Source organism: Mixophyes fleayi, chromosome 2 (genome assembly GCF_038048845.1).
Source record: "Mixophyes fleayi isolate aMixFle1 chromosome 2, aMixFle1.hap1, whole genome shotgun sequence".
NCBI lineage: Eukaryota > Metazoa > Chordata > Amphibia > Anura > Limnodynastidae > Mixophyes > Mixophyes fleayi.
Window position 1 is genome coordinate 28890757 of NC_134403.1, and position 72089 is coordinate 28962845.

The 72089-nt window shown below is 43.2% G+C and overlaps 1 pseudogene; it reads right to left on the bottom strand.

Annotated features, from left to right (window-relative positions):
• Window positions 1-8008: 8008 nt before the first annotated feature.
• Window positions 8009-60087, bottom strand: LOC142139789 (cyclin-dependent kinases regulatory subunit 1 pseudogene; annotated as a pseudogene).
• Between the last annotated feature and the right edge of the window lie 12002 nt (window positions 60088-72089).

Consider the following 72089-nt stretch of genomic DNA (forward strand, 5'->3'; position numbering starts at 1 on the left):
CGGGTCTGCATATAAACTAAACTAGTTGTGAACCATACACACTTAGAAGCAGTAGACACACTCATCTCAAAACTATCTGGTACCTAGTGCAGAATGCCCATACATTTATGTGTCAACTAGACTTCTGCGACCTTCTACTGTCTGGCCTCCCACTCAACCGCCTCTCTCCTTTTCAATCTCTCCGGAACATTGCAGCAAGATTGATCTACCTCTCTCGTTGCTCTCTCTTCTTCAATCTCTCCTGAATGTTGCGGGAAGCTTGATCTACCTCTCTTGCCACTATGCATTTGCCCCACCCCCTTTGCCAACCCCTTCATTGGCTTCCTATCCCCTATTGAAGCCAATTTAAACTCCTCACCCTTACATACAAGGCTTCTCTCCCCCTCCCCACATCTCCAACCTCATCTCCCTCTAGTTCCCCTTCTGCCGCCTCCACTTGACCAATGACCTCTGCCTCACCTCCCCTCTAATAGCCACTTGTTACTACCACCTTCAAGACTTCTCTCGTTCTGCTCCCCACCTCTCTTGTGCTATCCGACTCTCCCTACCCTCTAATGCTTCAGACACTCCCTTAAAATTGACCTGTTTATCAAAGCCTACCAGACCACCCCTTAGGCCCTCTATATCCCCTCCTCCATCTCCCCTCTTCGTATCTCCCTTTCATATTTCCAACCCCTCCCAGAATGTAAGCTCTGCCTCTAGTTTTCTATCCTGCCTTTTACTACCCCAAATCCACTACCCTTGTTTTTCACCTTCTGTAATACCACTCGCTCTATGTCACCATGTTTTTGTGAAACTACTTTCATTATGCTACCCTCGTCTCCTAATGATACTTGAACTGTGTTTACTCTATTGGTACTATTAATGTTACGTCAGCAGTGCTATGTCATGTTACTTGAATTGTGTCTACCTTTTCGTCACTTGTACTGTGTTTGACGTTTTGTCTTACTGTGTATGTTATTTTCTAATTTTGCTCTGTACGACGCTGCAGAATTTTGTGGCCCCTTGTAAATAAATGTTAGCGATATTGTGAAATATTGTTTGTTGTGGTATTTGCTTTGTTTAGATTGATTTTATCTCTTTAATAGTTATTGTTGTTTTAGCCTCAAAGCAGCCCATTAAATATTTGTGCATATATTTTTCTACTTGTAAAATGTCATTTTGTCTGAAAGAAAAGTTACAATAATTATTTCAAATATAACAAGGTTGTCTTCTAACCTATACTGGGAGTCACATAGAAATTACGTGCCCCAAACAAATTGAAAGCACTGTAAACAGAGTAATGATTGCTGCAACTGTTGGCTCTGCTGCTGCTCTTGACATTTATTTTCAAGGACACCGGAGATTCTATTTACCGAGCAACAAACTTTGTATTGGAAATAGCAGTTTAGTTTTTCTTGATGAAGCTTTATTATAAACTACATATAGAATGATTAAAATCAAAATAGTAGCCAAGAAAAATGGTCATTAACACGTATGTACCTGAGTAACAAAGCTATGGAGGCTAGACACTAAAAAAGGCATAAGTCCATCAAGTGCAAACTCTTCCCAATTACACAACTGTTGGTCTAGTTGTAGTTAAAAAAAAAAACTGTTGTCACTTTCTCATACTTGAACAAATTCTTAATTAAAAAATTGAGATAGATAATATCAGGCCCCAAATTTCACAGACCACACCCAATCCCCATAACCACATTCCCAACTCACCCAACCAAGTAACTATGTACTTTTACCATGCTCCTAAATCCTTTTTTACTGCAATAGTGTCATGCTTCTATGCAGAAATACAGCTAGAGAGCTAGGAATATGGTGAAACACATAAAGTTTATTGCAGGGAAGTACAAACCAGATGGTGTAGAAATGAGCATAGCAGGAAAATGCAGAAAGTAATACCAGGTACACAGCTGATGCAGGTAAGCAGATGATATGAAGAGATCCCAGGCAGCAGGTAAACCAGAAGCATAGCAAGGAACAACAATAACCAGCAATGTATGTTGGGAGTGACAGGTGTAAGTAGGGACACAGGTGCAAGGGATAATTAATTATGAGGTTAACCCCTAGTACAACAAGAAAGGCACAATAGCAGCACCTCTGGTGAATAGAAGTACTGCCACAATATATAACAATAAAAAGTCCAAAAGTCAGGAGCTGCCAGGCAAAGCAGTCAAAGGGCTTGCAGGCAGATCCTGATAAATAGACTAGGGCTAGATTTACTAAACTGCGAGTTTGAAAAAGTGGAGATGTTGCCTATGGCAACCAATCAGATTCTAGCTGTCATTTATTTAGTGCATTCTACAAAATGACAGCTAGAATCTGATTGGTTGCTATAGGCAACTTCTCCACTTTTTCAAACCTGCAGTTTAGTAAATATACCCTTAGGACTGTCTCTCTGATTACAGGACTGTTGGGGGTATGCTTCCTAGATACTGTATTGGCTGTATTCACTGCCATCCTCTACGGATAGAGCATAGTCCTATGTGGCCTTAGGTATACATCAAATCCATTTCCTCTGGATAAGCCTTTGGGTACAACTAGGAAAATCAAAAAACAAAGATAAGTGAACAACCAGAAATTACAGTCGCCAATGGTGTTAAACAAAAAATGTAAAATACTTTGCAACCAAGACATTAGAAGTACAGGAGTCAAGTAATCTAGGGGCACACCAAAAGCAATAGCCAAACTGACAGATGGGAGCTCGCACCCATGTAATACAAAGCAGATCTATGACTGGCATAAGAGTGCGGGCTGAGTTTTAGTAGTTTAGGGAACGTCCAAGTCGGCTTACTTTGTTTGGTATGACATACATTATGTTAGTGAAACAATTTTCCATCACACCCACTTATTGCTTTGCTTTCTATAAAAAGATTTAATTTATGCTTCAAATTCACTATAACATATGGCGATAGGGCTGTTTTTCTATTGCCGTTTATTGCAGAGGTAAAAAAAACACCTATCGTCCAGATTTATAAATAGAATGTCGCAGAGTTATTCACTGGGATCGGTGTGGCTTATCTTACCGCTTTGCCAGGTCAGTTTTTGGGAACCTGCACATGAGCAAGCATTCCACCCGGCTCACGCATGCACAATGGAACCAAAAATAAAATTTAAAACTACTGCGGAATGAGAAACAAATTATTCAATCATTATCATCTTCTGCCATTGTGAGATGGCAATAACAGAAGAAGGATTGTGATAGCACTTGTAATGAATTGTTAAATAGAATTCCCTAATGCTTTGGCGAGAACTGGCAAATCTAATCACCGACAAATCTTGTCACTGGCAGTGACCACGTGATTGATAGAGAGCAACTCGATTTACGGTGGAAACACCCACTTTTGCCAGAGATAGGTCTTTTCTCCGTTCAATTAATAGACTGAGTCCTAGGAAAGGCCATTTATATGGAAGTCCTTTGATGCAATGATTTAACCATTCAGAGCTAGAATCGACCAGTGCTGGGACTTTTAATTTGTGTTCACCTACATGCAGCGTTTTTTGGGGGGCTCAGCATTTGAAGCACTATAAAGTATAACGGTTTCTATGTCAGGGAACTGTTTGTTAACTTCCATGGGCAAAAAGGAAGATTATATCTGCTGTATTACATGAAGCCTAATAGTAAAGGTGCTTCCTTATGAAAACAAATGTTTACAAAGTTCTATCGCACTTATATCCCTGTTCTGTGTATGTGGGTGTAAGTACGTCTGCAGATGCAGAGCTGAACATCAGAAAGAAAGACGCTATTTTTGTGCTTGCATTAATGGGCTATAAATTAGGCCCAAGTTGCGTTTAACAAAACACCAGTCCCTCTGTGCAGAATGCAATAGTGGATTGGAGCATCCACATATATAGCGTCACTGCCCTGTCAGGAAAAGAGCAGAGGTATAGTATAAAATATTTGGGGACACTGGGAAGTATTTTCTCATATGAAACCCCCCTTTGTTCTGTGGTTCTCAGGGTCAGGCAAACCATAGGGGGCTTGGATTAGAACCTATATCTAGACCCACCAGTGGGGATGTGCATGTGCCAACATAGATATATGGTAAGTAGCACTCTTCAAGGGAGGTTTAGTACAAACAGCAGTAACCTGTCCCTTCTCAGACCTTTGGAATGGTTAGTGGTACTATACACTAGATCAAGGGCCAGTCTGGAAACTAAACAGAATGAATTGGAAAAAAAAATGATAGGAAGACTTACAGACCACCCTCGAGTCTTAAAAGTGAAATGCAGGTAGAGGCTTCCCCAACCTCAAAGCCTACTATTGGGCAGCTCAACTTAGTTCAGTGGTGTCCCCTTATGCTCCTCCAGCCTCCCACTCGTGGGCAGATATCGAAGCTGCTTATCTCTCTCTGCCAGATCTGTCGGGTATATGGGGATTACCATCCTTCTCCAGGATGACCTTGATTAAATGCCTACCTACCTTAGTATTTGCTGCTCGGACCTGGGAGATCTGTAAATGTCACCTCTCTGTGTCCCCAACTCCTATGTCCATCATGCCCCTGTGGCACAACCCCGCTTTTCCTCCAGGCATGTTTCAACCATTTTCAAAGGCATGGACCACAGTAGGTGTCCACATTGTTGGAGATCTTCTGTTCCAGGGGAAGCTCATAACCTATGATGCTCTCTGCTCTAAATTCCCTGATTTCCACCTGCCTCTCTATCAATACCTACAGGTTAGGCACCTCCTCCATTCTCTCCTGTGGGGTGACACACCTTATCTCACCTCTACATTTGAAACCCTCTGCCTTTCTTCCCCACTGTGGTGGGGTATGATTTCTTCCCTGTACAACCTATTCCTGGAAAATATGCTGACATCTAGGAATACCCACAAGAGGTAGTGGGAGAGGGACCTTGGTCCCCCCGTAGGAGGATTGCTGGGAGATCATCAGATTAAGTGTAGCCTCTTACACCCGATAGGCTGTCCATCTGCCTCCCCTATTTGCTGGAGGGATTGTGGCCATAGAGGAACTCAATCTCATATCTGGTGGTCATGCCTGGCCATCGCCTACTTCTAGAATATGGTTGCGGGTCTCCTTTCCTCCCTCCTCCAATGCCCTTTTAGGAAGAATCCGTGGTCCTTCCTCCTTTGTTACCCTATACCAAACTTCGATCCCCATTCAGGAAAAACTGGCTTCACATGTCTTAGCGGCTGACAGCAGTCTGGAAGCTAGGTCATGGAAGCGTACAGAAGCCCCCCCCGTCTCATCTCGTAAGTCCTTTATCTGATTCAATGCCAATATGTAGATAATTACTTCCCACCTGAGAGCTAATGAAGACAAGTTCCACCAAGTCTGGGCTCCCTGACTATATCTGTAGCCCCCCCCCCCCCCCCCCGAGACTCTTTCCCAGGTGATTATGGGACTACCGATTTTACCACGACATAGCTCTGGCAGCTTCCCCTGGCAAGCAATAACTGATGACCAATCCCCCCCACCCCCTTAACTTACATTGATATAGCTTGATTTAGTTCTTATATTATTGTTAACATGTTTTACTACAAATAGCCCTCTTACTGTGAAATGTCACACTGGTTAGTCCCTTTGTTACCCCTATTTCCTTTATGCTTGTTGTCATTTGTGTTTGTGTAATAACATTTTCGAGTTAAAAAAGTGTAATGCAGCCTATCAATTCATTAGACATGCCTACCAACATTCTGTATTAACAATAGAGAAACATAAGGCCACGCCCTAGATCCACTGTAACTACCACCCCCTTCCCATTCTACCCAATGAAACGATCTGCTCAAGCTACACCCATTTCTGGCCTGTCTACTCTCTTTTGGTTTTGAAAGTGATCGTCTGCATCCGTGTGAACATTGCATGAACCACAAAATGGCTGTTGTCACTGTATCTAAGCAACAGGTACATCTTAAAATGAAAATAAGACTTAAAAGAAAACTATGCACTAGCCTACATGTAATCAATTGATCTTGAAAATTAACTTGTACATCCCTCCATCAATAGAGATAAGGAGAATGAATCTGTAACAGAAGTCATTGGAAAATAATGTAACAATATCATCAGTAGAATATAGAGCAGATTATTATCATTTCACAGTTTGCAGATTATGATTTGTATAATCAAAACACAAATTCGACACAAAGATCACATTCTTTGAATTCTACCAGCCAGCGTTAAATACTTTGTTATCTTTATAGCGAAAGGTCTTTAATGTTTAAATTGGTTGCTTTACGGTACCTGCTACTTTGTAATGTCCCCTATGAAGTCTATGCATACAAACACAGCTAACGCAGGACTGTGAATTATATAGCATATGGAATCCTGATGGAAACAACACGGCAGGCAGTCTAAAGAATAGGAATTACATTTTCTGATACATATCTCACCATGCTGAGAAAACGAATAATTAGGGATTTATTTGATTTAAATTAATAGCATTTCTCATTCATATGACCTTCCCACAACATACATACACTTAGTTGACAGCATACAAAAATAATATCCAGGATGGTTTGCTGAGAAGGTGACTCTCAGAACATCACAAGCAGTACTGTGCTATAGAAGGACCTACTGATAGAGTCACCGAACTTAGTTATCATTATCATCAACATCATCATCAACATTTATTCAGATAGCGCCAGCAAATTCCGTAGGGCTTTACAATTGGGAACAAACATTAATAAGACAATACTGGGTAATACACACAGACAGAGAGGTAAGAGAACTCTGCTCGCAAGTTTACAATCTATAGGACAATGGGAGTTTGAAACACAAAGGCATGTGCTACATCATATTGCACAATGGACCAGCTAGAATGCAAAGGTAAAAGTATTGAGTGGGCTGTGTGATCAGTCACACAGCAATGTTAGTCAGAGGGTTGTTGTCTTGTGTTAGCTGTGTAGAGGGTGGTATTAGGGTATTCTAGGGAGATTAAGATGCTGGTTGAGGAATATCATAAGCTTGTCTGAAGAGGTGGGTTTTCAGAGAACGCTTGAAGTGAGTGCAGCCCGAAAAAAAGACCTGTAACCGAGAATGGGAGGATGTGGTGAGAGTGGAAGAGAGACGTAGATCTTGTGCAGAACGGAGGTGTCGAGTTGGGAGATATTTTGAGACAAGTGAGAAGATGTATGTCGGTGCAATTTTGTTGATGGCTTTATATGTTAGTAGAAGAATTTTATATTGGATTAGTTGAAATACAGGCAACCAATGTAAGACTGACGGAGTGGTTCAGCAGAGGAAGAACGGTTTGCAAGCAAAATCAATCTAGCCGCTGTGTGCAAAATAGATTGTAGGGGTTCAAGTCTGACTTTGGGAAGACCAGTAAGGAGGGAATTGCAATAGTCGATGCGGGAGATGATGAGTGCATGAATTAAGGTTTTTGCGGTGTCTTGTGTGAGATATGTGGAAATGTTCTTTAGATGTATGTAGCATGATTTCGATATAGAGTCGATGTGGGGAATAAACGACAGTTCTGAGTCAAGGATTACACCTAGGCAATGAGCTTGCGGGGTGGGATTTATGGTCATGTTATCAACAGAAATAGAAATATCAGGCAGGAAGCTTCTGTTTTTGGGTGGGAATATTTTACATTCTTATCTTCAATAAATATTAACATATATGAACCAAGTATAGATAGTGTGAAAATGGCATTCAGTATACAGAAACAAAAATATTGTTCTTTTTAAAAAATAAAAATAAAATAAATTTATTAAAGTGAAGTAACACAGATACATAGTACATATACAGCATACTTGCCCACTCTCCCAGAATGTCCGGGAGACTCCCAAATTCCTGGTAGGTCTCCTGGACACCCGGGAGATCAGGCAATTCTCCCGCATCCTGCCCACTTCCTAGTGAAGTGGGCAGAATGCTATTCGCTGTGAATCTGCCTCATTTTGGCCCCGCCACACTGTGACAAAATGACGGATCTCCCTAATGGAAGAGTAAAAGTTGGTAAATATGATATATAGACAGGGCATAAATATGAGGGGTCAGTAGCTTCCCGCACTGGAAGAGAAAGTGGTCACAGGTGGGTCTGAGACAGTTGTTGACCCCTAAGGTTTCTCAGCTGACAGCGGCCGGTGGAAGAGGAGGATATGAGGTTCTGGTTCATGGATTATATAGTGTACCCAGCTTTGGCTCTGCTATAGTTTCAGACATCAAATGCATTTTAGTTACCATCTTGGCGATGCCGTTTGGTAACATGAAGTGCTTGTACTCAAATTGGTCGTCGTCATTCTTGAAGGAGTAGTAGATGTGTTTGGCTGATAGCTTTTCTGAGCGTTACCAATATTGTTCTGTGCAGTTGGTCAGTACTGAAAATCTAACACATCTTTAAAACCATTGTCTGCTTGTGGAAAATAGGGTCAGTTGGAAAACATATATGACAAATATAATTGGTAATTTTATTCTTATTTTTATATGTTGACTATTCAGACTTTATAAACAAAGACATAACTTAACACCACGTATTAGAAGTATCCACTGTTACATATATATTAAATCAATCAATTTGAATTGCTTATAAATTGTTTTCCCTGTGTAAGATGAGATCGCAATTCGACGAGACTGGCGACTGCATGTTACTGCAAATGTAATTAATTCGTAGCAGGGAAATGTAACCCTATAGCTTGTTGCATTAATACCACTGTTCTATCATATTCCCATAGAGACTAATTGAACAATAGGATATGCGTAGACATTGTTAATAGCAGGGCTTCCATTTATCAAAGAGGTCTAAAGACAACGAGAATTGCTCTCCTATTGAAGGAGGTTTTACTCAATAGCCATAAATATCCTAAATCTGCTGAAGCCCTGGACTGTCAATTGGTCGGTGGGACAGCCGTAACTGGAAGCAGCACTGTTGAATTTTTATTGTGGCCCCTGTATAATTAGTAAGTGTCTACACTAACACCATTATACATACCTCTAGCCATCAACGTTTTGAACCTTCACGGATCTGAGAACTCAGAGAACCAGCTATGCAGAAGGAGGTCGCAGACTAAAATATTATATATACTGCTATGTATCTCAACTATCTCAATGAAGAAAATTGCACACTTCTGAATTCAATGTTCTCATGTGTAACACAATTGTTGGGCACTTTTGTTGTTCTTTTGTTTTAGGCGGTGTTTGTTTTTTGTTCCGTTTTGTCTTTCTTTTGTACATTCCTCAGCATATACTGATTGCATGTAATATTGCCTCTCTGAACAGTACATTGAGATAGTTGAACTGGAGGTCCTCCAGATTAATGGCTTTCATGGCTCTGCACAGTGGTCTAAGATGGCCTAGCACCTCATGCTGCGTGTACGTCATGGGCTTCTACCCAGTGGTGGGATTCAAAAAAATTAACAACAGGTTCTATGTCCTAATGACCATTTTAACTATACCAAAAGATATACCGAAAGGTAGTCTAACAATTCACGCATTAAATACTGCAATAAGAACAGTAAAAGAGGTAAAGACAACTAGATTATGTGTAACGTAAGATTTTAAATATTAAATACCTCATAAACAGTTAGTGAAGATATTTCCATATTGCTGTTTGATTGGCATCCTCACTTGCAATTTTCTTTGCTTTTATCCGAGCATCATCAGCTGTGTGATTTACCCTTAACCATCTTTGCACTGTAGGAGTAGGATTCCATTCCTTCAGCGGTAGGCCGATAAGACCGATAATCATAATGTTTGATATATTGAAAACAGTTAGCCGACTTCTCTTCTCAGAACATATAATGTTCATCTTTGAAAAACCCCTTTCTGCTTCTGCTGAACTTACAGCAATTGTTCTGACAATATTTCTAGCTCTTTGAACACTTTCAGGAATTGAATAGTTCTCTTTGCTTTTTAACACATTTTCCACAAAATCTCGATACTCATTAATCTCAATTTGGTAATTGAAAAATGTATTAAATACATGCAATTGCTCTTCAGCTGCTTTCCATGGAACTATTACTTCTTCAATATTCCAGTAATCTGGCTCCAAAAACTTGAGAAATTGTAATGTATTACTATAATCAAATTGGCTAAAATCTCTCAAAGTATGTTGCCTTTTCATCCTTGTTTCAAGGGCTACATAAAAAAACATAAAAAAAATTGTATATAATAACATATATTTATGGACATGGAAGTAGAAGCATACATCTCAGCCTCACTCTAAGTACAGAAGTCATGGTCACATGGCAGCATGAAGAATCTTCATCATACTACTGCGCCATTTTGATTCCTCCCTCCACCACTACAGGCTAATTAAAATGGCTCCTCTCCTCTCTGGCCAGCCCTCAGCCAGCCCAGCAACCAGCCCAGCCATACTGCCAGCCCCTGAGCTAACCTTCTCCTCCTCAGCAAGCTAGCAGCAGCTAGCAGCAGCCTTCAGCCGCCCTTCCCCTCTCTTGCCACATTAAACACTGCAGTGAAAATAATGTGCCTCAAAGGTGTTAGTCTCGTTCCATATATATATAAAGAAAATAACAATCAGCTCTCATGTTGATAAAAGGAAAACAGTGCAATCTGTTACTTACATATAAGTTTAGTAGATTCCAATTCCGCCTGATGTCACCACAACGAAGACTACCGCACTGCGTGTCCAAACTTTACACCTTCCAAGTTTTTTCACAGTAGCGGTGTGCCCCAAGTTCTATTCAAATATGAAGGCAAGTGTAGTCCTCACTGTTTAGCCCTCTTTCCGCCTCATAACCAAGCAGACGTATGTAGGTTGAAAGATTCCAATTCTGTTCACTGTCACCTCGCGGGAACCATCAAAAACGTATAGTGGTCAAATTAACCTCCAGAGATACCTGTAATAGCGCGGTATCCCAAATGCTGTTGCAGTGTAAAACAAGTGGTCTCCTCGTTAGTCACGCTCCTTCCTCTCACAGATCGAGCAGACAGATGGATCTTGAATAAAATAACTTTATTCTACATACAGATAATGAAAGTTTACCCGCTGTCATCAAAGTAAAACACTGTTTAAAATGTCAAGTGCCAAAGTATCAAATGATAGCGGACCTCTGTGTTTCGTTCTATAAAGAACTTTTTCAAGAGCTATTAAACTTATTTGTCCAGGCCAGCAGGGCAAGCTGCAGTGCACAAGGTGTAAAGCCGCACAGCAGGCCAGCAAACGGTTCTGCCGAACCGCAAGTATTTTAGGAATCGGTTCTATAGAACCGGTGCGAACCGGCTGAATCCCACCACTGCCCATACCCCATAGGTTTAGAGAGGAACGGTGGAATAGATCATACGAGGAGGAGGCTAGCCACCAACTACCACACTGTATCTCCCGACTGGCATCTGACGGGGGTGGGGGGGTCTGGGCCTGACAGGGGAACATGCCCCGGAAGCCCCCCCCCCCCCCCCCGCCGTTAAGCCATCACTCCCTGAATCTGGAGAGTCAGTCCCATATTTGAGTGACTGTTCTGCTTATTCAGGATCTGGTCCAACTGCAAGGACAGCTGGGATGTCCCCCTTCACACTGCTCTGCTCTTGAAGGAAGAGCTGCATGCACCTAACAGTAGTGCACACAGTGTTGTCCATGCAGTGGTGGGATTCAGCCGGTTCGCACCTGTTCGCCAGAACCGATACCTAATTTTAAGGTGAGTTCGGCAAACCGGTTGCTCCAGAGTCCATCCTCTTCGTTGGTGGGGGGAGCGGGGTACTTTAAGAAAAAAAAATAAACTCACCTGTTTGCAGCGTTGGCACTCCTCCTCCCTGTCCATCCGCACTGAATGTTGGGCGTCATCGCGCCCAACATTCAGTGAGGAGCAGCACAGAGAGGAGTCAGCAAGCAAGAAGACAAAAATAAAAGATAAGAAAGAAGCCCATAGAAAAGGAAGTGAAGGAACAGAAGCAAGGGGGAGCCAAGGCAGCATGGCAGAGTGTGAAGGGGGTAAAAGCAGCATGGCAGTGTGATGAAGAGGGGCATTACTGTGGCATAATGTGAACTGTGGGCATTACCGTGGCATCATTTGAAATGGGGGCACTACTGTGTGACATAACATGACTCATTACTATTATTATCTTGATATTAGCAGCATAAAAAAAGAAATATTTTATACACATACACACACCTGGGTTTGACTAGATAACTGCCTCTTGCTATTGATATAAATAATTTATCATTATGCAGCTTTTATAATATTTATTTATTACTTTGCTATTTATCGTCTGTGTAATGTCTTAATAATTTGTACTATTTTATTGCCTATATTTAGATTTAATTCCTATTGTGATTCAATGTATGTGTTGCCATGTAACTTCCATTGTTGCTACTTTAATTTTTTTTTTAGTTTTTTGTCAGGTATTATTTAATATTTTTTCATTCATATTTTGAAACTGTTTCTTATAACATAATCTAGTATTGTGTACCTCTTTTATTGTTCTTATTTGAGTATTAAATCCATGAAATATTAAACTACCTTTCGGAATATCTTTTTGTATTCTTAAAACGGTCACCGGTCATTAAGGCAGAGAACCGCTTATTAATTTATTTGAATCCCACCACTGGGTATGGGGTATGTTTACTTAGAAAAATACAAGTGTAGGTATTGCCAATATCAACCAATCAGATTTTGGCTATCATTTATCTAGTACATTTTACAAATTGATACAATCTGATTGATTGCTATGGGCAATACCTCCAATTTTAGAAGCTTTAGTAAATTTACCCCATAGAGTAAGAGAGGGAAGGAGGAACGGATCATACGATCCGTGGTCACATGAAGGTGGCTAGTCCCGGAGGAAGGCCAGCCACCAAGATCCATAGAGTGCCACATTTCCTGGCCCCCCCTGAGTGAGGACACGTGTACCCAGCCCCCTCTTCCCCTATTAATCCCACTCTACATATGTGAATGATACAATATTCTCTGTAAAGTACTATGTAATATGATGGCACTGCACAGATAAGCAATAATAAATAAATCATAACAATTCAGACTATTATCATTATTTTATTGTTTGGATATTTTAGCTGTTATGTCACAAAGAAAAAATACGTAACCCAAGGCCTTCACGGTATGATGATTTTACACCATTTCCAGATTTCCCAACTGGAAAAAATGTGAATCATTAATTTATATTAATAGATTAATTAAAAATCCACATGTGTTTCGAAGAACAATGTAAACCCAAAATAAACAATAGCTTTCATTGAATAGGCAAATATCATTGTACAGATCGGCAAACGCTACTTGCACAAAATAATTAGTTTGTTTATGGAAATGAATGTCACCTATTAAAATAATTAATGAGAAAAGGAGGGCTGAGCAGCTTGGTAATTAAAATATGTGATGTGCATAGAATCACAAAGGTAACACATGTTATTGGGAACATTCCCATTGTTCGCAAATACTAATACAAGACCCGAATGTATGTAATAAGAGCAGATTTAATTATCTGGAGCTCCTAATCCTAGTTTAAACACCAGCGATTTTTCTTGATAATAACACATGAAAAATTTCTAGGTGGACATAGAAACTAACTGTAAGCTGCGGCTTGTAACAAGGAAACTGGAACGCTGAAATATCCCAAGGCTATTAGTCGCCACAGAATAGTAACGCGGAAAACACTAATGGGATTCTTAAATGCGAAGAGTCCTTGTTATATAAACAGAAACAAATAACATAAGTTAAAGGGAAAAAAACAACGCTGCAAAATTATGGACTAATAGCAGTATTCTGTTTTACTGTCTGCGAGGGTATAGATAAACTCTGCTTTCCTTATCGTGGCTAAAGCATGTATTCACATTGGGATTGGTGTATAGAGTCAGAGGTTTTTTATGTCAGGAACTTTTTAACAACAAGTAGAGAAGTAGTTAGTGGCTGGATAAAAGGACAAGTTTTATGAAAGTTCAATTTAAAGGACCACTGACCGAAAAATGAGAGTATGGAGGTAATTTAAATAGTTCAGGGCTAATCTGACATGCCACTGCAGCCCAGGGGCGCACGCAGGATTGTTAGGGGGGTTTTCCCCCCCACTGAAAAAAAAAATGCGCAGCAGCTCTGTTTCGGCAGCACTGTACTATACAGCAGCCGTGGCGCTGTCAAAGAAGCAGCTGCGGGGTGCTGTATACAATACAGTGCCGCCGCGGACGCTTCTTTGACAGCGCCGCGGCTGCTGTATAGTACAGTGCCGTATGTAGGAGCACTTTGTTAGCGGAGGGGAGGGGTTTCTGGAGACCCAGAAACCCCCCTGCGTGCGCCACTGCAGCCCTATTAAAAAGTAATGTATAAAAGAGGGCTTGTTCCAAGAATGTGATCTGATCCAAGAAAAAGCTGCAATTTCAGTCGTTTGAGCTGCTGTGATGTAACCTTTCAATTATATAAGCATTAATCATAAAACAGTTAAAAACAAGGTTTTGGGTTTTTTTGTTTTGTTTTTTTAAATTCCAATGAAATACATTTATTAGGTTGTTCATAATGTCCACTGAGCATAAAATACATTTATACAGTTGCTCGTGATTGCAAACCATGTTCTAGCATGTATACAAGACTGTCATCCCTACTGATCAGGACTTAGACTAGCCCTGTAGCTGGAGCAAGAGATACGGCAGAAGAACACAGAACTTTGAGATGGCCAGAGCTGTATTTGGACATAGCTGTGTGCACTTGAGATTGGAACGCCCCAACTGTACAGTGACTACGGCAAAACGCCCCTTTCATGCCCTGTTCACTCCCAGAAATCATAGGCTGTAGTAAGTGTCCTTTGCATTCGAAGACAGAGCGGACAGGGCTGCGTTCAAGGCCGTATGTCCCAGTCTGGCTATGTGTAGAGTGATTTTGTGTACGATGTGCTCAAAATCAGCAGATATGTGCACTGATGAATAAGGCCCTCCGTGTATTTTGTTCAGTTCATTCACACAGCATTTGCTATATATTAATGCTAAATTGTGGCTTTACTTTACTTTAAATATAATGTAAACATTGTTAAATGGATTTTTTTTTATTACATATTTCAAGGTTTTTAAATTGACAAGAACTATCCACTCCTACACTCTGCATTCCTTATACATAAACTCAATTATCTCTAGGCATGACACAATCTGCAATAAAATGATGATCCAGACAATATTAATTTGCACCATGAAGAAAGCAGAATGTACATGGGGAGAAGGGGGGTTTATTTTGTTGCAAATTTACATTTAATCTTATAATGGTTGTTAACATTCGGTCAACCCACCCTTTGCAGTTACCAACCCTTTAAGTGGTAAACAGGACACTGGATTAATAGACAGTAAATCAAGCAACTTTTATGATGATATAAGTCAACATGTATAAATCATGGAGTCTCTTTGGTGAATTCAAACACAGAGACACAGTACATATCACAGAAAATTTGATGAGGAATAACTGACATGCTAGGCTTTGCCATTTGACCTTTTTGACCCCTAACAGCAACCCTTTAGTCATTAGCACACATCTTTTTGAAAGGGGGAAAGTGGTGAATAAACTATTATGTTTTACATGGCAACAAAGCTTCAATGGAAACTCAGTATAATGCTGAACAGTGAATTTTACTCCATGTTTTATATATCATATTTATTGTGGAGGTCTAGCTGTCATTTAGCTAATTCAACTGCCCTTTAAATCAATGCAAAATGGTATTTGTAACAAAAGGAGCACAGGATAAAAAAAATAACACATCACTGCCTTTTACAGCATGTAGTAATAAACTTACAATGACAGTATCTTATCTACTAAAAGTGATAATTAAAAGATATGTAGATGCGTACACAGAACAAAGACACAATGATGTTAGAGCTGTCCAGCATAGCTAATAGAGAACAGGTAATTATCCTCGTCAACTATTCCGTTGTCCTTTGCACAAAATGTTCTTCCTGCTTGCGCATTTATTTAAAGACGAGATTCATCATCAAGACGCACTGAACAAAACAACAGGTCTAACCGTGAACATCCCACTTACACCTTTTCCCAGCTGCTATCCTTCACTTATTCTCCTGACTGCCTCATTATCCCCCGTTCATACATGGCTTGCCATCTATTCACCAACCTGCCCATTCAAATTGACCCACTTTTGGTATTGTGTGTCTTGTATATGCTCATTATGGGATCCACAAGTCAATCTCTCACGCTGCCTTTTATTATCATAAATGTATGGTCCACCAATATCATAACTGTTCTATGCTGCGCCTACAATGATTCACTATGTTAAATGAATTACATATTCCTGTAAGAATCTGAAAATTATATATTCTGGCCTCTGTTTTTTTATATGAGATGGAAGAAAAAGTAGCGTTTACACATTTAAAGGTATTATCTTGCTTTAGGCCAAAGTGTGTTTTAGAAAATGTAATATTTATTATTATTATTATTTTTATTATTATTATTATCAATTATTACCAGCATATTATACAGAGCTGTACAAAATATGTAGTTGTAGCCGTTCTGCAGGTGTGTAGCGAGCTGCACAATGTACATTGGACATGTAGTGAAGACTTGTGTGGTCCTGGGTCACAGTGTGCCCCGCATCTTCCCTTATCACACATCATGCCCAAATCTTCCCTCTTCTTGTTACCAATGACCCCTACCTTACATCCCATTGTCATCGATGACCATTGACACTTATGACCCCCACCCTCCATCCCATATTCCCATACCATATGAAACAGAAATACACAGGATTTATACTTCGGTGCTGGGGCACAGAGTCTATCTGGGTATATGGTCTTCAACGAGGACTCCTGCAAAGTGGTTATGGTGGTTGCTGGGGGGACACTGGCAGGGAACATGTATATTAATTAGAGATGCTCAGGTTCGGTTACTCAAGAACCGAACACACCCAAACTTAGGGGATCCGAGTACCGAGCCGAGCTGGCTCGATACTGTCGCGCACCCAAGGAATTGAAAATGAGGCAAAACGTCATTGTGAGGGTGGGAGGGTGGATGGACCTCAATTTATCTTTTCTGCCACTGCTGTGTGCCAATGTGTCCTAGATGTGTGTTTGTGTCATTGCTCTGTCGCTTACCATCCAGCCAGGTCGCTGCAGTATTTGTCCGAAAGTGTATGAAAATAATATTGTGACTTGTGAGGTGGTCAAAATTGACTGCAAATGACTTGAAATTAGTGTTATTAAGGTTAATAATAATGTAGGAACAAAATAAGAACAAAATTATTTGATTTTAGCATATTTTAGGTTTTTTTCTAATAAATCCAAAACCAAAACACACGAGGGCGGTTTTGCCAAAACCAAAACACGAAGATAATCCAAATCCAAAACTAAAACCAAAACCAGTTCACGGGGGTCAGTGAGCATCTCTAATATTAATATCTCTAACTTGTTACCCATATTCTGCTCCATAGCCTTTCCAGTTGACCATATAAAACAGTCTTCCCCATGGAGTGTTTGCCCTTTTAGTCCAAAATTTGTTTTACTTCTTGTTGTGTAGCTATTAGAAGTGGTATAGATGGAGATCTCCTGAAGGAAAATGATTGTGTACCAAAGGCTTGAGAAGAGAAACATTGAGGTTGATTCAAATGAATAGACTTTCCCTTAGAGCTTTATATGCTCACCGGTACTCAGATGCCCCCAGGACCTAACTCCAGGCGTAGTGTGAGTTGGCAATACAGGCCCGTAGCGGCAGGCCAGGAGGCTGAAATAGAAGGCAAAGGATAGTCAGATGATAGCCGAGGTCAAGGGTCACAAGCAAGCAGAGTAATCAGTAAACACACCAAAGGTCAGGGTCACAGGCAAAGTAGCGGAGTCCAAGGTACAGGCCAAAAGGTCAGGGTCACGGGCAAACAGGCAGAGTCCAAAGTCCAGGCACAAGGTCACAACAGGAAATCCAACAGGCAGAGTATCCACAGGATTGAATCCAACAAACAGACAGGAACAGGTCAGCAAACTGGGTCAGTAAGCGCTATAACTGGTAGTGAGGCTAAGCCAGGGTTTCCCAAACCCAGTCCTTTAGGGAGGAATCAGTCCAAGCTGGGCAGAATCAGGGAGAAACAGTCCTTAGGGAGGAATCCATTTCAGCACCAAGCCGTTCCTGCATTAGCTTCCATGATTGCCTTGCAGATGGTGTTCCCCAAGATGACACCTCACTCTATGGGGATGTGTTATGTTTTTCTGCTCTTTTGTCTCAAAATCCATTCCAGATTCTGCTGACTGTCAGAGTTGTTATATCTCTGTGTGCTGGAGGTTGGTCAGCAACTATACTCATGGGGATTTCACATTTCAGCTGATTTGTCAACTCTTGCAAGTGCAGGTTTTCCATATCTCCTTGCTGGAGCACAGGTGTATTCATTACTGACTGATACATTGTAACAGATCCACAGGTGGTCCTAATTATGTCACATGTGATCCAGAAAACCTGCACTGTTGGGGAGCCCTGAGGACTGGGTTTGGGAAACCCTGGGCTAAGCCCTCCCTGCCTTAAATACTTTGATGTGCCAGTCAGAAAAGAGGAGGACAGGGCTGACAATCAGCCTCAGGAGGCTGCTAATTCATTACAGCTTAGAACTGGCATAGATAATAACATAAACCAGGAACATGTATACCTATATAAATGAACCAGTTTAAATCATAGGAGAGCTCCCCCGTTGTTGGAAGATGTCCCTACACCCTCCTACTCTAAGCCACAAAGATGAGCTCAAGGAAGAATAACTGCATTGAAACTAATGCACGCGCCCGGCTGTTAGATCACGCCAGGATGCGGCGTACCGCCGCGGCTCGTGACACAGGGTTAATGCGTTCCTTTAAAGGTCAAATGAAGCAAGAAGAAATTTTGAGGTTAGGCTGTTTTAGCCTGAGACAAAATGGAATAATCTCATCTTAAAACAGACCCGCCGATAACACCAGTTAGATCCAGAGTTTTCTTGAAGCCCAAGATTCTAGAGTCATGAACTAATAGTTGTAGCTACCACAATTTGAGAAGGTCCAATGAATGCTCTTGTGGGGGGTTTTTTTTAACCTGGGCAATGAGTGATAATAAAGTCAAACTAAGAGACTGAAATTACGAAATAAAAATCATTACAGGATCAAAAAATAAGGGTTGTAAAATTAAGAGAGGGATTATAGGTGGTCAACAAATATTTGGTAAATGCAAAACTAAATTTGCATCTTTGTTTATAATACATTAATCTTTACTCTGTTATTTTATTTTACTGTTTTAAAGTTCCTATCATGTTTGGTGATCTTGATGTATATCAATAAACTTTGACATTTTAACAAGTAAAAGTGCACCTCAGGCAAAGTCACCATTGTTCCCCTTTTTAGGAATTCTTTAGAGTATTTGTTCTTGGCTATCTAAAAGTAGCACTCCCTACTGGTGATATAATACTAACCAAGGTTAGAAATAAAAGTAAGATTAAAGGGAATTACTAGATATTAACAGGATTTGCAATTACATTTGATTGGTGCAGTGGAAAAGCCTAAAACTCCCTTGATAGACCTTTACAACTTTCTCTGTAAGTTTTTTTTCCATTTTGTCCTGGCAGCAAACTTGCCTAGAATAAAAAAACAACAACTGTATCAGATCTCTAAGTATAAAATGCATTGTTAGTTGAGAATATTTCCAAGAGTAAGAAAGGCGATAGAACAATAATGGTTTTTTTTCTGATTTCATCTCAATATAATGCTGTGCCTTTTTGACAAGCAGACAATTGTGCCAAAAAGTCGACAAAAGTTGAAAGTGATGAGAAATCTCCTTTATCTAAAATACATGACAGTGTCTGAAGGGTTTTCATTGTGAGGAACATGACACTTGAATTGCAATTTGATTTATTGAAAAGCATGGTTCATTACTACCAGATTGGCACGGTATTGAATGTGCTCTATAACCATCTGTTCTCAGTCTAGAAATTATCCGGCAGTGAAAAGTCTACATCTCTGTAGTGTTTTCTCTACCTAGCAGACTTTTCCATTTTATTTCCGCTATTATATTGCACCTGTAACACTACCTTTATCTTAGACTGTAGCTAAACACAGATAGCACTCTATGATTGAGACCCTCAAGAAACTTCTGAAATCCGTCACTGAAGTTTTAGAGGTCAACATAATGATTCCATTGATTTCAGTGATTTTAATATTTACACCATTTTCATCTTTGAAAGAAAGACATATTACTTAGAAATCATCCAAAAGATCGTGAAAATGTGTACCTCTAATGGGTGGCTGATTGCTGGGCAGAATCAGGGAGAAACAGTCCTTAGAGAGGAATCCATTTTAGCACCAAGCGGTTCCTGCATTAACTTACAGGATTGCCTTGCAGATGGTGTTCCCCAAGTTGACATCTCACTCTATGGAGATGTGTTATGTTTTTCTGCTCTTTTGTCTCAAAATCCATTCCAGATTCTGCTGACTGTCAGAGTTGTTGTGTCTCTGTGTGCTGGAGGTTGCTCAGCAACTATACTCATGGGGATTTCACATTGCAGCTGATTTGTCAGCTCTTGCAAGACTCATTACTGCTCACTACCTAGCAGCTGATCAGTCTACACTCTCTGCTCACATGAGTTTACCCAGCAGCTGATCGGTCAACACTTCCTGCTGACATGATTTCTACCCAGCAGCTGATTGGCCAGAACCTGCATAAATACACTCATTGCCATTATTACTTTGCTGATGTTAGGTTTACCTAAGCTTGTTCCCGTATGTATACAGTCATGGCCAAAAGTTTTGAAATTGACGCAAACTATTTTTCACAAAGTCTCAGTTGTTATGATGGCAATTTGCATATACTCCAAAATATCATGAAGAGTGATCAGATGAATTGTGTCACGGTCACAAACAGGAGTACAGCTAGGAGTCACGAATATGGTGAAAACACTCTGTTTATTTGCAGAAAGGTATACACAGCAGGTAATTGAGAGCAGTAGTAAATACCAGGTGCAAGCAGATGCAGGAAATTATACCAATGTTCAAAAACCAGCAGGTAAGCAGCTAATGCAGGGAAGTATGAACAGGTTCCAAACAGGCATGAACCAGGGGAGCAAGGCAGGAGGAAGAATCCACAGGTTGCAACAAGGATATGACATCACAGGATGGGACAACAATAACCAGCCATGTGTGCTGGGGGAAACAGGTTTAAATGAACCACACCTAGGTGCATGGAATGATTAGTGAACAGGAAGGTTAACCCCTAATGCACACAATAAAGCACAATAGCAGCTCCTCTGGTGAGTGGAGGAACTGCCAATATAATATAATAATAGGACAAAAGGGCAGGAGCTGCCATGCAAAGCAGTATATACTGCAAGGGGCTTGCAGGCAGATCCTGACAGTACCCCCCCCCCCCCCTTAGGGCAGATTCCAGACGCCCGATTGCCAAAAATGTCTAAATTCATCGAAATCATAGTCCACAATAGGGGCAGAAAAGTCCTCCTCCATGGGCGGAAAGGTGAAGGAGACAATGCCAGCTGCCAGTTCAAGCTCCGTAGACCTTCCTTTCTTTTTCCGTCCTCCCCTTTTACGGGACTTCCTTGGAGTTGAGACCTGAACCAAGTGGGTGGAACACAAAGGAAGCTCTTGACCAGGTGAGATGGGTGGTACAGCTGACAATGCAGAGGCCCCGCAAGATGGCATAGCGGGAGGTGTTATAAATTTGCTGAAAACTGCCTCAATAAAGGATTGCAAGTCCGATAAGATGGGGTGATCCGTCTCAATAAATGGGTTTGCCCAATCTAATGCCTCTCCCCTAAAATAGGATATTAGGAATAATACCTGTCTCTTAGGGCTACTAACAAGGCTTGGTGTTGAGGGGATCTGTGAAGCAAATAACCTCATAAGGGCATTAAATTGGGAAGGATGCCCCTCAAAGAAAGGTGACGGTTCAGACTTGGCATCCTCGGTAACAGATGGTTCAGACTTGGCAGCAGGCTTCACAGGAGACCCGGACTGGGCGGCAGGCTTGGCAGCCGGCCTGGACTGGGCGGCAGACTTGGGAGCCGGCCCGGACTGGGCGGCAGGCTTGGGAGCCGGCCCGGACTGGGCGGCAGGCTTGGCAGCCGGCCTGGACTGGGCGGCAGACTTGGGAGCCGGCCCGGACTGGGCGGCAGACTTGGGAGCCGGCCCGGACTGGGCGGCAGACTTGGGAGCAGGCCCGGACTGGGCGGCAGACTTGGGAGCAGGCCCGGACTGGGCGGCAGACTTGGAGGGGACAGCGCTGTGAGAAGCCTCGGAAGGGACAGCACTTTGAGAAGCCTGAGGGCAGACAGCACTTTGAGAAGCCTGAGGGCAGACAGCACTTTGAGAAGCCTGAGGGCAGACAGCACTTTGAGAAGCCTGAGAGCAGACAGCACCAAGTGGGAACTCGGGCTGAACCGCATGGACTGGCAACTCGGGCTGGACCGCATGGACTGGCAACTCGGGCTGGACCGCATGGACTGGCAACTCGGGCTGGACCGCATGGACTGGCAACTCGGGCTGGACCGCATGGACTGGCAACTCGGGAGTGGCCTGAAGGGACAGGACCCCCTCTGGAGCGGACTGTAAGGCAGCGCCCCCTCTGGAGCAGACTGGAAGGGCAGCGCCCCCTCTGGAGCAGACTGGAAGGGCAGCGCCCCCTCTGGAGCAGACTGGAAGGGCAGCGCCCCCTCTGGAGCAGACTGAAAGGGCAGCGCCCCCTCTGGAGCAGACTGAAAGGGCAGCGCCCCCTCTGGAGCAGACTGGAACTCAGGAACAGAGACAGCGGCTGAAGACTCGGAACCGGAGACAGAGGCAGGGGACTCGGGGGTGGAGACAGTGGCAGCAGGCTCGGGACCGGACACAGTGGCAGGAGATACAGGACCGGACACAGTGGCAGGAGGCTCCAAGCTGGAGGCAGATGATGTGACCTCAGAGCTGGAGGCAGATGATGTGACCTCAGAGCTGGAGGCAGATGATGTGACCTCAGAGCTGGAGGCAGATGATGTGACCTCAGAGCTGGAGGCAGATGATGTGACCTCAGAGCTGGAGGCAGATGATGTGACCTCGGCACAGGAGACAGAAGCTGGCACCTCGGCACAGGAGACAGAGGCTGGAGCTGGCAGATTGGGTCTCTTCCCAGAGAACAGAAATGGTGGAGCATAAATAATTTTGGAATGCGGAGAGGAAATAACAGGAGATGGTTCAGTAAACTGACGTGGTCTACGGACAGGACAGTCCTGCAAGAAATGTGCATTGCTGGCACAGTAGAGACACAACTTGTATGTTATCCTGTGACGCCGTTCCTCTTCGGTCAGATGGGGACGTGGACCACCTGTGTACTGGGAATTTGTTACCCCATAGTTCATAGAAAACAGCAAATTTGTAGAAGTACTTTTAAGAGGTGCTGTTTGCACAGGTTCATCAGCAGAGAAGGTGGATTGAGACAGCTCAGCAGCTTCTGAATTAAGAGAGGCAGAATCTGACAGTCTCCTGAGTGGGTCCACAAGTAAAGAGGAAAATCTGGCAAGCTGAGAACGTAGCAATATAATGTCCATCTGTAAAGTTTGTAGCAGAGGTAATTCCATGATTGGTGAAACAGACGTTGCAAAAAACAAATGAAAACTTGATTGCAGGAAAAAGGTCCCAGAATAAAACAAAACTTTCACCTGACTCCAAAGTTGTTTTGTGGGCTGGTTATACTGTCACGGTCACAAACAGGAGTACAGCTAGGAGTCACGAATATGGTGAAAACACTCTGTTTATTTGCAGAAAGGTATACATAGCAGGTAATTGAGAGCAGTAGTAAATACCAGGTGCAAGCAGATGCAGGAAATTATACCAATGTTCAGAAACCAGCAGGTAAGCAGCTAATGCAGGGAAGTATGAACAGGTTCCAAACAGGCATGAACCAGGGGAGCAAGGCAGGAGGAAGAATCCACAGGATGCAACAAGGCTATGACATCACAGGATGGGACAACAATAACCAGCCATGTGTGCTGGGGGGAAACAGATTTAAATGGACCACACCCAGGTGCATGGAATGATTAGTGAACAGGAAGGTTAACCCCTAATGTACACAATAAAGCACAATAGCAGCTCCTCTGGTGAGTGGAGGAACTGCCAATACAATATAATAATAGGACAAAAGGGCAGGAGCTGCCATGCAAAGCAGTATATACTGCAAGGGGCTTGCAGGCAGATCCTGACAAATTGCAATTAATTTCAAAGTCCCTCTTTGCCAAAAACAATATTTCCACTGCATTTCAGCCCAGCCGCCAAAGGACCAGCTGACATTAGGTCAGTGATTCTCTCGTTAAAACACAGGTGAGAGTGTTGATGAGGACAAGGCTGGAGATAACTCTGTCAAGCCGGTTGAGTTAGAATAACAGACTGGAAGCTTTAAAAGGAGGGTGGTGCTTCAAATCATTGCAGTCACTATTTCTTTGCACAAAAAGGGCTTCAAAGGCAAGAATTTTGCTGCTAGCAAGATTGCACCTAAATCAACCATTTATCGGATCATCAAAAACCTCAAGGAGAGAGGTCCAATAGTTGTGAAGAAGGCTTCAAGAACATCCAGCAAACACCAGGACCTTCTCCTAAAGTTGATTCAGCTGCGGGATTGGGGCATCTCCAGTGCAGAGTTTTCTCAGGAATAGCAGCAGGCAGGTGTGAGTGCAACTGCAAGCACAGTGAGGTGAACACTTTCGGAGGATGGCCTGGTGTCAGGAAGGTAAGCAAAGAAACCACTTCTCTCCAGGAAAAACATCAGGGACAGAAAAGTAGAGGGGTTGGACTGCTGAGGACTGGGGTTAAGTAATTTTTTCTGATGAATCCCCTTTCGGATTGTTTGGGACATATAGAAAAACTCTTGTCTGGAGACGGAAAAGTGAGTGCTACCATCAGTCCTGTGTCATGCCAACAGTAAAGCATCCTGAGACCATTCATGTGTGGGGTTATTTCTCAGCCAAGGGAGTGGGCTCACTCACAATTTTGCCTAAGAACACAGCCATGAATCAAGAATGGTACCAAAACATCCTCCAAGAGCAACTTCTCCCAACCATCCAAGAACAGTTTGGTGATGAACAATGCCTTTTTCAGCATGATGGAGCACCTTGCTATAAGGCAAAAGTGATAACTAAGTGGCTCGGGGATCAAAACGTCAACATTTTGGGTCCATGGCCAGGAAACTCCCCAGACCTTATTCCCATTGAGAACTTGTGGTCAATCTTCAAGAGACGGGTGGACAAAAAACCCTCACAAATTCTGACAAACTCCAAGCATTGATTAGACAAGAATGGGCGGCCATCAGTCAGTATGTGGCCCAGGAGTTGATTGACAGCATGCCAGGATAAATTACAGAGGTCTTCAAAAAGAAGGGTCAACACTGCAAATATTGACTCTCTGCATAAACTTAATGGAATTGTCAAACAAAGCCTTTGACATTTATGAAATGCTTGTAATTTTACTTTAGTATATCACAGCAACATCTGACAAAAAGCTCTAAAAACAATGAAGCAGCAAACTTTGTGAACACCAATACTTGTGTCAATCTCAAAACTTGTGGCCATGACTGTGGATTGTATATATTCTACTTGGCTTTGTTTACTGACCTTGCTGTTGGATCTATGCCTGCCCTTGAACTCTCTGCCTGTTTATTGACCTTGTGTACCTCTCCTGCCCTCTGACCCATCCTGCCAATTGACTATTTTCTTTTGTGTCCTGTTTGTCTTGGTTTGTTTACGTGTGGCTCCATAGCTGCGAGTCTCCCTGACTCTACCTCACTCAAGGCTGATAACAACTTTACACTACTGGGATCAAGTCCAGGGGGCATACGAATACCAGTGAACAGTATGATTCACGGAAAGGCAGCTGCTAATGGTGAAAAACATCTCATGCCTAAGGTTCTGTATAGGGGTTATCAGTCGCTGATTGTGGGGTTCATAACAAGATTGGCATATGGTAACTAAGGAGGATCTATAAAAGGCTCCCTTACCTCACTTTCTCAGTTCATTTATCTCTGCAGGACATCACATGCTAAGCAGTAGACCCTAAGACAGTACTGACTAAACTAAGTGGAACAGTCTGTGGGTTCTATGTCATAATATGCCATGGTCTGAATACTGAGTGGATAAAGTATTGACTTAAAAGACGTGTTTACTTTTCTGGACATTTTTTTGCCCTACGATTTATATGTAGTAAACCCACAAGAACTTCTTTACCATTACAAGTTCATGTCTCATTTAAGTCTTGGGGCTAGATTTACTAAGCTGTGGGTTTGCAAAAGTGGGGCTGTTGCCTATAGCAACCAATCAGATTCTAGCTATCATTTTGTAGAAGGTACTAAATAAATGAAGGCTAGAATCTGATTGGTTGCTATAGGCAACATCCCCACTTTTTCAAACCGGCAGCTTAGTAAATCTAGCCCTTGGTTGGATACACTCTCTAGAGAAGTTTATTGTACGGTGCCTGAATAAGCACATCTGCAAAAAGTTGAAGAGCCTTCACGTTTCAGAGGGCAGTTCAGCATACGTCTGTCCATCCCCACTGCGTCATCTGCCAACGCCAACGGTTTTCAAAATTCCGAGAATAGAAAGCTATTCGCACCAAGAGGTTTCCAGAACTGCTGACATTGAATACAATTACATAGCAGTGAGAGATGGCGGTGTTCAGAATGACTTTAAAACGTCTTTTAGCCAAATCCTTAGTTGATATTTTGGACATATGGGGAGAATTCAATTCTGCAGCGAGTAACGCAGCGCTAAATTTATTACCATTAATAAGGTCATTTTAACCCTGCTCTCTGCTCACGGCTCAGGAAGTCGCGAGCAAAAGTCAGCATTGAAATTACCGTATTTACGGTAATTACATGCACTATTACCGTAATATCTGTAATAGTGCACAGGCCGTGTTACTTTCACCAGTAACACAGTCAATTGAATTCCCCCTTGGTGTGATGATCCCTTTAACTGATAATCCCTATAAGTGATCCAACCACCTCATCTACAGGAGCCAAAACTTCTTGTTCCTGATTACTTTCGAATAAAACTTACGCCCCATGCTCTCTATTCAGCAATAGAATCTCAATTAACAGGAAAATAAAAATATGGTTACTTTTAATATTATTATACATATTGGATATGGATGTATCTTCTTTTTTAAGACACAATATTTCAATGTTATTGCTCTTAGTTTCATAAATTGTACAACATATTAACAAATTATTAAACATTAAAATAAAAACTTTACTGCAACAATACAAAATATTTAGTGTTGGACTTAATCATCTCTGTGCACTCCAGGAGAAAGCATAATTATCATTGTGTCTCTGTTAATCCTTTCACACAGAAAGCAACAAATGTGATTTAATATAAAACATCAATATTCATGTACAGTAATAACTTTTGGGGACCTTAAGAATTAAATACTCCACATCAGAGAGTATGAGCTTGGTGACGTGTCTGTACCTCTATAAAACTAACATTCATAAACAACGGATAAACCCACAAATATGTTAAAAATAATTATAGACACCAATAGGTAAATATATCCAGCTGCGAGTTTCCAGCGTGTTTCAATGGTGGAGATGTTGCCCAAAGCCAAAGTCAGATTCTAGTTATCATTTATTTAGTACATTCTACAAAAAGACAGATAGAATCTGATTGGTTGCTATAGGCAACATCTCCACTTTTCAAACCTGCCAGAAACTCGCAACTTGATACATTTACCCCCTAGACTTAAATATTAAAATGTTTCTACTTTACCACAATATTTGGCTGTATGGTAACAATTTTGGTGTTTTGTTAAAGGCAAATAATTTATTTTTCAATTGAGCTGTTTACCTATAACAACATAGAATAACTGGCGCTATGGTTCTTTTTGGCTTCACAGCATTAATAAGTCTATAACACTTCTATTGAAGATTAATAGATCTCCATCTTCGAAGATATAATGGCATAGTTCTTTAACGCATTCCTCTATAACAAGGTAGCAGCTGTCCTAAAAAGAAATCCTTTTTTGTTCACCCGGGATAAAGTAATATCTGCAATAAGATTAAAGGACATATGACGCCTCCCAGTGCAATACTTATGGCTTATTATTAATAATAATATTATTATTATTATTATTATTATTATTATTATTATTATTATTATTATTATCCTTTATTTATAAGGTGCCATAATATTTCCTCAGCGCCATACTGAGCACAAACAGTTGAGCATTCAGGGTTAAACAGTACATAATAATAAATGAGTAATACCAAGACACCAATAGCTTCAAGCATAGCTAGTGCAGTGAAGTTGGAGGAGAAGATGTGGTATAGAGACAGGAGGGAAGAGGGCCCTGTTCGTAAGAGCTTACATTCAAAAGGGAGGGCAAACAGACTGCAGGCACGAGGGCATCAGTGGAGGGGATTACAGGCAAGAGGAGCAAGTACAGCGACAGGAGACGATAGAGGATATCAAACATGGAGAAGTTAGGTGGATGGCTGGTAGGCTTTGATGAACAGATGAATTTTAAGTGCTAGTTTGAAGGAGGATAGATTAGGGGACATTTGGATGGAACGTGGGAGGTCATTACAGTGGAGGGAGGCAGCCCAGGAGAAATCTTGGATTCTGGCATGGGAAGAGGTGATCAGAGCGGAGGAGTGGCAATGGTCATTGGCCAATCACAGGGAATGGAAAGAGGTTGGAGTTATAAGGGGCAGTGCAGTGGGAGAGGGCATTGTATGTGAGAGTGAGGAGTTTGAAACGGATTCTGTAGAGGAAGGGGAGCCAGTGTAAGGCGAGGCAGAGGAAGTACAGCATGAAAGGAATATAACTCTTGCAGCCGCGTTGAGTATAGAGCGAAGGAGGGTGAGGTGGGAGTGGGGGAGACCTGTGAGAAGGTTAAAGTAATCTAGACAGGAAATGATGAGTGCATAGATAATACTTTTGGTGGCATCCTGAGATAGAAAGAGCCAGAAGCGGGTGATATTGCACAGTTGGAAGTGACAGGATTGAACAAGAGATTGAATGTGGGGGGAAAAAGAGAGGGGGCAGTCAAGGGTGATGCCCAGGCAACAGAGTTGGGGAACAGAAGAAATAGTGGTGTTGTTAACAGTGATAGAGAGCTCAAGGTGGGATGAAGATATAGAAGGAGAGAAGACAAAGAGTTTGGTTTTGGTAATGTTGATTTTAAGAAAACGAGAGGACATCCAGGAGGACATGGCAGAAAAGCAGTTAGATACACAAGAGAGGAATGGGGGATCAGGAGAGGAGATTTAGAGTTAAATGTCATCAGCGTAAAGGTGATATTGGAGACCAAAAGAAGTGATATGCGATAAAAGCAGAGGGCCAAGAACAGAGTCCTGAGAGACTGAAACAGGGAGGTCAGAGGGGGTGAGGATGACTCAGAAGTGGAGACAGGAAGTAGCAGTTGGCGAGGTAAGAGGTAAACCATGTAAGGATGGAGCCAGAAAGGCAGAGAGAAAGAAGGTTCTGCAACAAGAGGGGGTGGTCCATGTTGTCAAAGGCTGCGGTGAGATCCAGGAGGAAAAGCAGGGAGAGTGACCCCTGGATTTGGCCAAGAGAAGGTCATTGGTAAAATTGGCCAGGGCAGTTTCAGTGGAGTGGAGGGGGCAGAAGCCGGTTTTTGAGAGGGTCAAGAAGTGAGTTGTCTGAGAGATACCTGGAGAGACGGTTGCAGACAACTCACTTGAGAAGTTTAGAGGCATAGGGGAGAAGAGAAATGGGGTGGTAGTTTGCAAGTGAGGAGGGGTCTAGATTGGGTTTCTTGAGAACGGGGGAGATAAGGGCACGTTTAAAGGAAGCGGGGACAATGCCAGTGGAGAGTGACAGGTTACTGAGGTTTGCAAGGTAGGAGCAGGCAGTGGAGGAGAGGGAGCGAATGAGGTGAGAGGGGATAGGATCAAAGTGGCAGGTGGACGGGGGAGAGGAAAGAATGAGGGAGTGGACTTCTTCCCCCGAAGTAGGGCACAAAGAGCACCAGATGTGGTTGATGGAGGAAGGTGGATCGTTGAGCATGGAAGGAGGATGATGCGAAGAGAAGATGTCAAGTCTGATGGCCTCAATTTTGGAGGAGAAAAATGAGGCAAAGTCAGTGGTGGAGAGGGAGCGTGGGATAGGAGGGGGGAGGAGAAGAGAGGGATTTAAAGTAGGATTTAAAGAAGAACTTAAAGAAGGATTTAGGTCACAAGCTTACGTCCCCGAGTCAGCTGGGGACCAAGGCATTATACAGCTGGAACAACACTAAACCAACTGCGCATGACAAAGGATATCGATTTTGAAGACGGCATTACTTCACCGTACACTGCCCCCCACTCACCACAAGGGAGATAAGGCAGAAAGCTGTGGACAAACAGAGGAAACACGGCCACAAACTGTTAGTTCTGCACTTTTCTCTGGACAATTGCTTTTTCCCATTATTGTTATTCGCAAGGCTAAAAGCCACTATCATATGAGATACTGCTCCTGCATCTAATTGGGACCACAGTGCTCCTGAGAAATAGAATATGTTTGTTCTCAAGTGCAGGGCTATTGTTTCTTCTTTTGAACTTGGAAGGAATAATATAGACTTACATATGACTGTGAACAATTGAACCACTTATGCATTGTGATTTAGAGAATCTTAACATTTGCATGCATTTTAGTTGTATGTACATTGATTGTGGACAGAATTTATATTTTACATATGATCATTGAAATAAATTATAGTTTTATCACCCATATACAATGTTTGTCCTTACGCTATCTACCTGTAGAGCACCAATGGCTATATTCCACAGTTTTATACATTGGTGATAGGGTTACCATCCATTTTCCACAGGCAGCACTACTAGACATCACCATTTTTACACCCTGTTTGATAGTAACAGCTAGTTTTTCTCTTCCATAATATTGCAATATTGTATTTCTAAAATCACACAAAAAAAGTGTCTTTATAGCAGAGAGTTTTCTTCCATAAGCATATAATGAAATAACCGTGAAACTTCACCATGAAAAAATGTCTTCCTGTGTGATCGAAACGCCACCTTAACACTCCAGTGTTATGACAAATCACCTTTGACACACATGATAAATTGCCTACGTACAAACACTCATAAATCAGTGCGCATATCTCCTCAAATCAACGGGATTCTTTAAATCCCGCTCTCTTTTGGTATATTACTAATTGTGGGAATTCAATTAGCCCCGTTACTGGCAAAAGTAACGCAGCGTTAAAACTATTACCTTTATTATGGTAACTCTAACCTGGAAAGTCGGCGCTAAAAGTAACGTAATAACGGTAATTACGCACACTATTACCGTAATAACGGAAAAAGTGCGCAATCCGCGTTACTTTTTCAAGTAACGTGGCTAATTGAATTCCCCCCATTGTGAGCCATAAAACATATAAAAAGCAACATAGTGTAGTACATTTTAAAACATTTATTAAATACAAAAAAAACCAATAATGTATCTACATAAAAGCAACTGTAAAAAGCCTTCTGAATTGTCATGAGCTAGTATGACAAGCTCCTATAACCACACTACACTTAACATCCAGGTAGGGTAGACTGCAAAGGGTATACCCAGCGCGTTTTGTGCCTTAATAATTTTTGGGACTTTCTCAGGGGGTATCAAGAGATATATTCTCAAAGAGTTCTTAATATAGATTAGTTAAAATTCATAAACTCTCATTGTCTGTATGTCTGCATCCTCACAGAAGCGCTGAGCGTGTGTCGACCTCACTTACAGCATTGTTATTGGAAATAAACGAATGCAGGTCATTCAGACTAGAAATGTTTACTGTCTCTGCCTCACTTTCGTTGCCTATATTAAAGATAGGCCATCAGTGGCCATTTTAATTATTGGCTTCTATAATAATAATAGACAAACTGTCACTCACCGGACCGTGAGTGCCTCTTCCCGGACATTTAGGAACCGTGGCCGTCCGCCATCCTGAGGGTCTGCGCATGCGCAGCCCTTTTCTATACTTCAGTGTATACCCCTTTAACTTAATTGGCAGATCAGGCAACCTCCCTATATTAAGCACCTGTGGTCAACACCACGTTGCCTGATCTTGGAGTCTCATTCCTCATGAGTCTCTGAAGGTGTTCCTGTATTACTCGTGTATTCAGCGCTGCTGATTCCTGTGGTTTCGTAACCACTTCTACTACTGTGGTTCCTTACCACTTCTACCATCAACTGTATCATTATGACTGTTTGCTGATTCCTATCCGCTGCCTCTGCGCATTACAGTCTTCTACACCACTTCATCGTTATTTTATATCTAAGTGACTGTTTACTCATTGCTATCCGCTGCCTCCGTGCACTCCAGCTTTTACCTCACTCACCTGCTTCTCATCAAGTCTGTTTGCTGGTTTCTATCCGCTGCCTCTGTGCACTACAGTCTTCTGCTTGCAACTCGCCTGTGTTCAACATCGTGACTGCCAGCTGACTGCCATCCGCTGCCTCTGTGCACTACAGTCTCCTGCTTGCAACTCGCCTGTGTTCAACATCGTGACTGCCAGCTGACTGCTATCCGCTGCTTCTGTGCACTACAGTCTCCTGCTTGCAACTCGCCTGTGTTCAACATCGTGACTGCCAGCTCATTACTATCCGCTGCCTCCGTGCACTACACTCTCATCTCATCTTTGCTGTGTCCTCCTCGAGACTGCCGCTTTTCATTACCATCTGCTACACTTCGTGATCTACAGCTCCTGCCCTGCGCTGCACTCCTGTTTCCCATCGCTGTTGGTTCCTGTGGTTGCTACTGGTTACCTCCGTGTGCCGCTGAGTCCTGCCGCTGTGGTCAGCGCTATCGTCCATCTCCTGCTGATCCACTCTCCACGCCTTCACGTGTTCCTCTGGCCTCTACCCTCCTGTCAGCATTGGATTTGTATCTCTTCCACTACCCTCTGCTGGATCATCTCCATTCTCCTGGGTTTCCTATGAGTCCAGTTCCACGTGTTGCTGACTCCTGTGGATTCGTGTCCCTGTCGGTCTACTCACCTGTGCGCTGCACCTGCTAGACCGCTGCTTCTCCTATCCAGGGACTTCCTATCCAGTCGGTCCCCAGCCGCTCAGGTACCGCTGCAATCCCATCTGACTGCTACTGCTGAACCACGGTATGCATACTTCTCATTGACTGTGCTGTGTATTGCATATCTTGCTGGACTGTGTTTGGTTCTCTCTGGAGTCTGCTATCCGCTGAGTCTATTGTCATCATTGACTGTGTTATCATTGTGCTGGACTTCTTCAAGAGACTTTCTAGATTGCAGATCTGATCAGTCATTTACATATATATATACCTATATTGTGCATATTACTGTGGATCGTGTATAAGGTGCCTGTATATATCCTGTGTTGCAGTCTTTCCCCGTGCACCTCCTCACATATATATGCAGTGGTACAACTTGCTGATGTCAGACCACTGATCCCTGTTTCCGGTATCACCTGTTCCATTATCCTCTCACATAGCAGTGGTACAACTTGCTACCGCAGACCACTGACTACCTGGATACCTCCACTTGGATTCCATTCCTTCACTCAGACAGCGGTACAACTTGCTACCCGCAGACCGCTGACTCTCATCACCTCCTTGTCTCTGTTGGACATTCCTCCTCACTATAGCGGTGGTACAACTTGCTATCGCAGACCACTGACTACCTTCACGTGTCCTTGTCCATACAGTTCCCTGTGTATCATTACTAGAGATGGGCGGGTCCGGTTCTCCGAGAACCGAACCCACCCGAACTTTGGGTATCCGAGTACCGAGCTGAGCAGCTCGGTACTCTCCCGCCAATTCCGAATCCAAATCGAGGCCGAACGTCATTGTGACGTCGTCGGATCTCGGGACTCGGTTCTCGCGATACTTCAACTTTATAAATACACGCCTCCACAGCAATCCATCGCCATTTGACAGAGGGAGAGAGCAGGGTGTAGTCATAGGCTAATTAGAGCAGGGACAGAGAAAGAATACAATATTGTTCTTGCAATTGCTCTAACCAAAATCGCTAGTGCAGAGAGGAGGATAGAGGTTTATTATTTTTTCTTCATATTTGGCACTCCCCAGCGCTTTTGGGTTGTCCCCCATAATTGTGCATTAATATTTCTGGCTGTCAAAAGTCATATCTGTCAGCAGTATCTACTCAATAAATGTTAGCACTCCTCAGTGTTTTTGGGGTGTCCTCTCTAATTGTGCATTAATATTTCTGGCTGTCAAAAGTCATATCTGTCAGCAGTATCTACTCAATAATTTTAAGCACTCCTCAGTGTTTTTGGGGTGTCCTCTCTAATTGTGCATTAATATTTCTGGCTGTCAAAAGTCATATCTGTCAGCAGTATCTACTCAATAATTTTAAGCACTCCTCAGTGTTTTTGGGGTGTCCTCTCTAATTGTGCATTAATATTTCTGGCTGTCAAAAGTCATATCTGTCAGCAGTATCTACTCAATAAATTTTAGCACTCCTCTGTGTTTTTGGGGTGTCCTCCCTAATTGTGCATTAATATTTCTGGCTGTCAAAAGTCATATCTGTCAGCAGTATCTACTCAATAATTTTAAGCACTCCTCAGTGTTTTTGGGGTGTCCTCTCTAATTGTGCATTAATATTTCTGGCTGTCAAAAGTCATATCTGTCAGCAGTATCTACTCAATAAATTTTAGCACTCCTCTGTGTTTTTGGGGTGTCCTCCCTAATTGTGCATTAATATTTCTGGCTGTCAAAAGTCATATCTGTCAGCAGTATCTACTCAATAAATGTTAGCACTCCTCAGTGTTTTTGGGGTGTCCTCTCTAATTGTGCATTAATATTTCTGGCTGTCAAAAGTCATATCTGTCAGCAGTATCTACTCAATAATTTTAAGCACTCCTCAGTGTTTTTGGGGTGTCCTCTCTAATTGTGCATTAATATTTCTGGCTGTCAAAAGTCATATCTGTCAGCAGTATCTACTCAATAAATTTTAGCACTCCTCTGTGTTTTTGGGGTGTCCTCCCTAATTGTGCATTAATATTTCTGGCTGTCAAAAGTCATATCTGTCAGCAGTATCTACTCAATAATTTTAAGCACTCCTCAGTGTTTTTGGGGTGTCCTCTCTAATTGTGCATTAATATTTCTGGCTGTCAAAAGTCATATCTGTCAGCAGTATCTACTCAATAAATTTTAGCACTCCTCTGTGTTTTTGGGGTGTCCTCCCTAATTGTGCATTAATATTTCTGGCTGTCAAAAGTCATATCTGTCAGCAGTATCTACTCAATAATTTTAAGCACTCCTCAGTGTTTTTGGGGTGTCCTCTCTAATTGTGCATTAATATTTCTGGCTGTCAAAAGTCATATCTGTCAGCAGTATCTACGCAATGGATTCAAAGCAGTCCACATATGATCTAAATGAGCAACCAGGTTCTGTCACCAGTCCTGATGTTAGTGTTCCCAGTACGTCATCTGGCCAAGGCGATGTCAAACAACAGAGTGTTTTCAAATTAGTGCAAAAAACAAAAACCAAAAAAAAATTTACTGTATTGAAGCGAAAACGAAGTGTAACTGAGCAAAAGTTAAGTGACGATAAAAAAAAAATTGCAAGCATGCCATTCTACACACGCAGTGGCAAAGAGAGAATGAGGCCTTCACCTTTGGCTATTAGTGGCAGATCCCAAAAAGTTACCCAGCCTACAATTGGTGCACAACTACTGTTACGCGTCAAAGCTGAGCTGCAAGATACCAGTGAGGCATTACAGGAGAATATTTGCTCTGATTCACAAATGACAACAATCCCTGTGGAGAGTCCATCCAACAGTGGGATGTCTAATCGTGAGCATTCTGCTGATGTGTGCCTTAATAGCCCGAGTGTAGCCGGTGATACCCAAATTGAGGATGCCACTTTGGAATTAGAAGAGGATGAGGGGGAGATTTGTGTAGGCGACGAGGGCGCTAATGAGGATGTTCATGAGGATGAGGTTGTTTGTGTAAGTCCTGCACCAGTGGCAGCAGTTCTGGCACGTGACAAGAAAAAGGCCATTGTCATGCCTGGGCATAAAACAAAAAAATCCACTTCTTATGTGTGGAATTATTTCTACCCAAATCCAGACAACAATTGTATAGCCATTTGTAGTGTATGTGAAGCCACAGTCAGTCGAGGGAGGGACCTTAACCATCTTGGAACCTCGTCTATGTTACGCCATTTAACGAGAGTTCATGGCAAAGTGTTGGGAAAAGCTGAAAGTTCTTCCCAAAAGAATACAAGCACTCCCTCATCAGCTAAGACCCTCCGCTCACCGACATACCGACGGCCACAAAATACACCCACCACACCATCCTCATCAATATCCTCAGTAGCGCTCGGAGTTAGCCCGGCATCCCACTTAAGGCTGGATGACTCCGGCACTATTATTGATTCCTCTGAAGAAAGCGTTAGTCCTGCTGCTGCTGTTGCTGCTGCTGGGGGTGAATCGTCATCCCAGAGGCAGGTGAATAAAATGAGCAGTCCTACATTTCAGCAATTAACTGTGAAACAATCCTTTGCGAGGGGAAGCAAATATGACAGCAGTCACCCAGTCGCCAAGCGAATCACAGACGCCATGGCTGCAATGTTAGTGTTAGATCTGCGTCCAATCTCCACCATAAACGCAGCTGGTTTTTCACAGTTAATTGAGGTTTTGTGTCCGCGTTACAGAATTCCATCGCGACACCATTTCTCCCGTAAAGCTATTCCACAACTATACCAAAAAGTGTGTAAAAATGTAGAGATTGCGCTGAAAAATGCCATTCTGCCCACTGTTCACTTAACCACAGATATGTGGACAAGTGGAAGTGGCCAAACCAAAGACTATATGACTGTGACAGCCCACTGGGTTGGTCATTCACCTTCACCAGCAGGAACAGCAGCAGCATGTACACCACTACGTAACATTTGTCACAGGCAGGCCACTCTTTGTATCACCGGCTTCACTAACAGGCATACGGCTGACAATTTGTTACGCAAACTGAGAGATGTGATTGATGCATGGCTTATACCACTCGGACTCTCCCCAGGGTATGTCATTTCAGATAACGCCAACAATATAGTGCGAGCATTACAGCTGGGTGATTTCCAACATATTCCCTGTTTTGCTCACACCATCAACTTGGTGGTGCAGAGCTTCCTACGAAACAACCGTGAGGTGCAGGAGATGCTTTCGGTGGCCCGTAAAATTTCAGGCCATTTCAGGCATTCAGCCACAGCATGTAGGAGATTACAGCAGCTCCAAGAGCAGTTTAACTTGCCCTGCCACCAACTTAAGCAAGAGGTGGTAACTCGGTGGAATTCCACCCTGTACATGCTTCAGAGGATGGAGGAACAGCGCAAAGCCATCCAAGCATATTGCACAAGTCATGACATTGGGAAAGGAGGGGGGATGTATTTCACTCTTGCACAGTGGGGAATCCTTTCAGTGCTGTGCAAGGTGCTGAAACCATTTGAAGTTGTGACATGTGAGGTCAGTGCAGACTCTGCTAGTTTGAGCCAAGTCATTCCTTTAATTAGACTATTGGAAAAGCAGCTTGAGAAAATGAAGGAGGAGCTGAAAGCTAGCAATTCAGCAAAGTATGTTGGCCTTGTCGATCAAGTACTTAATTCGCTTCACAATGATCCTCGAGTTATTAAGATCTTGAACTCGGATCAGTACGTTTTGGCCACTGTGCTTGATCCAAGGTTTAAAACCTACATTGAGTCTTTACTTGTAAATGAGCGAGATGTGAACTTTTGCAAGGAGCTATTGCTCAGCAAGTTGGCCGCTGAACTGGGCCTCGGCTTGACGACGTGTCCTCCTTCACTTTCTCAAGCTGTTGCTCGTAAAAAATTAAATTTCCAAAAAAGAAGCAGGGAAGACACAGGGGGCAGACGAGAACAATTTAACATCTGGGCTGGTTTGAAGGATTTTTCAAAAAAAAGTGTCACTTTGCCCATAAGTCCATCCAATATGAGTATAAACATGCAAAGGATGGTGGAGGATTACTTTCAAGAGGTAGTTGATATGGAAATGTCAGACAGTCCCTTTCCTTACTGGGAAGAAAAGCAAGCTATTTGGAAACCCATGTACAAACTTGCTTTGCAATACCTAAGCTGCCCACCCTCCAGTGTGTACTCTGAACGAGTGTTCAGCACAGCAGGGAACTTAGTCAGTGATCGCCGTAGAAGGTTACTTCCCAAAAATGTGGAGAAAATGATGTTTATAAAAATGAACTACATCTTCCACGAGGAAGGCCTTCACCATCCAAGACATGCAAGCACTGACTGTTCTCTAATGGCGGATTCAAGCGGCGATGAATTGATAGTCTGTGATGATGACGATAACACTGATGAGGGTGAGGATGAAGCTGAAGATGATGCCGATAACATCTTTTTAAAACTTTCTATGTAAGTGTAGGGTGCAATCTACCCCCAAAGAGGAAAGGGACTTGTGGCATTTCCATATCACATACCATCTTGAAAGGCTGCTGTTAGGGCAATTTATCCTTAAGGGTAGGGTGTCATAGACAGAGTGACCCTAAACTGGCTTTGTCCATTTTTCATAATATTGTACAGTCTATAATGGCTGAATTTTTTAGTATTTTATACAAGTGGAGGGGGGCCTAGAGAGACAGAAACCAAACTGGCTTTCTCCATGTCAATTAATATTGTACAGTCTATAATGGCTGAATTTTTTAGTATTTTATACAAGTGGAGGGGGGCCTAGAGAGACAGAAACCAAACTGTCTTTCTCCATGTCAATTAATATTGTACAGTCTATAATGGCTGAATTTTTTAGTATTTTATACAAGTGGAGGGGGGCCTAGAGAGACAGAAACCAAACTGGCTTTCTCCATGTCAATTAATATTGTACAGTCTATAATGGCTGAATTTTTTAGTATTTTATACAAGTGGAGGGGGGCCTAGAGAGACAGAAACCAAACTGTCTTTCTCCATGTCAATTAATATTGTACAGTCTATAATGGCTGAATTTTTTAGTATTTTATACAAGTGGAGGGGGGCCTAGAGAGACAGAAACCAAACTGGCTTTCTCCATGTCAATTAATATTGTACAGTCTATAATGGCTGAATTTTTTAGTATTTTATACAAGTGGAGGGGGGCCTAGAGAGACAGAAACCAAACTGGCTTTCTCCATGTCAATTAATATTGTACAGTCTATAATGGCTGAATTTTTTAGTATTTTATACAAGTGGAGGGGGGCCTAGAGAGACAGAAACCAAACTGGCTTTCTCCATGTCAATTAATATTGTACAGTCTATAATGGCTGAATTTTTGGGTATTTTATACAAGTGGAGGGGGGCCTTGAGAGACAGAAACCAAACTGGCTTTCTCCATGTCAATTAATATTGTACAGTCTATAATGGCTGAATTTTTTGGTATTTTATACAAGTGGAGGGGGGCCTTGAGAGACAGAAACCAAACTGGCTTTTTCCATTTCTTTACATATTTAACTATAAGTGTAGGGTGTAATATACATTCAAAGACGATGGCTGCATTGCCAATATGCATAGATGGAGAGGAAGACAATCTGTTTTGTGTGTAGAATAGGCCTACCAACGAAGAATTAAACTGTTTTTTGGGATGATTTATTACCTCAACAATTAGATTACTTGTCTCTAAAACAGTTGGAGCACTAAATTGGGTTAATTTAGGCCCAAAAACATGGATTTTCCCAAAAAATAGCAAAACAAAACCAAACAAAACCAAAACCAAAACCAAAACACGCAATGGAGGTTTTGCAAAACCAAAACCAAAACCAAAACACGACGGTAATCCAGATCCAAAACCGAATCCAAAACCAAAACACGGGGGTCAGTGACCATCTCTAATCATTACCTCATTATTACCAGTGTTGCTAGTCATAGACTTTCCTGAGCATCTCATCGGTCATCATTTCATGTTCCGTGATCACCCAGCTACCAGAGTACCCTATTACCATCTACATTGCTCTGGTAAGCCTACCATCTGGTGATCCCTGGGTAAAGACTCCTAGTGCCCGTGACAGTAAGATCAGGCCATGACAGACCCAGATGTGGAACCTACCGCCAAAGAGATGCTGCAACATCTGGTTAGCCGTGTGGAGCAACAGGATGCCCGCCAACAGCTGTTACTTCAGTGTTATCAGTCATTAACCTCCCAAGGAACATCTGGACAGACGGTGACAGCTACTACTGAGGCTCCTGTGCTTTCCTCCGTTTCCCCATTGCCATCCCAGGTGTCTATAGCTTCCACGCTTCACCTGCCTACTCCGTCAAAGTACGATGGAGACCCCAAAACTTGTAGGGGTTTCCTTAACCAATGTTCAGTCCATTTTGAGCTCCAACCTCAAAATTTTTCTACCCATCGTTCCAGAGTGGCCTATCTTATCTCTTTGTTTTCAGGACAAGCCCTGGCTTGGGCCTCCCCTCTGTGGGAGAGGAACGATCCGATATTACAAGATAGTGCCAAATTCATTTCTACATTCCGAAGTGTGTTCGATGAACCAGGTCGTGTGACCTCCGCTGCTTCCAGCATCCTCCGTCTGCGACAAGGATCTCATACTGTAGGCCAGTACGTCATTCAATTTAGGATCTTAGCCTCTGAACTTCAGTGGAACACTGAAGCCCTAGTTGCCGCCTTCTGGCAGGGGCTTTCCGAGAAAATTAAAGATGCACTGACTACCCAAGAGCTTCCTTCGTCACTTGAAGATTTGATCTCTCTATGCCATCGTGTTGATATGAGATTTCGTGAAAGAGAGGCTGAGAAAACGACTTCTGCTAAAGCACCTTTTCGCTCTAACCCTCAATTTCGTCCAGTGTCACCCGCTGTGATTCCCATGGAGATTGGACGTTCCAAGTTATCTTCTGAGGAGAGGAAACGAAGAGTCAAGAATAGACTCTGTATCTATTGTGCTGATTCCACTCATGTCCTCAGCTCCTGCCCTAAGAGATCGGGAAATGCCAGGCCCTAACTAGTTCTGGAGAGGTGAAGTTAGGGTCCCTGGAGTCCTCTCCATCGTCTATGAGATCTAAAGTCTGCGCTTTTGATGTGACTATTTCCTTTGCTACCAAGACCTTTGAGTCACAGGCATTGATTGATTCCGGAGCAGCAGGAAATTTTATTTCCAAATCGTTAGTTAATCAATGGTCTCTACCAATGATTACCTTAAAAACTCCCATTACTGTGACGGCTATTGATGGATCACGTCTCATCAACGGTCTCATCACCCAGAGTACGTCTCCAGTAACCCTTCAGATTGGTGCCCTGCATCATGAAGAGATATCGTTTTTAATTCTTCCTGTTACGACAAGTCCGATTGTCCTAGGCCTTCCATGGCTTCAGTGTCACTCTCCCCAGATTGACTGGCGCACCCCTCAAGTCACGTCTTGGGGCCCTGAATGTTATCATCATTGCCTTTCCCAAGTCATTCCTCTCAAGGTACAGCAAGCTTCCATTTCAGCTATTCCACCGGGACTTCCTCCTCAATATGCTTCATTTACCGATGTTTTTGATAAAGCTCAGTCTGAACGTCTTCCTCCTCATCGTTCTTGGGATTGTCCGATTGATCTTCTTCCTGGCAAGACTCCTCCTAGAGGCCGGGTCTATCCACTCTCGTTACCTGAGACTCAAGCTACATCTGAATATATACGGGAGAACCTCCAGCGTGGGTTCATTCGACCTTCCACCTCGCCCGCTGGAGCTGGGTTCTTCTTTGTCAAAAAGAAGGATGGATCATTACGCCCTTGTATAGATTTTCGTGGACTCAATGCCATTACTATCAAGAACCGGTATCCCATTCCGTTGATCACTGAGCTATTTGACCGCATCAAGGGAGCCCGTATTTTTACTAAGTTGGATCTTCGTGGTGCTTACAATTTAATCAGAATTCGTTCCGGTGACGAATGGAAGACGGCGTTTAACACCAGAGACGGGCATTACGAATATCTGGTAATGCCTTTCGGGCTATGTAATGCCCCCGCTGTTTTTCAGGGCTTCATTAATGAGATTTTTCGGGACTTATTATATGTATGTGTCGTCGTCTACCTGGACGACATATTGATTTTTTCACAGGACCTGCCTTCTCACCACCAACATGTGGCAGAAGTCCTCTCCAGGCTACGGAAAAATTCATTGTTCTGTAAATTAGAAAAATGTTCATTCGAATTACCCCAGATTCCATTCTTGGGGTATATTGTTTCCGGAGTTGGTCTGAAGATGGATCCTGACAAAGTAAATGCTGTACTACATTGGCCCCAGCCAACTACTCTTCGTGCCATCCAGCGTTTTTTAGGGTTTGCCAATTACTATAGACGCTTCATTCAAGATTTTTCTTCCATTGCATCCCCTATTGTGGCCCTGACTCGTAAAGGGGCTAATCCTAAGCAATGGTCTACTGAGGCTATTCAAGCCTTTCAAACATTAAAAGAGTCCTTCTCTTCGGCTCCAATCCTTCGTCAGCCTGATGTGACACTCCCTTTTTTCCTAGAAGTAGATGCCTCTAATGTGGGCTTAGGAGCTATTCTCTCCCAACGCTCGGAACAGCAAAAATTCCACCCTTGTGCCTTCTATTCTCGGGGTCTCCTACCCGCAGAGAAGAATTATACCATCGGAGACAAGGAATTACTGGCTATCAAAGCCGCATTAGAGGAATGGAGATACTTGTTGGAGGGAGCTCGCCATCCGGTGACGATCTTCACGGATCATAAGAACTTGTCATATCTCCAGTCTGCCCAATGCTTGAACCCTCGTCAAGCAAGATGGTCTCTTTTCTTTTCCCGTTTTGAATTAATAATTACCTTCAAACCAGCTGCCAAGAACAAAAAAGCTGATGCCTTATCTAGAGCCTTTGCTACGTCCTCTGATATAGAAGAGGTTCCCAACCATACCATTCTAGACCCCAAATGTATCTCACTGGCTGCTTCATCCACCAAAACGCTACCATTTGGGAAGACCCTCGTGCCTTCTACTCTAAGGAGGAAAATCCTTTCGTGGTTCCATGCCTCTCGTTTTTCCGGACACGCCGGTGAACACAAGACTTTTGAGATCCTCTCTCGAAGTTACTGGTGGCCTTCAATGAGGAGAGACGTCAAAGAGTTCATTGCTTCCTGTGAATTATGTTCGCAATTCAAATCCTCCCGCAGAACCCCAGCAGGGTTGCTGCGACCACTACCCATTCCGTCCAAACCATGGACCCATATTAGTATGGATTTCGTTACTGACTTACCACCTAGTAAGAACCATAACACTATTTGGGTGGTAGTGGACAGATTTTCGAAGATGGCTCATTTCATCCCTCTGTCTGGTTTGCCTTCCTCGTCTATCCTGGCTGAACATTTCATTAAAGAGATCTTCCGTATCCATGGATGTCCATCTGAGATTGTGTCTGATAGAGGAGTACAATTCGTGTCCAGATTCTGGCGAGCCCTTTGTAAAACCTTGGGCATACGATTAGCACTCTCATCTTCTTACCATCCACAATCCAATGGACAAACCGAACGTGTCAATCAAGATCTTGAGACTTTTATAAGGATATTTTCATCAGCCAACCAAGACAACTGGGTAGAGTTACTCCCTTGGGCTGAGTTCGCCCATAACAACATGTACCATGAGTCATCATCCAAAACTCCATTCTTTGTGGTTTACGGTCACCATCCGTCTTTTCCGGAATTTCCTGCCCTCCCGCCCACCCAAGTTCCTGCGGTGGAGACTGTTTGTCAGACCTTTAAAAATATCTGGTCTCAGGTTAGAACCTGTTTAAAGAAGACATCTGTCAAATATAAATCTTTCGCTGATAAGAAGAGGCGGGCTATTCCACCACTAAAAATTGGAGATCGTGTCTGGTTATCCACAAAAAATATTCGTTTGAAGGTTCCATCCATGAAATTCGCCCCTCGTTTTATTGGTCCATATAGGATCATTCAAGTTATCAATCCAGTATGTGTGAAACTCCTTCTTCCTAAGAGTCTTCGGATTTCTAATGCCTTCCATGTATCTTTGCTCAAACCTCTTATTATCAACCGTTTTTCAACTCCTCCCTCAGCTCCGCAGCCAGTTCAAGTCCATCAGGAGGAGGATTTTGAGATTACCGAGGTACTAGATGCAAAAATTTCGCGAGGAGTCCTCCACTTCCTCGTTCATTGGAAGGGCTTTGGTCCTGAGGAGCGCTCTTGGATCAAAGCTGAAGATCTTAATGCTCCTGCCCTTTTGAAGAAGTTTTACTCCAAAAATCCGGACAAGCCCGGTTCCAGGCGTTCTGTGCCCACCTTTAAAAGGGGGGGTACTGTCACTCACCGGACCGTGAGTGCCTCTTCCCGGACATTTAGGAACCGTGGCCGTCCGCCATCCTGAGGGTCTGCGCATGCGCAGCCCTTTTCTATACTTCAGTGTATACCCCTTTAACTTAATTGGCAGATCAGGCAACCTCCCTATATTAAGCACCTGTGGTCAACACCACGTTGCCTGATCTTGGAGTCTCATTCCTCATGAGTCTCTGAAGGTGTTCCTGTATTACTCGTGTATTCAGCGCTGCTGATTCCTGTGGTTTCGTAACCACTTCTACTACTGTGGTTCCTTACCACTTCTACCATCAACTGTATCATTATGACTGTTTGCTGATTCCTATCCGCTGCCTCTGCGCATTACAGTCTTCTACACCACTTCATCGTTATTTTATATCTAAGTGACTGTTTACTCATTGCTATCCGCTGCCTCCGTGCACTCCAGCTTTTACCTCACTCACCTGCTTCTCATCAAGTCTGTTTGCTGGTTTCTATCCGCTGCCTCTGTGCACTACAGTCTTCTGCTTGCAACTCGCCTGTGTTCAACATCGTGACTGCCAGCTGACTGCCATCCGCTGCCTCTGTGCACTACAGTCTCCTGCTTGCAACTCGCCTGTGTTCAACATCGTGACTGCCAGCTGACTGCTATCCGCTGCTTCTGTGCACTACAGTCTCCTGCTTGCAACTCGCCTGTGTTCAACATCGTGACTGCCAGCTCATTACTATCCGCTGCCTCCGTGCACTACACTCTCATCTCATCTTTGCTGTGTCCTCCTCGAGACTGCCGCTTTTCATTACCATCTGCTACACTTCGTGATCTACAGCTCCTGCCCTGCGCTGCACTCCTGTTTCCCATCGCTGTTGGTTCCTGTGGTTGCTACTGGTTACCTCCGTGTGCCGCTGAGTCCTGCCGCTGTGGTCAGCGCTATCGTCCATCTCCTGCTGATCCACTCTCCACGCCTTCACGTGTTCCTCTGGCCTCTACCCTCCTGTCAGCATTGGATTTGTATCTCTTCCACTACCCTCTGCTGGATCATCTCCATTCTCCTGGGTTTCCTATGAGTCCAGTTCCACGTGTTGCTGACTCCTGTGGATTCGTGTCCCTGTCGGTCTACTCACCTGTGCGCTGCACCTGCTAGACCGCTGCTTCTCCTATCCAGGGACTTCCTATCCAGTCGGTCCCCAGCCGCTCAGGTACCGCTGCAATCCCATCTGACTGCTACTGCTGAACCACGGTATGCATACTTCTCATTGACTGTGCTGTGTATTGCATATCTTGCTGGACTGTGTTTGGTTCTCTCTGGAGTCTGCTATCCGCTGAGTCTATTGTCATCATTGACTGTGTTATCATTGTGCTGGACTTCTTCAAGAGACTTTCTAGATTGCAGATCTGATCAGTCATTTACATATATATATACCTATATTGTGCATATTACTGTGGATCGTGTATAAGGTGCCTGTATATATCCTGTGTTGCAGTCTTTCCCCGTGCACCTCCTCACATATATATGCAGTGGTACAACTTGCTGATGTCAGACCACTGATCCCTGTTTCCGGTATCACCTGTTCCATTATCCTCTCACATAGCAGTGGTACAACTTGCTACCGCAGACCACTGACTACCTGGATACCTCCACTTGGATTCCATTCCTTCACTCAGACAGCGGTACAACTTGCTACCCGCAGACCGCTGACTCTCATCACCTCCTTGTCTCTGTTGGACATTCCTCCTCACTATAGCGGTGGTACAACTTGCTATCGCAGACCACTGACTACCTTCACGTGTCCTTGTCCATACAGTTCCCTGTGTATCATTACCTCATTATTACCAGTGTTGCTAGTCATAGACTTTCCTGAGCATCTCATCGGTCATCATTTCATGTTCCGTGATCACCCAGCTACCAGAGTACCCTATTACCATCTACATTGCTCTGGTAAGCCTACCATCTGGTGATCCCTGGGTAAAGACTCCTAGTGCCCGTGACACAAACGGTGGCCATTTTAACTATTGGCACAACATTAAATAAGATCTATTGGGACAATTTAACATACAGAAACCAACATTTGTATCCAAACTGATCATACATCATATATCTAGCATCATAAAGAAACTCTAATCTATAACTATAAAAAAAAATTAATCTAGATTATAAAATAAGTTAAAAATGGGGCAGCCATAATACAGGAGACTCAATTCTATTATCATTAGTGGCCATTTAGGCATAACTTTTTTATATAGAAAAAATAAAAATCGACTTTGGTGTATTTATATACCATAAATACCATATACCAGTAAAGAAAATCTTGCTTACTACTAATAACTAACACAAAGCACATAATAAATCATATAGTAACACGACCAACCATGATCTGTTCATATATCTAATTTCATACATATTCTAAGAATTCATACATACTATAAAAAAGACGCAAGTTCATTGTTTTCTTTTAGACCATTATATATAAAAAATTAAAGAAACCATAATATTTATGAATTCTCACAATAGGTATGAAATTGAATATGTGACCAGATCTTGTTGGGTCGTGTCTATATCTGATTCATAATATGCTTTGTGTTTGTTATTATTAGTAAGTAGTCCTATTATGCAGATAAAAAGCATCTATTATTGCTGTGCTACATATGTTTTTCCTTCAGCTTGTTGAAAGATCCCCTTTATACTAACATCTGCTGACTGGCTTAAATATCATTGCAGTTCTATCATTTTTTTCTTTGATATAAATGAGAACTAAATCACACAAATAAAGGGATAAGGGGGATGGGCAAGGGAATGGGAAGGTTATCCTTTGTTACTGTTTTATGATAGGGGTCCGGTAGACAACACCTAACCGTGAAACGTGTGTCTATGCGTCTATGGTAAAATGAGTCTAATTATTATATCCTTTGTCTGATTCTTTAAAGGTTAATCAGCGGAACCAGGTAATGATGAACTCTGTATTTCTATCTTATGCGGCCAAGGTGATATCCTCTATAGACATGTAGAAATGAAGTCAGTGCCATAGTTATGTTTAGCATCCAGAAAATCGGACCTGCCAGCAATCAGTCTCCCAGCATCTCTTTAGAGATGTTAATCAGCTCTGTCCAAAATCGTTGGAGCTTCAGCAATCCCCACCTTATACACCAGGGGTCCCCTCTGGAGCATTTACAGTACAAACATTGTCAGAAAGTTCAGAGAATATTTTGCCAAGGACATTAGTATCATCAAGCAATAATCATATTGAGTCTCAAAGACTAACACACTTAGGGCCTGATTCATTAAGGAACTTAAATTAAAAAGTTTCTTATTTAAGTCTCCTGGACAAAACCATGTTACAATGCGAAGTCACTTTTACTTATTATCACAAATATAAAGCTTTGGATATTTCAGAATACTGTTGGCAAATGTCACAGCAGCGCTGAGGATCGGCTTCATACCAAAAAAACAGGCTGTATAAGGATCTACTGAACAACCATCTCTGTTTAGCTATGGGATCCACAGAGCTCACTGTCATAGCTGTTTCAACATCTATTCAGCTGCCCAATGAGCTTGATTGTGATTGCTGTTAGCAAATCTGTTTGGCTACAAGACGCTCTGCACCCAATTGTCAGCATCCTCCTGGATTCACATCTCTCCATCATACACCTACTCAATTTACAGTGTCTACTTTTTGCCTAGTTACCATAGCACGGTGACTTAGTGGTTAGCAATCCTGCCTCACAGCACTGAGGTCATAAGTTTGATTCCCAACCATGGTGTTATCTGTGTGGCATTTGTATGTTCTCCCCATGTTTGCGTGGGTCCCAATCTCCATTCTGAGCCACATTTGCTCTTTCAGCCGTACCCTCTTCCACTTAGAATGTAAGCTCTCTAATGAGTTCTTCATACCCTTTGTTTTCATGTCTGCATTTATTTTGTCTATCTTGTATGTCTCTGTTTTATGTATGTCTCTGATTTATGTATATCCTATTTTCCCTACTGTAGAGCGCTACAGAGCACTGTGGCGCCTTACAAAGCTATGATGATAATAATGATAATAATAATAACTCAGCATCGGGTGCGCTATGCTATTGCGCTTGCTCAGTGTCGGTGGCAATGGATAGACATTATTATGAGCCATCCACTGAATGATGGAACAAACATGTTTGTAAGCCAGGAGCTAGTTTTCAGTCCCAGTAAAGTCCTGCCCAATGTTTATGACTTGGATCTCCAACCTCTAAGCTGCTATCTCCTGCTGGATGTCATTTCTCTATCTCAAACTAAATTTTGATAAAACTAAAGTACCGGTCATTAGTGAACCGCAAAATGTGCAAAACAGCAACGTGTTTTTACATGCAGAAAAGTGGCTACTTGTCGACCATGTCAAAGTGCCTGCAGACTTCATAGTCTCTGAACCCATGTAAAATTATTCTGCACCTAGTTTTGCGGGTGAGCAATTGCTCTGGAACATGCGAACGGTGGAAACACTAAAATCATTTCATTAATTCGACCTACTAACACTTTAGCACACTTCCTATATTCATGTACACTTTTCTTTTATCTCCTAAAATTCTGTTCTGTTTACCTTCATTTATTGTTTAAATTAATTATGATAGTGATGGGGACAGCAGGACTGCCTGTATTACATGTGGCACTTTTGCATGTTTTAAAGTTTTTATAACATTAGTCTAAGGGGCAGATTCAGTTCGGAGTGATGCGCCACCAGACATAAGCGCAATGTCCAGTTGTGCACTTTACTGCCTATTACAGAAAGGAACTCCACACAGACTTACCTGCAAACCCAAGGTCCAGATGTCCGATGGCACCGGCATGCTGACAGGAAGTCATGCCGAACACACAGTTCTCTGGCACTTCAGTGTCACGTCATCGCGACTTACATCTATGTTAATTTAAAGCGGGAATGTGTGGACCCTTTGGGTTAAGTGTTTACAGTTAACCAATCGGATTTTTTGGGGTAGGTATTAACGCTGTCGGATTTCTCGCCAGCGTTAAACCGTACCCAACCCACTTGATTTTACACAAAATGCTTCAGCAAGACTGATATACCTCACACATCAGTTCTCTTCTGTTGACCTACTTTGCAAATCCCTACACTGGCACTTAATTTTCTTCAAAATTAAACTCCATCCACCCTATAGCACATTATTTCTAAATATTCTGTGGTCCTCTTCAATCCTCCAGTGATCTCTCATCTTTCCTATCCTCTCATAACCTCTTCCAATCTACATTTGCAGAACTTCTCCCGTGCTGCACCTGTGCAATGACTTGGCCCGAAGCATCAGGCGACCTTCTGGCCTCCAAGTTTGGAGCAGAGAAGGGAAAGGGAGAACATGATAGAAAGTTTCAGATATATCAAGGGTTTTAACAAGTTACAGGAAGGAAACATTCTTCATAAGAAGAGAAGTTTTAGAACACGAGGACATGCACTGACACTGGAGAGAAGAGAAGTATTAGAACACGAGGACATGCACTGAGACTGGGGGGAGGTAGGTTCAGAGGAAATGTGAGGAAAAACTACTTCACAGAATGGGTAGTGGATAAGTGGAATAGCCTCCCAATATTGTACAATTATTATTATTATTATTATTAGTAGTAGTAGTAGTATATGATTATATAATGGAAGCCACAAAACATCTACTGCTCATAGGTGGCAATTTAATCCAGACAGATGAATTTTACCCAGAAAGTACCTTGATGCCAAAATAAAACATTTTGATTCAGTACATTCCTAATTTAAACCTTAGACAGAATCTCTGTGAAAATGAGCATGATCTGGGGAAAAATAACTCATATATCTTGATATTGCTGCCATGATCGTAATTCTCGTTGACTTTTCATTTACGTTCTGTGTGTGGAAAGAATACAGACTGAAGATGTAATATCTGTCTCAGATGCCAAGCTAAGCAAACCTTGAAATTCTGTGGTTACTGTGAATCTATTCTGTAATAGCTGGGGTGTGACTACCACCGTGTGGCAACTGGAGAGAAGTTAAATATTCAAATACAGTTTATTTACGAAGTGCAGAATCAGCTCAAAATGAGCTTTAGTTCTGCTGCGTGCTTAGATGTGTGCAAATCTAGATTTATACCAAAGCACGAAGGATTGTGAAGCAAGATGGCGGCGTTGGTGGAGGAAGAGACGTTTGCACAGTCCAAGGTGAACAGTTTGGTGGAATGAGGGTGTTCCTTGCAAAACTCGGATTAGGCACACTGACTCGTCTGGTTTTGTGAAGCAGTGCAAATCCAAACTTTCATTTTGCAGAGCCTTGTTAGGTGCTCTCCTTGGCTCAGGTCTTCTCCTGTACTTTTAGTAGTAGTAGCACATGATGCTGAGGCAGAGGAGGTAATAAAATGGGTTTTAATTGCTTATAAAAAAGGCAAATGCAAAAATAGCGGTTTGCCTCCCATATGCAGCACTGTACACATCTCGAGATGCCATTTACACCACCAAGTCATCATCATCAGTGTGTATTTGTTCTTGCCCTGTAGCAGGTGCAAAAGAAACGCCTTCTAACAAACGTATCTCATCATCATCATTTATTTATATAGCGCCACTAATTCCGCAGCGCTGTACAGAGAACTCATTCACATCAGTCCCTGCCCCATTGGAGCTTACAGTCTAAATTCATTAACATACACACACACAGACAGACAGATACAGACTAGGGTCAATTTGATAGCAGCCAATTAACCTACTAGTATGTTTTTGGAGTGTGGGTGGAAAAACATGGGTTTCCTCTGGAGCACCCGGAGGAAACCCACGCAAACACGGGGAGAACATACAAACTCCACACAGATAAGGCCCAGGTCGGGAATCGAACTCATGACCCTAGTGCTGTAAGGCAGAAGTGCTAACCACTAGGTCACTGTGCTGCCCCGTATCTGCGTGTTTTTGCTGTTCTGTATGAGCCACATTTGCGTAAACACATCTTTACTGTTTGCATGCTCCTTCCCTCCCCATTCTGCCTCTCCAGTCGTAAGTTGCCAGATACACACAAGTTTACACTGGCACATATGCACGAATTCTCTTTGTGGGCATGTACAGTGTGAATTTGTACAATTTACGAGCAGTATTTTATGAGAAAAACAGAAACATTTAATTCAATGGAAAGGGTGGTTCTAAATGGATAAAAGGTTGAATTTGTACAGTGCCCCTCTCCACACACCTCCACACATTTTCAGGACTGCGGCGATGTCTCCTAAGGACGGAGCGTGCTTCTTGATGTGTTCTGGGCGGGTCATTCAGACGCAGCATTGCAAAACTAAGGAATTCTGTTATGTGCATATCATGGGGAAGATTTACTAAAAATTGTGTTTCAAGGCAGTTTTAAACCGCCACACATTGCAGGCTCCAAACCGCCATATTTACTATAGGGCAGTTTGAGGCTGGTATGCTAAATGGCTGGCGATGTGTGATAGATCAAAAACAGCGAAACCACCGGCAGTTTAGTCAGAACTGCCAGAAAAGAGACAGGTTTGTTTTTTTATACCTGCTTCTGATTGGCTAGATTGCTCAAACATAAGAAGAGGCATCATTGACTCATTAATGGGGGCAATCATTATTTAATGATAAAGGGGCAAACTTTATTTAAAAAGAACTTATGGGACAAATTTTGTTTTTAATTAGTATCCTATATCTCTATCCCAGGACTGGTGGAGAAATACATCTCTATATTTAGACACTTTCTGGGGGTATATTTACTAAACAGCAGGTTTGAAAAAGTGGAGATGTTGCCTATAGCAACCAATCAGATTCTAGCTGTCATTTTTTGAATGTACTAAATAAATGATAACTAGAATCTGATTGGTTGCTATAGGCAACATCTCCACTTTTTCAAACCTTCAATTTAGTAAATATACCCCTCTGTCTCTTCCCCCTTGAAAGTACACAATGTTTCGCTGTCTTATGCCATATGTATGTTTTTTAGATTGTATGTAAAATAACGAGGCAACATGGTGGCTTAGTGGTTAGCACTTCTGCCTCACAGCACTGGGGTCATGAGTTCCATTCCTGACCATGGCCTTATCTGTGTGGAGTTTGTATGTTCTCCCTGAACAGTATAAGAACGGTACATTGAACATTGAATGATATAAGAGCAGCACCAAATGCTAAGAAGCAGAAAAGTATGATTTTCACATTTTGTCGGAGGATGAATTATTTTTTCCCTTTGTTCAATTGAAAAAAGGTTGTCTCTGATCCGCCATTTAAGTGTAGCTATGTGAAAGGAAGGGAATTTAGAGAGACCTTTTAAAATCTATGTGGGGTGGTGATTCAATATCCAGTTTTGTGTCTTCTTTTAAGATTGACGTTGGTCGGCACAGCTCACGTTGCACCAAAATATGAGGGTGGTAGATCACCGTACAGTGAGTGAACAAAAAGGTAGGTCCCATATCACTAAAGTCTCACTGCCCCTTCTTAATGTACCTATAAGCGATTCTGGAGTGTTTGGAAATATATAAGGTATATCTTGCTGAGTAATGCAATCAAGCTGTGCGTAATATATAAGTATTGCTACTGATGTGTTTTATTAGAGGTAGTAGTCTAGCTTTCAGTTGAAGTGATGTGGTCTGTCATATTACATACATCAGTGATAGGCAACCTGATCCCTCCTCCTACCCCATGTCACATGACTTCTCCACCGGGTCTAATATTTAATAAAAGCAGTGGACACATAGCTGTAATGGCATTGGATTATAAGATAATCAAGTGTTACAAGCTATAACAAACATCTGCCGATAAAGGAGGAAAGAGCTGGGGGATGGAAGGTTCGAAAGGCTGCTTGTGGATACAAAGCCGCTGGTGCCCATCACTTGTATACTTACAGCCGAATCTTTCAACAGTGCAAGCAGGATTACATATACTAGTTGATATGCAAAATGAGACATTTGGCAGCATTAGAAACAAAAATGAGAGCCTAGAAAGACTCCTTTTACAACCAGAAAGTAATTAGCACTCTATTATCCACTTGGAGTTTAATAGAGCTCTGGGCTAATACTGATAAACGCAAATTATGCAATTTCAGTAAACAAATAAGTCAGCAATTTTTATATTGTTTTTCAATGCTAAAGATGTTCTTCATTGTATCTATACCGGTTAATTACGCAATTAGCTTTCCGAGCATTTAATGACGGCTTATTTTCAGGAATTTTATTCATTATGAAAAACATTCATCAGCAAAATAAATCAATTTACTGTTGACCTGATTTTTCAGCATCAAAACGTTTTTTTATTGATTTTTGAACAATTCCCAAGAAGTAATAACACCGTGAATAATATATGATATATTAGATTATAAACTAATTGTCAAGTTTAAACCTGAATGTATGATGAATGATGTATGTGTTTTGAAATATTATTGTCCCCTTGAATCCGCCCTCCCTTTCATTCCCTTTTATCCATACCCAATTTCATCGGAAACAATTAAATAAAATTTGATTTAGAAAAAAAATAATAATTGATATATGAGAAAAAGAACAAAAGGGAAAAAAAGAAAGAGAAAATGAAGGAAAAAGTCTGCAAGCAAGGGATACATTTGTGTTGTCCAGCCAATCCGTTGCAGGTGATAAGTAAGGTCAAGAGTTCCGGAAGTTCCTATTTAGAACTCCATTCTGTATGACTAGCAGCATTTGATAATACATGTATGGGATACCATCCGCTCTCACATAACACAGGCTGATTGTACTGTGCACATATGCCTGAGCCAACACACCCAGCAGTTTCCATCACTGTGGCTCCACACACCACACACCAATGCCTGCCACCATACCTAGAGAAATACAATACTCAACATGTTTTACAAGCTGAGCAGGATTGAGATGATTTAATACTTTATAGTGAATTATTGAACATCTTACCAAATGTCCTGATAAATTCACAGTCTGTATGTGAACGTTGTAAATAGGGTTACTTACAAAGAGAAAGACCACAGCACAATGCATCAATATATTCGTGATCACCCCGCAGTTTGTCCTTCTATTAAAGGAGTCACTATGATGTTGATTTTGGGACTGATTCCAGCATCTAGTAGGTTTAAGTACTTATGCAGCTGGTCCTGAAATAAAGGACACTATTTAGTTCAACTAAGCCTGACATTCTATGTCGGATCATTGTGCTTTTCCTGTTTGTAAAGTGCAGCTTCTTGGTTTTACCCTCGCTTCTGCAGACCCTCAGATGTGGCTCTTTGGGGGACACAAAACATGGGCTTCTGCCACCCTCCTTAGGTACATGTTGGCACTACCACCCTCCCTCATCTGTTTATATCAACATAATGGGTATGATTCCTTCCTGCATAGATATGTATGCCTTGGCTCTGTCTTTTTAACTTCCCTCAGGCAACACGTCTGACCTCAGAGATAAATCTTTCCAGTCCTAGGCTACTTGATCACTTTGCTTGTCACTACTGACAAGCTAAGCTGCTATTCAGTGAGAACAAGGCAGTCTGCTATGCAGACATGCATCCATAGCATTTGCTGGCCATTGTTAACTCTGACGCTGTTCTGCCTATTGATTTGATCTGGGACCACCCATGGGTGAACCAGTCTGGGCATGATAACCAATGATGTCCATGACAAATGACCATTCCAAGATCACAAATCATCATCACAATGCTGGATTACTTAGCAGTTGCAGTACCCCTGACCCCAGTTTTCCAGCAAGAGATTTTTTTTCCTCCCGCCTTTTCGCCTTTTGCCAAGATTGACTGACTCATTCAAAGTGCCTGTGGATGTCATTGATAGGCTGATCAATACACCTTCAGAGACCCAGTATGCAGAGGCAAGTCATCTTCCATGAGATAATCATTTTTAAGCAGCAGAAGAAAACTACAATGACCTTAACTGCAAACAAAAGGCTCAACCATATAATTTTGTATGAGAGGAAATCGCTAGAGATACAAATTCCAGTTGTGTAGACATTAACTTTAGCTTTTGCTTGTTCTAGCTAAATAATTGGAATCTCTTGCAGTTGATCCTTTTATTTTTTGGTTGTCTGATGCTACAGCCTAAAAAACACATGAACAAACATGTGCTTCTTCTAAGCCCCAGGGTCTCTGTTATTCCTCTCTTTCTGAATTATCCAGGCTAAATTTGTCTAGGATAACCAGGTAAAGGAATTTCTCAGTGACTGTGCACCCCACTCTGAGCTGACTGAGTTAGCCTCTTAAATTGTTGCAGATAATACTATAGGGTGAAAGAGCAATCCAACAGGTTTAGGGGGCAACAGACTCCCTCCTCCAACACTAGCTTTGGCAGGTTCTCTGCAAACCCCAGTCAGCTTGGTAGTCCAAAGCTCTATACCTAGGGATGAAAAACCTCAGTATGACTTAGCATAACTCTTACATCTATCACTCTAGGTACCTCCCTGGGGTCTAACTCTGGATATTTCAAGAAGTATGACTGCCGCACACCAGCAACACTTAGGCCCCAGAGTTTGTATGCCAGGGATACATAATCAAATATTTACCTCTCTACTCCAGACATATATTTTTAGTCAAATTTAACTAAACCTCAACTTTTAAAAAAGCTATGGTTCCAGTAACAAAGCTTTGTGGTCCAAAAGAATGGATCAGTCTTTCCTATTTTGGACCTTAAATCCTTCAAAGTCTTCATGAGGAACTTCTGTTTCAAGATGGAATAGCTGCTCTCAGCAGTTACATCCATGGAGCAAGGAGAATTTCTCATCTCAATCAAATTTAGAGACATTTACATCCATGTACAAATCTGACAAGCCTTCATCTCATTCACAGTCCTGGACCAGCACTTCCAATCTGTGGCAATTACCATCATCTTGTGAATGGTTCAGAGGGTGTTTATGATATCAATGATCATGGCACTGCTCTAATGTAGGGGATCAAAGTGATCCACCAATTGGATGACCGTCTAATCAAGGCTCCATAAATGGAGGAGAACAAAGCCAGCCTATACCTAGTCTAAACCGTGCTGTCAAGTTTTTGATACCTGCACAGAGAATGGCTGTCACAACTTTAGTATGTGCTTACTGGTTTTGACACTACTCACCAAAGAGGCGCAGAGTCTAACGTGTTCCAGGTATTCACCAGGAACCCCCGCAAGGGAGTATGGTCTTAGCTGTGGGAGACACGCAGGTCGCGGTCCTCAGAGGGAGAAACCAGTGAAGCGGTGAGATGAAAACGGTGTCAGGCAGGCCGGGTCAGAAACGAGAGAATCAGGATATGCCACAGGGGAGATCCAAGCCAAAGTCAGAAGTAGCCGGGTTCGGTACACAGGAATATCAGCAGTAGAATGGTCAGCAAGCCGGGTTCGGTACACAGGAATATCAGCAGTAGAATGGTCAGCAAGCCGGGTTCGGTACACAGGAATATCAGCAGTAGAATGGTCAGCAAGCCGGGGTCGGTACACAGGAATATCAGCAGTAGAATGGTCAGCAAGCCGGGTTCGGTACACAGGAATATCAGCAGTAGAATGGTCAGCAAGCCGGGTTCGGTACACAGGAATATCAGCAGTAGAATGGTCAGCAAGCCGGGTTCGGTACACAGGAATATCAGCAGTAGAATGGTCAGTAAGCCGGGTAATACACAGAGAGCAAGAGAACACAGGAACGCTGGAGTTAGGTGGGACCTATTACTCTGGCACTCTCCTAGTGCCAGAGTGATCCTTAAATAGCGCCTCAATTAGCGGCGGTGGTGACGCTGAACACCACCGCCGGATTTACTAGAGAGCGTTCCGTTGCCTAGCAACGGAAAGTGGCTGCTGACCCGGAAGTGTACTTGGTTGCCTAGCAACCGAGCGCTCAGAGGTAGTAGCAGGCGTCCGTCCCTGTGCGACGGACACAGCACAGGGACGGCGCCTGACAGTACCCCCTCCTCTACTTTGTTGGATAGATCCTTGGTCCAAGAATTGTTTCAATAGTCGTGGGGCGTGAAGATCCTCTTTAGCCACCCATGATCTCTCTTCTGGACCGAAGCCCTTCCAATGGACTAAGAATTGATGTCGTCCGTGGAGAATACGGGAGTCCAGGATGCGGCTTACTTCAAATTCCTCGCCAATGGTAGTCCGTACAGGAGCTGGGCGATGAGGCAAGCGATGAAACTTATTGAGTATAAGTGGCTTCAGAAGAGAGACGTGAAACACATTATGGATTTTTAGGGAGGGAGGTAACTGAAGTCTGTAGGTCACCGGGTTGATAACATGTGTTATAGGGAAAGGTCCAATATAACGAGGAGCCAATTTTTGAGAAGGAACTCTCAACTTAAGATTGCGTGTAGACAACCATACTTTGTCGTGAACATGTAATAGGGGAATAAGTCTCTGATGACGGTCAGCCGCTTTTTTATAGCGCAAAGAAGTCTCCTGGAGTTTGGTTTTAGTAGTTGACCAAATCTGAGAGAAGTTCCGTGTTAAATTTTCCACAGCTGGAACTGGTGAGGAAATCTGCCCGGAGAAATCTGGGAGGGTGGGTTGGGTTCCATAAACAACAAAAAATGGAGAGGCACCAGAAGACTCGTGATGATGAAAGTTGTGAGAAAATTCTGCCCAAGGTAGGAGATTGGCCCATTCTGTTTGATTGTCTGCAGAAAAACATCGTAGAAATACTTTGAGGTCCTGGTTGACCCGTTCCGTCTGGACATTGGTTTGTGGGTGATAGCCGGACGAGTACTTGAGGTCAGAACCAAGAATCTTACAAAAGGCTCTCCAGAATTGAGAAACGAACTGCACTCCACGATCCGAAATGATTTCATGAGGACAACCATGGATTCTGAATATCTCCTTAATAAAGATACGGGCCAACTGAGAGGCAGACGGTAGAGCAGGTAAGGGTACAAAGTGGGCCATTTTCGAAAATCTGTCAACGACGACCCAAATGACAGTAAACCCATTACTGGGGGGAAGGTCAGTGATGAAATCCATGGATATACTTTGCCAAGGAAAATCTGGAGTAGGAAGTGGTTGTAGAAGACCTGGTGGAGCCAATCTGGGGTTTTTACAACGAGCACACGTGGAACATGAGGCCACAAATTTCTGTACGTCAGAATGCAAAGCCGGCCACCAATATTTTTGACGAAGAAATTCGTAGGTTTTCTTCACCCCGGCGTGTCCTGCCAGTTTGGAGGAATGTGCCCATCGTAGAGCTTTGGCTCGTAGCTTGGGTTCCAAGAAAGAACAACCCCTAGGAGGTGTTTTGGGAGAGGTTTTGGTAAGGGCTATAACCTTGGTAGGTGTTAAGATTGGCAGTGGTTTCAGAGATGTGAAAAGATCCGTGTTATCAAAAGATCGAGACAAGGCGTCCGCTCGGATGTGCTTGGACCCAGGATGATAAGTTAAAATAATATCAAAACGTGCAAAGAATGAAGCCCATCGAGCTTGGCGTGGGTTGAGGAACCGAGCTTCACTGATATACAGCAGGTTCTTATGGTCAGTTAAAACTGTTACTGGATGACGGGAACCTTCTAAGAGATGTCGCCACTCCTCCAAGGCGGCCTTGATTGCAAGCAACTCTTTGTCGCCAATACCATAATTCTTTTCATGCGGCAAGAATTTCTTGGAGAAAAATCCGCAGGGAAGATGAGTACCACGTTCAGATCTTTGTAAGAGTATTGCTCCAGTACCTATTGCAGACGCATCAACTTCCAGAAAAAAGGGTTCCAATTGATTAGGTTGAGAAAGAACTGGTGCAGACGAGAAGGCTTGTTTTAGGGAATCAAAAGCCTTTAAGGCATCGGTAGACCATTCTCTGGAATTAGATGATTTCCGGGACAGAGCGGTTATTGGGGCTATAATGGAGGAGAACCCTTTAACAAACTGCCTGTAATAGTTGGCGAACCCAACAAATCTTTGAATGGCCTTGGTGCCTTGAGGAAGAGGCCAACTTTTAATAGCGGATACCTTCTTTGGATCCATGCGTAGTCCTGATCCTGAAACAATGTACCCTAGAAAAGGGAGTTGCTCAACTTCAAAGATACACTTCCCTAATTTGCAGAAGAGTTGATTAGCTCGTAGTCGAGATAGAACTTCTTTGACATGAAGACGATGGGAGGAGATATCTCGGGAGAAAATCAAGATGTCGTCCAGATAGACAACTATGGAATGATATATTAAGTCTTGGAAAATCTCATTTACAAAGGACTGAAAGACAGCGGGGGCGTTGCTAAGCCCGAAGGGCATAACTAGATATTCGAAATGTCCGTCCCGCGTGTTGAACGCTGTCTTCCACTCGTCCCCTTGGCGAATTCGTACTAAGTTATATGCCCCTCGGAGATCCAATTTAGTGAAGACTCGGGCTCCGCTGATTCTGTCAAAAAGATCCATGATAAGGGGCAGAGGATAACGATTTTTAATGGTAATTTTATTTAGTTGCCGATAATGAATGCAGGGGCGTAGGGATCCGTCTTTTTTCTTGACGAAAAAGAACCCTGCTCCGGCCGGAGAGGAGGATTTTCTGATAAACCCTTGGGCTAGATTTTCAGAGATGTATTGGGACATAGCTTGGGTTTCTGGCAGAGACAGGAGATAAGTTCTGCCACGAGGAATCTGTTTTCCCGGAATTAAATCGATCGGACAGTCCCAAGGGCGATGAGGTGGTAGAATCTCTGATCTTTGCTTGGAAAAGACGTCCTTAAAAGTCAGATAGACCGAAGGTAATGTGGATGTCTCCGAATTGGTTTGAGTGAGGCAAACGTTGGAGCGAGGAGAAAAAGTGCACCGATTATGGCACTGCCGACCCCAGGAGATAACTTCGGCACGAGCCCAGTCAAATTGTGGAGAGTGGTTCCGGAGCCAGGGGAGACCCAATATTAAAGGATTGATGGATTGAGGTAACACTAGGAATTGAATCCATTCTTGATGCAAGGCCCAATCCGCAATTGAACCGCACCAGTGATGCTGGAAATGGTGCCGTTGCTGACACGATTACCGTCTACAGCTGTTAGTGTTAACGTCTGTGGAAGAGCCAGAATGGATAACTGAAGCTGTGAGGCAAGAGAAGCCGAGATGAAATTTCCAGCCGCACCCGAATCCACGAAGGCAAGGATCTGCTGGGGTCCTTTAGAACTGACCAGTAGAACAGGCATAAGGAACTCAGGGTTAGAAGTTGAGTAGGGAGTGGAAACAGCTACTCCTAAGGCGGCCTCCCTCTTACCGTTTAGGAGGGAGTGTTTCCCGGTCTTTTAGGATAGAGGCTTAGGACATGTCCGGACTCTCCGCAATATAGACACAGTCTCTGTTTGAATCGCCGCTCACGCCCCTTAGGCGTCAATTTTGAGCGACCCAGCTGCATCGGTTCCTCTGTAGCTGGAGTAGGATTTTGAAAGGTAGGTGCCAAGCGGATGGGGCGTCTTGAGAAAGATCTCTCCGATGTTCTTTCCCTAAAACGTAGGTCAATCCGGATACACAGGGAAATGAGGGTATCCAGGTCAGAAGGAAGTTCCCTGGTGACCATCTCATCCTTAATTCGGTCCGTAAGGCCCTGCCAAAAGGTAGCAATGAGTGCCTCGTTGTTCCATCGCAGCTCTGACGCCATGGTACGGAATTGTACCGCATACTGACCGACTGACATCGAACCTTGTCGAAGATTTAATAGACCAGAAGCAGCTGAGGAGACCCGACCTGGTTCGTCAAAGACCTTGCGAAACATGTCGATGAATGCTGCGGAGTTCTCCAGTAAAGGATCATTGCGCTCCCATAATGGTGAAGCCCAGGCCAAGGCTTGTCCGCTGAGCAACGAAATCATGAAGGCTACCTTGGTGCGCTCCGATGAGAAGGCAGCAGAGTTGCACTCAAAATGGATTGCACACTGATTGAGGAACCCCCTGCATCTTTTAGGATCTCCGTCATACTTTTCTGGAGAGGGAATTCTAAGTCCAGTAGAATGAGCCGGGGAAGGGGACGGAGCCACCGGAGCAACTGCGGCCAAAGACGGAGCAACGGGAGGTTCCACCGGAGGTGCTTGGACCGCCTGTAAGGAGTCTAGACGAGACAGTATTCCTTGGACACACTGAAGTAACCGACCCTGATCAGCTTCTTGTTGTTCCACTCGGCGGCCCAGGTGGATGAGCAAATCTCGAGCTGAGGGTTCACCTGTTCCATCTGACGTCATGGCCAGAGTAAACTGTCACAACTTTAGTATGTGCTTACTGGTTTTGACACTACTCACCAAAGAGACGCGGAGTCTAACGTGTTCCAGGTATTCACCAGGAACCCCCGCAAGGGAGTATGGTCTTAGCTGCGGGAGACACGCAGGTCGCGGTCCTCAGAGGGAGCAACCAATGAAGCGGTGAGATGAAAACGGTGTCAGGCAGGCCGGGTCAGAAACGAGAGAATCAGGATATGCCACAGGGAAGATCCAAGCCAAAGTCAGAAGTAGCCGGGTTCGGTACACAGGAATATCAGCAGTAGAATGGTCAGCAAGCCGGGTTCGGTACACAGGAATATCAGCAGTAGAATGGTCACCAAGCCGGGTTCGGTACACAGGAATATCAGCAGTAGAATGGTCACCAAGCCGGGTTCGGTACACAGGAATATCAGCAGTAGAATGGTCAGTAAGCTGGGTAATAAACAGAGAGCAAGAGAACACAGGAACGCTGGAGTTAGGTGGGACCTATTACTCTGGCACTCTCCTAGTGCCAGAGTGATCCTTAAATAGCGCCTCAATTAGCGGCGGTGGTGACGCTGAACACCACCGCCGGATTTACTAGAGAGCATCCCGTTGCCTAGCAACGGAACATGGCCGCTGACCCGGAAGTGTACTCGGTTGCCTAGCAACCGAGCGCTCAGAGGTAGTAGCAGGCGTCCGTCCCTGTGCGACGGACACAGCACAGGGACGGCGCCTGACAATGGCCTTCCTGAATTTGGAATCCTATACAGCCTTTGCTTCTTTCGTGAGGAGGGTCAGACAGATGTCACCAATCCGTCATCAGCTTTCGTGAATGTACATCCTGGAACTAATGGTGATGACGATAGAGGCTGTACCATTTACCCAGCACCATATCAGGGGTCTTCCACCACTGGTGACAGAAAATCCGATGATGGATCTGTTGTCACCAATGGTGCAAGTAGATTTAAATTCTTATGGTACTGTACTTAGCCATCTCCACTTTACATCAAAGCACCACATTGACATTTTTAAGTGGTCATTGGCCCCGATTCAATTCTTTGCGATGTGCAGATGGTACAGCTATATGTGTCCATCAGCACCTCACAGTTCCACTACAGTGTTTCTATCTCCAGGAAAAAGTGAGTGTTCATCCCTTTCATCATAGTGTTCCTCCCCTTCATCCCACTGTCCCCCCACGCTTCGTCACACTGCTCCAACTCCTTCATCACCAGACTGTGCCCCTTTCGTCTTTCGTCATCACAAAACTGTGCTCCCTTCATCATCACCAGACTGTGTCTCTTCCTATCACCATATTCCGCCCCCTTCTTTTTCACTATACTGTGCCCCCTTCTTCTTCACCACACTGTGATCCATTCATCCCATTTCCACTTATCTTCTTTGGTCTTCTTTTCTTCTGTCTTCTTCTCTTCTGTCTTCTTCCAGCAGCGGCTCCTCTTAGCATGGCTCCTCATTGACAGCGATGACATAATTCCCCCAACAGGAGGAGGAGGGTGGAGGGTACAGAGTGCCAAAGCAAGGCACAGATCATGCCTTGAGACAGCTTTGGCGACAGCAGTGCGATAGGGAGGGTGATGCCTCCCCTCTGGCTCTGCCCCTGTTATGGGCCGGTAAGCCTTACCAATTTCCTAATGGTAAGGCGTACTGACCCTTACTACCTTACTTACACCACTGTCTGTCACCATATCCTCAATATGCAATCTGTCTCACACTTCTTTTGGTGGATGCTGATTCAGACTTTCACTGGAGTCTTTACTTCTTGTTCTCCAGTGACACAAGTCAGTTAAGAAGAGGTGGCATTCTAACCTCAATCACAATTTTGGTCCACCGTGCTCTGAATGAATTCAGCCTTCCTATAAATGATTGAGAACTGACATGTAATAACATTCTCTACTGGACTACAGCCATCGAGTAAAATCAGGCAATGACACAGGTTGGTATATATCAATCACCAGAGAGGCACAAGGAGCATTAAAGCAGTGGAAAAATGTGATAGATACTGACCTGCTTGGAGGTATAGATCCATGATAGATATAGAGAACTGGCTTGTCATAGGTGGATTTGGGTGAATGGGCACATCTTATATTCAGGTGAGGAACACCTGGGCTGGCACTTATGGCCTCTCATAACAATTTCAAGGTTCCAAATTTTTTTTCGTGCAAATCTGATTTGAGCAATGGTAGTTATCCAATCAGTGAAGTCCTGGGGAAGGAACTATTATCATCGCCAGCTGGGAGAGGTTAACTTGGAATTACAGAGGTCTGTAACATAGAATCCAGTCCGCCTAGTGGCACAATGGTTGTGTGCAGCACGTTGGCTTGGTGGTTATCACTTCTGCCTCACAGCAATGAGGTCATGAGTTTGATTCCTGGCCTTGGCCTTATGTATGTGGAGTTTGTATGTTCTCCCCTTGTTTGCGTGCGTTTCCTCTGGGTGTTCCGGTTTCCTCCCACACTCCAAAAACATATCAGTAGGTTAATTGGCTGCTATTAAATTGTCCTTAATCCTTCTTGGTCTGTGTGTGTAAGTTAGGGGATTTAGATTTTAAGCTCCAATGGGGCAGGGACTGATGTGAATGAGTTCTCTGTACAGTGATGTGGAATTAGTTGCACTATATAAATATATAGATAATGATGTTAATGATTGCTTGACCTCATGTATCAGACTCCCATTTTCCTATAGATTTAAAACTTGCGAGCAGGGCCCTCTTACCCAGGGCTGTAACTAGGGCTGTGCGATAGAGGGCGACTGCCCAGGGTGCAATGCTGAAGGGGGGCATAGTTTATGAATATTTTAGGTTCATTTGGTTAAAATTGAGGGCTAGGGGGCGGCATTTTTATTTCTCGATCCAGGCACTAAAATTTTAAGTTACGGCTCTGCTCTTACTTCTGTATTACCCAGTATTGTTTTATTACTGTGTTTGTTCCCCTCTGTAAAGCGCTACAGAAGTTTGAGGTTGCTTTATCCTTACGAATGCAGAAATGCTCACTCTGAGCCTTTTTACTACGTGTTTGCTGTTCATTGGCATTAACAACTTGGAATCATTAAGTAACTAGTTATTTTGAGTGCAGCAATTTACAGAGTGTTCAGTGTGGAGTATCTCACAAGGTGATTACTGGCAGTGTAGACGTAATTAATCCTCGTTTAATGAGAACACTGATAATTCCAGACTAATTACACTAATGGCAACTTCCTCTTTGTGATGATAATAGACAAACTTTTATTAATCACTTTTTTCCATGTTTATTTTGTATTTGGGATGGAAAATGTTATCTGTGAGTGTTCATTTCTAGTCAATGCATTGACAGAAGATGAAACACCCCACCTGAAGTTCCCCTTTTGTAAGTCGATCGCTGTGTAATTAGAAAAGTTAGTTTGTAAAGCTGGGTACACACTGCCTAATTTTCCACCAATTTTTTACGCCGATCGATTTAACATCCGATCGATGGTCCGATCACTCGGTCTACAGACTGCATACACACTAGCCTCGTTTTAGACGATAAAGGGAAAAGCGACCGTCCCGATTGTGAACAATCATTTTAATTTCGTACACACTGAAGCGACATTTGCGGATCATGTAGCGATAAACCAAAGACGTTAGCATAAAGGGGCAGAGCTTTCACTATAGTTAACACCCAAAAACGCATAAAAGCAGAAGATAACACTGTCTCTTCATTCATATTTTTGAAACATTTTCTGCAATAAAACTGTTGCATTAAACACTGTGTGGTTTATTCTGGGTATGTTACAAATATTAGTTAATTAGTTAATAGTGCATACATACAATACAGATGTATATACAATACAGATGTATATATAAAGTCCCATCAGAATGCACAGAAAAAGATTAAATTATTAATTATATTAGTACCTGTTAATAATATAATCATTAATGGGAAAAAACATTTTTTTTACAGGAAATACATATATCAGGAAGTTATTAATGCATTTTTTCAGTTGCTCTTGCTTGCAAACACATGTTCTAGCATACATATACGACCATCATCACTATCACTTGGCACTTAAAGCTGCCCTGTAGCTGGGGCAAGTGGTACAGCTGAACAATGAGTACCTCAGCGATGCCTAGAGCTTAAAATCAGACTGATGTTCGTGCGCTCGAACTTGACATGCCCTTAATGTACATTGACTACGTTCATACGCTCCTCCCCAGCCCCATTCTGCCCTTTAAATCATAGTCAGTCGGAAGTGTCCTTTGCATTCGATGAAAAATTGGATGCAATTGTATTCACTGGTGAATAGTCTTGATCATGCATAGAGCAAATATATGCAAAATACGACATATATCCGCATTTACGCTCCTTAATGAATCAGGTCCTCTGTGGCTGATGCTATCTTGGTGGGGCGTCCACAGTGGCGCACGCAGGGGGGGTTTCTGGTTCTCCAGAAACCCCTCCCCTCCGCAAACCAACGGTACTGTAGAGCAGCCGCGGCTCTGTCAAAGAAGCGTCCGCGGCAGTACTGTATTGTAGTATAATACAGCACTGCCGCGGATGCTGCCTGACAGCGCCGCGGCTGCTGTAGAATTCAAACGCGCAGCAGCTCCCTCTCGCAATATATTTTATTTTCCAGGGGGGCGGAAACCCCCCCTTCTAAATCCTGCGTTCGCCCCTGGTCCATTTGATTAGCATAAAATAAGCTAATTTGCTCTGTGCATGAATACACACAATAGCATTCATAAGCAGCGTTGTTAGCTGACACTTGTGTCTCTTTTACAACTAGAGAGATGCAGGCTGAGTGCAGTAAAAGTGTGAAGAGTAACTGTAAATGGTGATGAGCTGCATGGACACGAAGATATAATGTAAAAACAAAATGTATAAAACATAATTTAAAAAAAATGTCGCACCCTCCACAAAGTGCTCCTGGTACCAGTGCTCAAAACCTAGGTTGGTAGTGGCAAACAGCACTGGGGCCACCTACAAAAGCCGCTACCAGTAATAGACTACGACCGCTATGACGGGCTGGGCTGCTGAAACTATAACAGGAAAACCCACAGAAAGTAGTCCCCTTGGATGCTTAAACTGTGTCTATATGCTGGCACTTGTAGAACAAGAGCACGAGTTTCTACAACCGGCTATGTGAGGTCTTCATTTATAGCAGCCGCCGTTCCCATGCTATATGTTCACCGGTACTTGGGTGCTCCCAGGACTTCACTTGCAGTAGTAGGAAGTTAAGTATGTGCCAGCTCTGTGAAGGTATACAGGAGACTAGTGCGGAGGATTCCCAGGTGTAGACTGGAACGATAGTATTGCAGATGCAGTGGCTGACACTGAATGTCAAAGATGACAAATGGTCTGACAGCAGGTAGAATGTGCAAGAAATTTTACCCTAAAAAAGATATTATGATCAGGCTAGGGGATATACCAAAAATCACAAGGCCAAAAAGAGCAGCTGTGATCAGGGCCGGATTAAGGGAATGGAGGCCCCTGGGCTAAGGGCGTCTCCATTCCCCCGTGAAGCCCCCAATGGGAGCCGCACACCGCCCCCGTCCCCCGTGAGGCCCCCCCCAAGCGCTTACCTGTCAGTGCAGTCCTCTGTCCCCAGAGCGCTGTAAGCTCCTTACTGAGGAAATCTCGCGAGATCTCCTCAGTAAGCAGATTACTGAGCGCAGGGGACAGATGACTGCACTGACAGTGCTCAGCAGCATTGATCGGGCTGGGGGCGCCCCCGGACCGATCAATAATGCTGCTGAGGACTTTGAAGGGCCCCCTGGATGCCCGAGGCCCCTGGGCTATAGCCCAGTTAGACCTCGGGTTAATCTGGCCCTGGCTGTGATAGAGACATACAGCAAACTTAAGTGAAGGTGAGTACAGGCAGAGGTCAAAATGAAATCCAATAAACTTAGCCAAAGGTCAGGACAGGCAGCAGAGAAGTGTATACCAGAAATAATTCAATGGTCAGAAGCCAACAGATACAGAATACACATACAGCAGGATCAGCAGTGTAAAGAAAACCCTATCACTGGCAACAAGGACAATCATCTCCTAGTCCTATATAGGACAGGGAGCCAAGCAGGCGCCATCCCCAATATATTGCGGTCATGTGACCGCCCAGCGTCGAGGGGAGCTGCATACTGGCTGAGTATCTATAGACTGCAACCAGGTGGTAGAAGATCGTGGGTCTACCTGGGACGAAGGCCCACTGGGACCTGTAGTGCACCTGTAAAAAAAATACTGTAACATATACACGCTGAGAAAAAAATACTTTACTAAGAGTAAAAACTTCCCTGCCCACACTTATTCACTATCACTATTGCTCACTTAAATCCTAGCATAATATTCTTCTTTCTCCCTGCTGGCAATCCACCTGGAAAAATAAGAAAACCCTGTGGAGTGACAAAGCAACTGAGATTGGTCAAAGCGTGAGTACGGCTGGATCACTTATAAATAACTTATTGTATAAATATATTTCAATTATTAGCACAGTGTGCTAATTTATATCATTGCTAATGTACTGATTTTTATTATACTGTGTTGCAATTTTTCATAAGAAATATATTTATTTATGAGACTGTGCCAGGGGAGGAAGTTCACTTTTTGATTTGTAACTTCTGAAGGCAGACTAATCATGCTAATTAAGTCTTTTCATGTGAAGTGACCAACACAGCAGGAGGTCGTTACCTTTTCGTCCTGTGAAAAGTCTTCTTCTTGTATCTTGGGACCTGTTTGAACAATGAAGACTCAGGATTGTAGTAATATAGAAAACTTAACAACCAGTTTTAGGAAATAGATTTATGTAAATTTTGTTAAAGCTTAAATTGTGTTAGCTCCATGGTTAAAGAATATATTACATCTTTATGGTAATTATTAAATGTGATTTATCAGTCATTGCGGAGCCATCTAGGATAAGGGGGCGGTTTTATCCCCTGCTAGGCTGTCTAAAACTGCATAAAAACGAGCGCTGTTTGACCATGTAGCATCATTATACCATCTATACCTTTCTGAATATCACTAGTACCTCAAACTAGTGTAACTGTCCTTTTTCTGGACTTTCTGAGCTAATAAACATCACTGCTTAAGGAACCTGCCTTGATGCCTACTTACCTGTGTAATTCCTGTGATCACAAATTAGACCAATCTAATCTGTTATCCGACTGTTGTGAGGTTGGGACCCAGTATTCCAGTACCAACGCTCTGCCCGCTACCTTCAGCTCTGGCCAGTGTGATAGACCATCCATGGCAACCCTTATCTGAAGGCTAGAGATCAGGGGTACCAGCCCAGGTGTACCAGCAAGGGGATACACAAGCAGTGAGAGTTACCCAGAAGGATGCCGTTCTAGGTGCCGCTAAGGAGCCTAGTGGTGGCAGCAGCAAAAGCTCCTCCTACTGCGGTTAGAGGGTGCATTTGGGAGAAAGAAAGGGGATGGTGGCAAGACACGTCCAGCCAGTCCCCAGCAACACAACAGAAAGGGTGACAGAGGAGGTCCATCCTGTCACAGTGGAGAAGCCACGTGGGGTATCACCACTAATTGCAATTAACTACATTGTATCAGTGGATATTTTATTAATGAACTCCGTTATATCCTCTAATCTTGAATCTCTGTGTCACACTAGCTGCTTGTTTTCTGTAGAATGTGGGGCCTGTGCAGTTCTTCTTAATTCTTTGGACAAAATTGTTGCTACCTATGGGCTTGTGGATTATATTTAGAGGTTATCTGTATACTGGTTGAGGTCTGTAAAATGTATTTCTCTTGGGTTGTGTTCATCTGTGAATTTCAAATAGCATTTGGAGTTGATATATTTTGTCATGCATTTCAGGAGTTATACCATGTCGCTCCAGATGATGATGTCATTGATGTATCTTACAAAGTTTTACCTTGTTCCAGTATATAAAGTCTTCCTCCTAGATGCTCATGTACAGTATCACATAGTTTGGACCAATTTTATTCCCATGGCAGTTCCTTGAGTTTGAAAAAATGCTTCTCTTGAGAGAAGGAGATATTTGTATGTCAGTATGTGCTTAGTGACATTGATTATGAAGTTAATATGATCCCTGTCTATCTTTGTGTTCTCCTCCATTGTTCTTCCAGGTGCTAGTGTTTCTTTTTTTCTGCATGATAATGCAAAGTGACTTTATGTCTATTGTGCACCAGATGTATCTCTATTTCCATTTGTAGTCCTCTATGTTGTACAATATGCATGTTTTTACGGTATGGTTGTAGAAATGTGTCCACATGTTCCAATAGGTTTTTAGTTATGGAGCTAATTCAATATGCTATATGTCTGTTACGGCAACCAGTGCGACATAAACTTGTAGAACTTAGCAGAAGAGGTCTTCACCTATAGCAGCCGCCTCTCCCATAGAGACTGGTTATGGTCACAGGTACTCGGATGCCCCCAGGACTTACACTCAGTGTAGTACAGGTTTATGGTCACACTGCAGCACTGAGGTACGAGAGGTAATACACAGAGTAGGGACAGGCCAGAGGTCTGCGGACTGGACAAAGTTGATAATGTCTGACTGGCCTGACAGAGTACTGGTGGAGACGTCCGGAACAAGCTGGGTCAGGGCCACAGGCAAAGTTTCAGAGTCCGGGTACAGGCAGAAGGTCAGGGTCACAGGCAAAGGTTCAGAGTCCGGGTACAGGCAGAAGGTCATACACGAAAAGCAATCCAAGGCTTAAACACCAACACAGCACAAGAGCAGGTAACAGACTGGAACAGAACGCTATAACCGGCAGTGAGGCTCAGTCCTCACTGCCTTAAATAGCACTAAGAGCCAATCAGGGCAGCGCACTGCAAGCATCCCCATTACTTGCTTAATTAATTAATGGCCCTGCCGGCCAATGCAGAAGCAGTGCCCAGCTGCCTAACAATCAGCCAGGTGGCTGTAATAAGGACTGCCTCCAATCAGCCCTAGAATGCTGAACTAAATAGCCCTGTGCACGCACGCCCAGCTGTTTGACAGCTGGCCGGGCGCGGCGGCATGGAGATGCAAGCGTCCCGGTTGTTTCCTAGGCAACCGTGATGCGGAGACCGGAAGTGACGTCCCGGTCATCATAGCGACGACCTGGACGTCAGAGACCAGGGCCTCGCAATGTCTTCCTGGTGGAATCTCCAGTATTTTGTGAATCTTGGGTAGAAAGAGGAAGGTACTTTTTGTACGTATTTATTCTACAGCAACAAGTTTTTATTGTTACTCAGTATGAGTGATTAATTGTTGTTCAGTAGTTCCTATAAAAAGTGTTTCGCTCAATGTTAAATGGGATGTTAGATATGTGTCACAGTGCTGGTCTCTGCAAGGAAAGACCCACTTAGCTGGGATACCTATCAGATACACAAATGACCAGTCGAGCTGATTGGTCCTGAGAAACCGTCATGTCATAAGGAACAAAGCTTGAACTTCATGGGTTGGAGAAGGAAAAATAGTCAGGGTAGAAGCAGAAACCAATGGGTTGGAGAATTAAGGGATAAAGTCGACAATCAGATAAACAAACAAGACTCTCCAGCAGCAGAGAAATGAAATTCCGACTTTGCCGAGGCAGATTGGTAGAAGTAAGGGCCTTATAAAGACTGCATACAGGCGAGGTCTTTTAGTCCTAATCTGCAGCTGGTTTGGCGGATCCTAACGTTGCAGTTGTCGGTGGTGATGTGGCACTGCCACCTGTTTTCTGTAGCTGGTGTTGTGGCGGATCCTAACGTTGCAGTTGTCGGTGGTGATGTTGCACTGCCACCTGTTGTCTTTAGCTGGTGTTGTGGTGGATCCTAACGTTGCAGTTGTCAATGGTGATGGTGCACTGCCACCTGTTGTCTGTAGCTGGTGTTGTGGCGGATCCTGACGTTGCAGTTGTCAGTGGTGATGGTGCACTGCCACCTGTTGTCTGTAGCTGGTGTTGTGGCGGATCCTGACGTTGCAGTTGTCAATGGTGATGGTGCACTGCCACCTGTTGTCTGTAGCTGGTGTTGTGGCGGATCCTGACGTTGCAGTTGTCAGTGGTGATGGTGCACTGCCACCTGTTGTCTGTAGCTGGTGTTGTGGCGGATCCTGACGTTGCAGTTGTCAGTGGTGATGGTGCACTGCCACCTGTTGTCTGTAGCTGGTGTTGTGGCGGATCCTGACGTTGCAGTTGTCAATGGTGATGGTGCACTGCCACCTGTTGTCTGTAGCTGGTGTTGTGGCGGATCCTGACGTTGCAGTTGTCAGTGGTGATGGTGCACTGCCACCTGTTGTCTGTAGCTGGTGTTGTGGCGGATCCTAACGTTGCAGTTGTCGGTGGTGATGTTGCACTGCCACCTGTTGTCTGTAGCTGGTGTTGTGGCGGATCTTCATAATCTGTTCTTTGTATATTGCAGAATCTGGTACTGATAATAGGCATGATGATTTTTGCTTGTCTGTCCATAAACACATTCCTTCCTCCTTTTACTTGCTAACTGATGACAATCATTTTGATTTTTTGGAGTTCTTTCATTTCTTTTTTGCCCATGTTTAAAAATTGTTTCCCTTTCTTTCCCCTGATGGTCTCCTCAAAGTATTTTTTGATTAGTTGTTGTGATGACATTATGACCATGAGGTAAAATTTTGTTTTGTGCCTTTAATACAGTACGTGCATTTTGTTCATTGTCCTTCATGCTCTTGTTTACCTCAGCTATTCTTTCAGGTGCCGTTCTGTGTAATATCTTTCCAATGGAAGTATCATGTTAAATCTTGCTGGTCAGTTAATGCTACAACATTGAAAGTATAGGTTATTTGTGTGAATGTTTGGCTTTTCTGGAGTACCCTCATTAGGTGGTTGAACATTTTTATTTTTAATGGTTGGCTGCCGGTGGCAATTACAGTTGGCTGCACTTTAGATCAGTTCTGTGCCTGGCTCCCAAATAATCTTCATCTCAAAAATATGTAGGAGCTAAACACTTGTGAAGGTAGATAGAAGTTAGCAGGTGGTGCCAAGATGTGTCCTCACACCAGTCACAGGGTCATTTTGAGGATTACTTATATGTAAACATG